This window comes from Trachemys scripta, chromosome 10, assembly GCF_013100865.1.
Source record: "Trachemys scripta elegans isolate TJP31775 chromosome 10, CAS_Tse_1.0, whole genome shotgun sequence".
Lineage (NCBI taxonomy): Eukaryota > Metazoa > Chordata > Testudines > Emydidae > Trachemys > Trachemys scripta.
In genome coordinates this window covers 33,780,330-33,847,808 of record NC_048307.1, presented here as the reverse complement: position 1 = coordinate 33,847,808, position 67,479 = coordinate 33,780,330, and the positions used below count along the sequence as shown (strand labels likewise).

Here is a 67,479-nt window from a genome sequence, read left to right as displayed (position 1 = left end):
GGTTCTGCTGGCATTGCCCATGGCGACCTGCTAGCTGGCACTGTCAGTGTGTGCGGGGCTGGGGCCCCTCTGTGAGTTTCGGCAGCGGCGTGGCTGATCCATAGGCCTGGCTCCGAGCAGTTCCGCTCACCAGGCCCCTTTGTCTTTCAGGGCAGCGATCCCACTCTTGGATCCCGACACCGGGCTCTTGGTGGTGGCTGGAAAGGTGAGTGCTGGGAGAGCAGAGGGACCATGCTGCAGCTGTTGTCACTGGGGGGGCCAGAGCTGTCCTTGGGGGCTCTGGGGCTCTCACCCCAAAGCATTTGGGCCAGGAGCATGGTTTCCCCCTAGTTCCCGTGGTGGGGTTCAGCTGAGCAGGGACCCCTTGTTTTAGACCCCTCTGCTCCCCCTTAGGTGAGGTTGGGTGCACTGCATTGGGGGGCATCACTGCCCTGTCCTCTTAGGGGGTGTTCCCAGGCGAGGGGTCTTGCTCCATCCCTGGGGTGGAGGCAGCAGAATTTCACTGTCTCTGAAGCCCCAATGGCGGCCGGTGTGTCCAGGCGAGAGTTGGCTGCAGCGGTGCCGAGCCTGGGCGGGGGCAGCCCGTTGTGCCTGCCCAGGGCCTGTGCGGCCATTCTGGCCCTGCCATCTTGTCTCTGTTTCAGGGTGAAAATCTCTTCTACTGCTTTGAAGTGTGCCCCTCGCTGCCAGCCCTGACACAGGGTGAGTATCCATCTGGCGGCCGCCCCGCACTTCCCTTCCCAAGCCCGATGGACCTGGGGTACCCGGCCCCAGGCGCTGTTCTCAGGCCGTGGGAAGGGCTGACATGGCAGATGGGAAGCTGCCCTCTTCTTTGGGGGGAGGCCTGGGTATTGGGGTCCCCCTGACTGCCCCTCCCCTCCCCCAAGGGACCCTCTGATATTAGCCAGTGGGCTCAGTCCACCTGAGCAGTGCTCCAATAATCCAATAATGGTGAGTGCCCGCGGGACATCCCGGGATGCTGTGAGCTGTGTATAGTCTAAGGGCTGAGCCTGGTGACAGGGAATGGGTAAGAGCCCAGGCCAGCTGGCAGCCCAACCCATGCCAGGACAGTCCCTGACACAGGGCACAGTGCTATGCTACACCACCACAGTATGCCTGGCCGATGCATTCAGTCGGTCACCGTGAGCGCCACAGGCAGGGGGCTGCTCAGTGGGACCACCTGTGTGGTGTGCGCTGGGAATGGCCGGGCGACACAGCCGAGCCCTTGTTTGTGGGGCTAGCTTGGGGTGGGAGGAGGCCTGCTAACGGAGCGGCTGTGCAGCCTGCAGGGCACACAGTGTCACACTGGGGGAGCAGGGGACCTCGATCCCTGGAGGGGCTGCCCTGGATACAGGGTCCTAAGAGAATTGGACCCCAGGCGAGGGGACAGCCTGCAGGTCCCTGGGTGTCAGGGGCCACATATGGCAGCGCAGTGAATCGCGCCAGCTAGCGGCAAGGGGATCACCTAGCCGCAGTATGAGGGGCCCCAGGGGGTTGGCCTGGGACGGGGAAAACTCTGGGACGACTCAAGAGTTGGCCCCGGCCGCCTGTGTGCTAAACTGGCCCTGAGGCACCCTGATTGCCCCCACACCTGCTGCCTGGTTTCGTTGGGTCAGCATGTCCGGGGCTTCCCGTGGTGCACATGGCGTGGGCTGGTCCAGTGATGCTGGCTCCTCCTTGTGCCACTGGCCGAGCCACAGGAAAAGCAGTTATGAATGCTTGAAAGGCCAGCGTGGGGTGGTGGCTGGCAGGGGTAGTGCCCACAGGGCAAGGTAGATTGGCCTACGTGCTGAGCACTGCCCTGCCTGAGGCTTTGGCAATTGAAACAAGGCCTTGCAACCTAGTGCAGAGAGGGCTCCCGCCCGTGCCCCGGGATGGCTGATCGGGGAGCTTGGTCTGTAACTGCGCTGGGCACGGATGTCAAGTGAGCGACAAGCCTACAAGGCTGTGCTGGGTTTGAGAGCATGACTAGCCGCAGTGCCCAAGGGCCAAATTCAGCAGGGCTGGAGCGGGTACGTAATGGGAAGGCCTGTGCCTGACTGGGGTCTGGCAGGGCTGGGGTCCATGTCCTCACCCCAAATGGCTCTGACGCCAGTAAATACCCGCTGATAGTCCCACAGGCTGCCCGGCCTCTCCAGGTGTTGGGCAGCGCAGCCCTGCTCACACCGTGTCTCCATTTCCCGCTAGTGACCCAGTGTCTGACAGAGGGCAAGGCCAAGGGTGCCGCCCTGGTGCCAAAGCGGGCGCTGGACGTCATGTCCTGCGAGGTGCTCAGAGTCCTGCAGCTGACGGACAGCTTCATTGTTCCCATCAGCTACACGGTGCCCCGCAAGGTGAGCCGGCGCGGGGGGAGCCAGGGCGGCCCTGGGCATGGATATCTGGCAGCCCCGTGCCACCGGGCCAGCCTGAGTCCGAAGGATAATGTTAACCGTTCTGAGCCTGGTTCTGAGCCGTGCTCTGTCCCTTCGCTCCCAGGAGCACATGGCTCAGCAGGTCCCACACGAACTCCAGGGGGCAGGTGCGGCCAGCTGCCCTGGCTACTGAAGAGCAGGATTGAGTCTTAGCCTGCACCCCCACTCCCCAGTGAGGTACATGCTCACAGCGATGGTCCTGCCAGGGGGCGGGATCATGCCAGCCCTTCCCTGGCATATGGTCGTTCAATGCTACTTACAGCCTGTGTCTCTTCCAGTCCTTGCAGGAGTTCCACGAAGATCTGTTCCCGGACTCCACTGGGCCCGTCCCTGCGGTGTCAGCGCAGGGCTGGTGGGCAGGAGACAACAAACAGGTACCGACCCAGCTGCTGACTTGGCCTTCGGAGACCTGGGGTGCTTAAGGAGAGGGCCTTCTACAGCTTCTCTCCATTGCTACCCACATTGGTGCCGGGGTGTCCTTCCCCTCTAATGGTGCCAAGGGTGCGAGCCCCCCCATTGGTGCTGGTGGTATAAGCCCCCACATTGGTGCTGGTTGCGTGAGGCCCTCCCATTGGTGCCAGTGGTATAAGTCCCCCGGTTGGTGCTGGTGGTGCGAGGCCTCCTCTGTTGGTGCCAAGGGTGTGAGCCCCCCCGTTGGTGCCACTGGTAAAAGCCCCCCCCCATTGGTGCCAAGGGTGTGAGCCCCCTCTGATGGTGCCAGTGGTGTGAGGCCCCCCCATTGGTACCAGTGTACAAGGGGCCCCCCGTTGGTGCTTGGGGTGAGGCCCCCCATTGGTGCCATTGGTGTGAGCCCCCCCACCCCCGTTGGTGGCTGTGGTGTGAGGCTACTGTGCTACCCAGTGCTACCGTGGCATTCGCTGATGAGGCTGGTCACCGCCAGGGCAGGTCTCCGTGACGTGGCGTTTTGGAGCCAGCGCCTTGTCCATTCCCATCATCGCTTAGCTGAGGGTGGCAGCTCTGGGAACCCCCCCATGTAGAGCAGGCTGGGGGTTCTGCCCCGCCGGGGTGACCATTCCAGGGAGCGCCGCCCTCTGCAGGCTTCAGAGAGTCCCCTGGGGGTGATGAGGGGTTGGGGTGGCAGCCACAGTGCTGGGCAGTGACCCTCTGCTGCTGCCCGTCAGGTGGAGAAGATGAGCCTGAACCCTGCCCGCAGGCCCCGGGAGACCTTCACCTCCTGCCTGTGTCCCCCTGCCCGGTGTGAGGAGCCTGCACCACCCGCCGCCCAGCAGCCCGCCGCCCGCTCTGGGGACGTGGACAGGAGCGTGAGTGCCAGGCCTGGCTGGAGCTGCCAGCCCACAGGGCAGGGGCTGCCTCGGGGTCCCACACACTGACACATCGCTGGGGCGCTGCCAAGCTGCCAGCGTGCATTGGGGCATGGGGCACACCTGGCCTAGGGCGTATGGGGCAGTCACCCCAGAACCTGGGTGGGGGTGTGCAGGGTGGCACAGGAGTAAGGGCGGGGCCAGGACTGTGACAAACGGCCACGGAAAGGGTTGGGGGGGGTATTAGTGTCGTGTGGGGTGAAAGGCTTGTGGAGGGTGGGGGCAGGCCTTGATCCCACACCCCTGTCAGTGTCTGAGCGCTATAACCCCACACACTGCCCCTTTGATCCCAACCAGCAGCCCCCCAGCTCTGCCAGCCTTGCCCCCCACCTCTGCCAATGCCTTCCAATCCCGACCTGCCCACCACCTCTGCCAGCCCTGCCCTTCACTTCTGCCAATGCCTTCCAATACCAACCTGCCCCTCAGCTCTGCCAGTCCTTCTGCCCCCAACTCTGCCAGTCCTGCCCCCCACATCTGCCAACACCCTCCAATCCCAACCTGCCTCCCAGCTCTGCCAACACCTTCCAATCCCAACCTGGCCCCCATCTCTGCCAGCCTTGCCCCCCCATCTCTGCCAATGCCTTCCAATCCTGACCTGCCCCTGACTCTGCCAGCCCTGCCCCCAGCTCTGCCAACACTCTCCAATCCAATCAGCAACCTCTGGCTATTCTACCCCAGCATCAGATTCTCCCAGCTACCCCCCATCCCCTGATGACTCCCAGGAACTGCAGCTCCCATCCCCCATGGGTTGGCACCTGACCACTGTCTGGTTCCCTGCCTGGCTGTGTTGGGTGGAAGGCAGGGGCTTTGGCCGGGCTGTTTAATCCCCTGACTCCCTGTGGGGTCTATTCTTCCCCCAGGAGGGCAGCGGCCTCTCGTCTCCCCCCAGCTCCCTGAGCTCTCCCTCCAGCTCAGCCCCATCTCTCTCCACCACCAGCCCCAGTCCCAGTCAGAAGTCCCTGCAGAGCATTCTGGGTAAGTGCGAGCAGCCACTCAGGGGGCGGGCGGGCGATTGGCTAGGCGGGTGGAGCTTGGAGCCGGGTGCGAGGCAGCTGCCATGCCCAGGGCACTCTGCTGTCTCCTGGAAGATGGACAGAGAGAGGAGCGGCAGCTGGCGCCCGGCTCTTCCTCGGCCCAGGCGGACAGCCAGAGCTGGGGATGGTCTGTGAGGCCTTGTCCTGGTTGGGGGCAAATCCCTCACTCCTGCCCTTGTCCCCCCCAGGGCCCAGCTCCAAGTTCCGTCACACCCTGGGTACGGTGCTGCCCCGCGGCACCCACATCACCAACCTCAAGGGGCTGAACCTTACCACACCGGGAGAGAGCGATGGCGTCTGCGCCAACCGGCTGCGCGTCGCCGTCCCGCTGCTGTCAGCAGGCGGGCAGATCGCCGTGCTGGAGGTAGGTGTGCAGCGGGGCTGGGCGCTGCTGGGACATGCCACGGCATGGGCCCTGGGAGGGCAAGCTTCCCTGCCAGCATGCCTCCACCCCGCCCCCCCAGGGCTGAAAGAGCCCTGGTCTGCTCTGCTGTGGCTGGTGCCCGCTGCCCAAGAGGAGCGGCTGGAAGTGCTGCTGAGACTCCATTCCCTGGCTGGCCCAGCCCCCGGTACTGCGGTATCACACAGGGGACCCAGTGGGGCTGGACTCCTGGGTGTGGGGCCTGGCTCCCCCCAGCCAGCCCCGCTCTGACAGCTCAGTGTGCTGCAGGCACATGTCCCTGAGGAGATCACACATGTGGGGTGAGAACTCTGGTGTCAAAACCCTCAGCCCCACCAGCCTGCACTGAAGGGCTGCTCCCCTAGGTGGTAGCAATAGCGGGTCTGTAATCCCCTCTGTGAGCCAGCTTATCACGCCTGGCCAGGGGAGGGTGGTGCTGAGACAGGGGGAGGGGAAGTGAGGCACCATCCTCTCCGCCGGGGCACGCCTGGGGATGGGGTGAAGGTAACCGAGCTGCGGCGCTGCATTGATTGCGGGACTCTGCTGCAGCTCTCCAAGCCGGGCCGGCTCCCCGACACATCCGTGCCCACCATCGAGAATGGGACGCCGGTCGCAGACTTCTGCTGGGACCCCTTCGACCTGCAGCGCCTCGCAGTCGGTGTGTGAACTCTCTGTACTCCCCTAACATCCGGCTCCCCACTGCAGGGGGTGGGGCTGTGCTGCTGGCCTGCGAGAACTCTCCTCATTCCAGACCCATGTCCAGGGCTGTCCTATGCTCTCCCCATCCCAGGACACACTGTAAAGATCAGCAGTCCCTCTTCGCTGCCCTTCTCTGGTGCTTTCCTCCACAGATCTCCAACGTGCTTTGTAGACCTTCAGTACGCCCCCAAGCCCTTCCCCCGCCTCACCCACAAAGGGAATCTGTGTAATCCCATTTTACAGATGGGGAAACCGAGGCACAGTTTCTATTCCCTCACCCAAGGTGAGCCAGGTGGCAGAGCCAGGAGTAGAATCTCTTGATTCCCAGCCCTGGGATCTGGTTCCCCTCCTCCTCCATACTGCTGGATCTCCTCTCATAGGCTAGTGAGTTCCTGATCTTTTGGTAATCACTGCATGAGCAGTGTGGTCTAGTGGTTGTATCAGGACCCATTGGGCGGGTTGGGTTCTAGCCCCAGCTTTGCTGTTGACTTGCTGGGTAGCCACAGGCCAGTCACTGCTGTAGAACAGGGCTCCGTGCCTCAGTTTCCCCACCTGTGGAACGAGGCTGATGCCACTGACTCCAGGAGAACCGACAAGTGCAGAATGTGCTTGTTTCCCAAATATTGTTGCCATTGCCTTGGGGCTCCTCGGCCGGATCCCTTCCCCTGTGGATTTCAGTGGGTGATTAAAACAGGCCAAGCAATCTCTGGGAAATGGGAGCGGGAGGTTTTTAGGAGTGGTTGAAAATGAAGTTTTAGCAGTTTTTAAAACGTGTTCGGGGCGGCCACTCGGGGTGTGGGCACATTTCAGGTTGTCCTGCTGCCTCGGCCCTTTGTCCTTTCCAGAGGACTGCTCGCATCCCTGATCTTCGCCTGCCCAAGGCCCCAGCATCCCCAGGGGCAGAGGCTGTTAGTGCCTGCCTGCTCCTGGGGCCTCCCAGGCACTGGTGCCCAGCACCCATTAGCACCCGGCTCATTCTTTGTCTCTGTTCGGCAACCTCGGGTGTTCAGCGGGCGACGATGCCAAGATCCGCCTGTGGCGAATACCCCCCGGAGGGCTGCAGGAGACGCTGCTGGAGCCTGAGGCCGTGCTCAGAGGTAAGGGCTGTGAGGGCGTCTGCGCTGCTAGCAGCCAGGGAGAGGCTCCGAGTGCCCGGCCTGTTGGCTGGGTTTACCTGGCCTGCCCCGCAGTCATGCTGTGCTGGAGCGAAGCTTTCCCTTAAGCCGATGAGTCCGTCTCTAAGCTGGGGCCTGCAGAGCAAACCATCTGGAGGGGACAGGAGTGTGGCACTGCTGGAGAAACAGGGCCCCAGGATATGCCAACTGGATGGCTCCCTTGGCGCCAGGTGGGGTGCAGACGGGGCGCTGGCGCTATCACCGCTCTGTCCCTCTAACCAAGTCTGGTTTCAATAGACCGGGCTCGCCGGCTCCTTGCTCTGGGCTTCACATGCCATGCGCTTGGGGGCTCTGAACAGAGCGTCAGGGCACATCAGCTCCTGTCGCGCCCTGGCTCCCTTGTCCGCGCCAGGCCACGGAGATCTCCCCTCTCTCTTCCCCAAGGTCACACGGAGAAGATCTACTCCCTCAAATTCCACCCCCTGGCTGCAGACATACTGGCTTCCTCCTCCTACGACATGAGCGTGCGGATCTGGGACCTGCAGGCAGGCAGGGAGGAGCTGTGCCTGAGGGGGCACCGAGACCAGGTAGGGGGCAAGCGAGGCCAGGGCAAAGCCATGCGCCCGTCCTAGGGAGCTGGGCAGAGCAGTGCCTGGCGTGGGGATCTGTGTGGGGAAGGCGGGGGGAGGCTGGTGCTGGTGGATCCCCTGATGTGCCAAGGGGCAAGGAAAAGGAGTCACCATGGGCAGGCAAGGCCTGCAGCTCCCCCACTCTGCAACAGCCCCATGCAGGAAGGGAGGATGAAGTCAGTGACATGGAGCGTGGCTGTCGCTGCCGGTGAAATACACAGGGCTTTTTAAAATGCATAAACATCTGCAGCCGGCCATAGCCGGGGAGATGAGAATCCCCCACAGCCCGCTGTAGGCTGCACCTTCAGAATGCTAAACCCCTCCCAAGAGATGGTCAGTCCCAGAATGCTCCCTTGGGACACCAAGCCAGGCAAGCTTGGCCAAGAACACAGGGACAGCTTGTGTCTGGCAGCTGGGGCGTGTCAGACCTCCGTGTGCCAGGGATCAGCCCAAAGACGCACGCAGGGGGGTAGCTCCCTCCAGCCAGATCCTTCCAGATGAGCTCGCCACCGGCCCACTCCCAGACCAGCCTGACTCTCCGGGCTGCAGCGCCTGCACGGCCCGGCTGCTGGCACATGCCCAGGGCAGCACCGGGCAGAGCTCTGGCTGCAGGGGCATAAGCTCCAGTCACTGTCCCAGGGTCAATGCGGATGAAGGCAGGGTGTGAGCGGAGAGCCCAGGAGCTGTACTACGAAGCAGTGCTGTTAGTGTCTACGCCCCATGCCCCCACACTCTGAGTCCCGGCATAGCACGTTCAGAACAGAAGCACTGCATCCTAACTGGCCTTTGCCAGCTTGCAGCCATGCCAGCCAATGTCTCAGCTGAACCACTGAGCCTCATGGCGGCGGTGCTGGGAGGGCCCTGCCCACGGCCGATCCCCGCGCTCCCCAGCAGGGCTTGAACAGATGGGACTGCGTTGGCAGGGGGTGGGAATCAGCACCTGCCGGGTGTGTCTGTTTGCCTGTGGGCATGCGGGGGACTGGGACCTGAGCTAAGGGAGCCCCTGTCTCTGGGGGGCCTGTCTGTGGGGCTGACGTCTGGATCCCACCCTGTGTGCCCTCAGGATTCCCATTCCCAGCTGGTGTGGTTCAGGAGCGCAGGCCAGCCTGGTGTGCCCAGAGCCACGTCCCCGTGCCGGTGCCAGGCTGCGTGGGACACACTGGGCGTGGGCTACAAGTGCCAATCGGAAATCTGAGCATCTCTGTGGGGGGAGACTGATAGCTGAACTGATTTAAACTGGCACGGGTTCAGCGTGGGAGCGAGGCCTGGCAGAGGCAGCCGCAGTGGACCTGTGGCTGTCCCGGTGTGGGGCTGGGCCCCCTTCTCCAGCACACATAGATTGATTCAGCCAGCAGGCCCCCTGCTGATTCTCCCCTTGCCTGCAGAGGTCCCTCCACTGCCACGGTCCATGCTGCCCCACTCTGCTTTAACCCTTCCAGTGTGAGCTGCCAGCCTCTCCCAAGCCAGCTCCTCAAGGTCACAGCTTGGATTGGGGGGCCCCACCCTGCCCGCCCCATCGCTGCCAGCCCTTCCCTGCTTACCATGCTCGATGAGCACCACGCGGCTGGTGCCCTGGGCCAGGACATGCGTGACGCAGGCAGCGGGTGTCTTTCAGATCTTCAGCCTGGCTTGGAGTCCGGATGGCCGGAAGCTGGCCACAGTCAGCAAGGATGGCAGATTGCGGGTCTATGTGCCGCGCCAGTCCCTGGAGCCCGAGCAGGTGAGGGGTCAGTTACTTCCTCCTGGGAGGGTGGAGGGGAGGACATGATAGAGGCAGGCATGGGGCTGTGGGGGGACCAGGAGGGAGCTGTGGGGCACAGGGGTCCCTGTGGGGGTGCTTGGCTGGCAGCAGGGGGAGGGGGCAGCATGGGAGCAGTGTGCTCTGCTGTGCCCAGCCAGTCACGTGCTCCCGCTCCTGCCTCCCTGTCCCGCCCCGAATCTGCCCTGCGCAGCCTTTTCCCCTTTCTCCGGGGTGGAGGCAGCTGTACGGGGAGCATGGGGGGCGTGTGCTGGGGAGTCATGGTTCTCTCCTCCCCACAGGAAGGCCCCGGCCCCGAGGGCGGGCGAGGTGCGCGGCTGGTCTGGGTCTGTGGTGGCCGCTACCTGCTGGTGTCTGGCTTCGACAGGTAAGGGCTGGTGCTGCATCCCCAGGCCATCAGTCACCTGCGCAGGTCACCGCCCTGCGATAACTTCCATTGCCAGGGTCCTGGCAGTGCAGCCACCTCTGCAGCTGACCCCACATGCAGGCTGTGGCTCCGAATTGCACTGATCGCTGGTCCCAGCAGGGCTGTACCCTCAGCCAGGCTGTGCCGCCTGCTCCGCAAGGCAAAACTCAGGAGCGAGGGATGCCAGCTTCATGCCAGTGCCCGGAGCAGCGTGGAACCCACGCCCTCCCCAGAGGGAGCATCCGGGGGGTCAGTCACCTCCTGGCTGGGTTGTGTGGCTGGCCATGCTGCAGCGTCCCAGCTTGGATAACTGCTCTGCTTGGGACTGGGGCCGGGGGTTGCTGGTGGGCAAAGCAGGGCTTCACTTCCTGTCCTAAACTGCTGCTGCATTCTGGCCCTGCTGCCCCACGGGGCTGCCTTCCCAAGGGGGCCACGCACTCCCTGGGACACTGGGGTCGCTTTGTGGAGGAAGCCCCAGGGGGTCCCTGGGGACCAGGCAGGAGCCTGCAGCTGCGCCAGGCGGGGTGGAGAGCAGCTCTGCTAGCGCAGCAGGAGGCCTCGTGAGAGGTAGCTCGAGCGAGGGGTCCAGGAGGCAAAGTCAGCTGCCATTCTGCAGATCTCCCCGCTGGGAGCCAGGCCTGGGCCCTGAAGCCAGCTCCATCTGCCCTGCTCTGCACCTGGCCTTTATCTAGACACCAGGTCAACACCCTGGCACTTCATCCATCTCCCTGCTGCCCGGCCTGCGAATTCCTGTGTCCCAGCTCCCCTGCTCAGCCCGGTGCACATCCTGACTGGGAGGCAGCCACAGCCTGAGCCGAGCCGGCCTCTGCGCCATTTGGCCTCCTGCATGGCAGTGCCCCAGGAATGGGATCGCCAAGGGAGCAGCATCTTCCCGCAGGAGGGTGAGGGCAGCTGTGTGGTGAACCGGTGTCGGGCCCCACTGATCCGCGCCATGTTCTCCACGCAGCCGCAGCGAGCGCCAGCTGTATCTGTCTGACGCAGCGTCCCTGGCAGCCGGGCCCCTGGCGGTGGTGAGCATCGACACGGCTCCCTCCACCCTCATCCCCTTCTACGACCCAGACACCAGTGTGGTCTTCCTCACGGGCAAGGTGAGTGTCTGGGGGAGGGGCGGCTCAGCCAGTTCACACAGACAGGGTGTCTGCCAGCTCCTCACCAGCCCTGCCAGGGGCTGGGCATCGGAGCCAACCTGGAAGTGAGTTGCAGAGCGAAGTCCCGGTGGAGCCAGGAGCACGATTGGGGCGTTCCCAGGGCTCAGACCGACAGGCCCCATCCTTGTCTCTCCATTGTCGCTGCGGGTGGCAGGTCCCGGCCGAGCTGCCAGGCCTCAGACTGTGCCAGGAATACAAGCGGGGCTGCCCCAGGCCAACCAGCAGTTGAAGAGCCTGTGGCATTAGAGAAAGGGCTGAGCAGCATCTGTGCTCTGCCTGTCGCACAGGCCCCTGGCACATGTGTGCGAGCCTGAGAGAGGCAGTGCCCGGCAGCCCAGCGGGGAGTGCCCCCGTGCCCGGCCTCTGGGGCATCAGTGACCATGCTCTGTTTGGGGTGGGGGTCTCCAGAGGGCTGGGCCCAGGATGATGGAGCGGAGTCTCCCTGCGCGGGGGAGCAGTTCCCTGCCTGGCCCCCCCGTTGGGAGGCTGTTGGCCCGGACAGCCCCACTGGCTCCGTCCCACGGCGGCCAGGCTTCAGGCCATGCTCTCCGTGCAGCCAGCCCTGGAGGGCTGGGGGCTGCTCCTCCTCTGGGTCCCGCCACGGAGCCTCCCCGCGGAACCATTGCCTCCCTCCCCATGATGCCATGAGGCTGCTGCATCCCAGCTCACTCGCCACACACCGCACCTCCACGACAACGCCAGGGGGACACGGCAGCTGCCCCCGACATCGGCACCTGGCCTGGCCATATCCCGTACGTCACCAGCTCTCCCCTCACGCGACTTTCCTTGCCCTTGGCGTTTAGGGTGACACGAGAGTCTTTGTCTACGAGCTGGTCTCCGAGGCACCCTTCTTCCTGGAGTGCAACAGCTTCGCCTCCAGCGACCCTCACAAGGTACCAGGGCTGGCGGGGAGAGGGCCCTGGGCAGAGAGGAAGCAGGGTCACCTCTGCGGTGCCAGGCCATCTGCCCGCTCACAAAGGCGGGGCTCCAGCCACCCCCAGTCAGGCTCTGCCTGTGCAGCGTGTGCCCTGGCCTCCCCCAGTCGAGCCAGGCCTGGGGGCGGTCTGGCAGCGCCTGCTTTTGCTGCTGCCCTCCCTGGCTGGTGGCAGGTTTCTGCGAGGCTGGGTGGATGGGGCAGCTGTCCGGCTGACTGTGTTGGGACAGCCGGATCTCCCAACAGCTGACGAGGGCAGAGACCCCAACGCCTCTGCTCCCTGACTCAGTCCTGGTCTGTGCATGGGGGGCAATTTCTGCATCCACCGCTTGAGCAAGGAGACGTGAGGTGAACCATGCCAGCTGTCCTGGCTCGAACGGCCCCAGGCCATGGGTGGTTCTGTCACACCAGGGGCACAGTCCTGGTCCAGGCCACATCGCTGCATCAGAGCACGGCAGAGTGGGCAAAGCCGGGACCTAGCGACGGCAGAGCCCGCTGCGTCCCATGGGTCCCCGTGCAGGGCTTTCCCCGATCATGCCTTCCCCAGGTCTTGACCAGCCCAGGGCTCAGTGTCCCAGGGACGGGATGTGTAAGCCCTTCCCCGGGAGACCGGGCCACATCCCCAGACAGATCCACCTCCTCCTTTTCCCTGCCAGTCCTTCTGCAGCCCGGAACTCGCCACTCCACTCCCTTGTATAGCAGGTGCAAAGCTGCCCTCTAGTGGCCGTCCAGGGGAGTCACTATCTCCAGTGTGCAGGGGCGTTATAGTGTAGCAATTCCCCGCCACGGCCGCTAGAGGGCCTCGTGGTGCCGTGGGGCATGTGCAGGGACACTGGTGTAAACCCGTGCTACGTGTGCAGGAGGAATCCACTCCAGAGATAGGTGGAGCTTCCCACCCGTGTGTGCAGGCGAAGCCCCCTTGGCAGTGCCCCCAGCCTCCCCCCCAAAGTCCAGGCTGGCAGCTGGCCGGGTGTGGGCAGGAGCACCACATCCCTCCCTGGGCATGGGTGTCCATGGGTGGGCACCAGGTTAGAGGTGCGCGCGGAGGCTTGGCTCTCCACAGTGTGGGGTGTGGTACAGGGAGGGAGAGAAGGGGGTGCTGAACCCCTGAACTGCCCTTCCTCGTGCTGGGCCCCAGGGTCTGGCATGGTGAATGTTGCCCACATAGGCAGCCGACAGACCGTTCCCATGGGAGTAGGGCCTTTCTCGTGGGCTTTGGGCACCTGGTCTTCACAGCCCAGCCCAGATTGCACCAGGAGCCCTGTGGCACATGGTGCTATAGAGAATGCCGGGGAGGGGCAGAAGCGGGAGGAGAAGGTGGGGCCAGGGGGCAGCACCATCCTTTGTATGCCACCCCATGGCAATTTTTGCAGGGGTCAGGATGCCAGACTGGGCTCCTGTTCCAATTGGGGTGAGGATGTTCTGCCTCCATTCAGCCCCACTGCAGTGCCAAACGACTGTCAGGTTTCTTCATTTGTATGCTGTTGTCCTGTGCTGTTAATCAGCTGCCAGGTTCCACACCAGAAGTGGCTGCATCTTATTGGTGGTTCAGGCCTTCCCTCTCTGGCTTTGCCTTGTAACTCTGCAGAGGGCCATGGGACCTGCACAAATCCTGTGCCCTGAGTAGGCAGTGCCAGGGAGCTGGTAGCGCTGCCTGAACATGGCCTCCTGCGGGCCCATCACTCCGCTGCCATCCCTGCCCCCCCACTGAGCAGGAGAGCAGGACTTGGCGGTGTCCCCAGGGCCCGGGAAGTGAGGTTCACGGGGGCCAGGCCCCTAGGGGGTGGAGCTGCCAGGCCAGGGGGGACTCTGACATCTCCCTCTCTGCTTTCCCAGGGCTTCGTGTTCCTGCCCAAGACGGAATGCGATGTGCGAGAGGTGGAGTTTGCCAGGGCTCTGCGCTTGAGGCAGAGCTCCATCGAGCCGGTTGCCTTCAGGGTCCCCCGAGTCAAGGTGGGTGGCATTGGACTTCCTGGGCTGCACGAGGAGCGAGCCCTGGCGTGCTGCCTCCCCCTTCCCTACGGGGCTGGGCAGGCTGAGCTCCTTTGCCCTGCACAGCCCCTAATCCCGGCCTTCCTCCCCCGTGCAGAAGGACTATTTCCAGGACGACATCTACCCAGCCACCGCAGTATGCTGGGAGCCGGCCCTCCGTGCCGCGGCCTGGCGCGCAGGAACTGATGGGCAGCACCGCACCATCAGCCTGCAGCCCCGGGACATGACGCCAGGTGGGCGAGGGCAGGGCCATGCGGGGGAGGGCCCCAGAGCGCCAGGTACAGCACAGGTGGGGGCTGGCCCCCGGGTGGTGCAGAGTGGGTCCCATGCACCTTCCTCTTCCCCACACGCACCAGCGTTGTGGGGTGGAGTGAGGGCGCTCAGGAAAGGAGGCGTCCCTGGCTATGTGGCACTGGGAGAAGGACCCACAGCCCCAGCTGAGGCTGATCAGACTGGCAAACGCTTGCTGGGCTCAGGGCGGACAGGTGAGGAGTCCGGGGGTCCTTGCCAGGCTCTGGGTGGGCAGGCTGCACCCCAGGCTGGCGTCTCTCTCGGGGACTGGAGGAGGCCATGCAGAGCAGTTCTCTGGTGGCCCTTTGTGAAGGCCGGTGAGTTCAGGGCTGGGCGGTGCCGGGTGGGGCAGGGGGTGAGGAGATGGGTGCTAATGCTGCTCTCTCCTCTGGACCCGTCTGTGCCAGTGAGCGCGGCCCCACAGGATGTGCCGACCCGGAAGTATGTCCCAGCCTCGGTCTACCTGGAGGAGAAGTCTGATGAGCAGAAGAAGGAGGAGGTGGGCTGCCCCAGGGACCCGTGTGCCTCTTCTTGCCTCGGCTTGCCCGCCCCAGCCAGCACTGCCCAGCCAGGCCACCCTGCCCCCACAGCTGCAGGCTGGACCTGGCCCAGTGCTGGGGACCACTGACCCTGCTGGGTCCCTCCATTGTCCATGCCAGGCACTGACCCCACCCACGAGCCCTACAGAACCCCCTCCCTGCCTGGTGCTAACCCTGCCCATGAGTCCCACAGAGCCCCCTCCCTGCCTGGCACTGACCCCACCCACCAGCCCCATGGAGCCTCCTGCCAGGCACTGACCCACCAGCGCTCCTGGGGGAGGGGGAGTATCTGGCACACCAGTGCCCACTGGACAGTTAGTCTCCATTCCATGCCCGGCGCAGGGGAGCAGGGCTGCCGAGCCCGTATTCCCCCACCCGGCCACCAGTAGCAGACACCGTGGGGGCAGCGAGAGCTGGGAAGGACCCCTGGGTCCCATTGTGGGACGGCACCGACGCTCTGCCCTTCTCCCTGCAGCTGCTGAGCGCAATGGTGGCCAAGTTGGGTAACCGGGACGACCCCCTGCCGCAGGAATCCTTCGAAGGGGTGGATGAAGCGGAATGGGTAGGGCCGGGGGGCCTGCTGCAGGGGTGACGGGGGGGGTGTTGTGACGTGCTCCCCCGGGGGTGGGGGGCAGGAACCAGTCACTTGGTTCGCTGGTCGTGAGGGGAGGAGAGCTGGGGCCACGGTGCTGCCTGGACCCCCACCTCCTGCTCCCCACCCTCACGGGGGAAGCTGGGCGGCGGGAGCTATGGATGGTTCCCTGAGGAGAAACCCTCATGGCCCTCTGTACCCAGAAGGACTTGTGGGGCTCTGGAGGAGGCAGAGAGCAATCACACCTCTGTGCCAGGAGCCCTGCCCAGGATGTGGGGGGATCCGGAGAGGGCAGTGTGCCCGGCAATCACATCCGTGTGCCAAGCGCCCTGCCCGGGATGTGGGGGGATCCGGAGAGGGCAGCGTGCCCGGTGATCATGCCCGTGTGCCAGGCGCCCTGCCCGGGATGTGGGGGGATACGGAGAGGGCAGCGTGCCCGGGATCACACCCCTGTGCCAGTAACCCTGCCCGGGACATGGGGGAACCCGGAGAGGGCAGCGTTCCCAGTGATCACACCCCTGTGCCAGTAGCCCTGCCCCTGTTGTGGGGGAACCTGGAGAGGGCAGCGTACCCAGCGATCACACCCGTGTGCCAGGCGCCCTGCCCAGGCTCCCGCTCACTCCATCTCTTTCTTTGTAGGACTAGCCCTGGAAGGGCGACTCCTGTCTCCTGGGACCGCAATCTCCTCCGTGCCAATGATGCTGGCTCCCTGCCTGGCCTTCGCAGCCCCCACGCTGAGGCCTTGCTTTTCGCTGGACTGTGCCCACACCTCAGGGCTTCGCCGCTCCCCAATCCAGCCCCGATCTCCCTGGAGGGGCTTAGGCCCAGCCCCGGCCCTTTCCCAAAGAGCCCGGGAAGCCAGCTCTGTGCCGGGCTCTGCCTTGTTACCTAAGGTCTAACGGACTGAGTGAGCCAGATCCTGCCAGCTTTGCCAGGCTGCACCCTCCTCTCCATGTGGGATCTGGCAGGGCTACGGACGCTCCGCTGTGCTGCCAGGCCGGGGCTGGCCATGCTGCCCGCGGCTTTGGCCAGGAGTTTATACCCTCGGCCCGTGGGACCAGCAGGCTCCTCCGGGCACCTCAAACCACCCACCCTCGGGCAGAGCTGCTCGCCGGTTGGCTGACATTCATGTTGTGCTTGGGCCCCAGCCAATGGCATGGTGGTGGTAACCACCGTGGGCAGGGACAGAGCCACCCAGGGGCTGCAAGGCTGGGGAAGGAGAGGGCCGTGGGGAGCTGGGGGTGCCACTGTGGGGTCTGGGCCTCCCAGCCTGGCCTTTCATAGCCGCCAACCCTTCCTGTTCTGTCAACACAATCTCTTCAGCCCGACTGAGCACAGCTCCCAAGCAAGGGCACAGCCTGCAGCGCCTCCTTCAGGCCAGCCCTGCTCACAACGCACGGGGTTTTAGGGGTCTGACACCCAGGGCAGCAGGTGCCTTGAACACCTCCACAAGTCTACCCCGGAGCGCTTGCACGTGCCTCATGCTGCTGAATCGGGGTCTTCTTTCAGGCTGCGGGGAGCAAGAGCCGGAGGCTGGAATGACCGCGGCACAACGTACACCAAGTGCCTTCTCTGTCGCCCCGGCTGCCCCTGGTTCGCTGGCACCTGTCGATCCAGTGCAGGGGCCTGGCCTGGGATTGTTCTTCAGTTCAGATCTGAAGGCGGAGTCTCACTTGTTCTGTTTCCCATCGGGCAGACGTTCAAAGCACAAGCCTCCCCAAGGGGGGCACCACACCCTGGCCTTGAGGGCTGCCTGTCCGGAGGGTGGGCAGGAGTCGCTGGTGGGTAGCCTTGGCAGAGAGCAGGGATGGAACAGGCCTGGAGCTCAGCACTGCGGTTCAGCTGCACCCCGAGAAATCAGGAACCCAAGGGTGCCCGGCCTGTGTGGCACTTCCAGCCCACACCCGGGCCCAGCCCCACTGGAGCTGCCACTGTAACCCCACTGCCACGCCTCCAGAGCCTCCCCTCTACCCCAGGCTGGGCTTGGGGCACAGGCTGCTGTTGCAGGTGGGCATTGTCCCCTTGGTTTCAACTCAGACTCACATCCCAGGCACTATTGCTGATTTCCCTCTGACCCTGGCATTTAGTGCAGCTCGGGCGGGCGGTACACGGAGATACTTGCCCTGCTTCTTGTAGGGTACCCAGTCTGGACACCTCCAGGCTCTAGGGCTGCCAGGCTGGTATCCTTCCCCAGCATTACATTCACTCTGCACAATATTTCACCAGCAGTGTGAGCCTTTAGCTCACCTAGGCGGTGTCTAGCAGAGAGCGTGTGATGTCGCCCGGTATGTGACCTGCCTGGGCGGTGGGAGAATGTTCTCTTGGGGGGAGAGAGCAGAGCTGGAGCCAGAGAGCTGAGCTACCCCGAGCCAAGGCCCACAGCTGTCCAGCCCTTCTTGGAGGGCCTGGCACCGCGAGGGACACTGCCTTGCCAACAAGCCCAAGTGCCAGATCAGGGCCGGGGCTGTGCTTTGTACGGCACAGGAACCTGGGAGTGGGGACTCAGTGGGTGCCCACTGGAAGAGGACAAATGCCAGCAACGCAGCGGTGGGGAGGGGGCTTCTGAAACGGCGTCGCGAGTTTTAATAAAAAACAGTACTTTAACAAAACAAATGGAGGTAGCAAATCTATAGTCCCTGAAAGGCAGCGTGGCAGACAAAGCCTCCTCCTCGGCTGGCTTTCTCCGGGGCTGTGGGGGGACGGATTCTCACACCTGCCTCTTGGCCGGCTGGTGCTGCAGCTCCCGGTCGATGCTGGCCTGTGGCCAACTCCCACTTGCCCGTCACCTGGCTGGCTTTATGGCCAAGCTCATGGGCTGCGGCTGCTGTCACTGGGAGGGCCAAGCCCATCGCAGGTAGCCAGTGTGGCTTAGATCACGTGCTGAGCACCCTGGGCAGGGAGTCCCTGAGCCGCTGCAGCCGACTGTGCTTTCTCCCCTCAGACCTGGTGCTCCCGTGGGTGAGCCTTAGCGCTCACCACCGCCGTTGTGGCCAACAGAAGGTGCCTCCCAGCCCTCCATTTTCCTTGGTGGGGTACAGGGGTGCAGCGGTGGTACACCCCAGCCCCCGAGCCCAGCGCATTGTCCTGCAGCCAGCAGTTTTCAGTGCCAGGCACCCTCGGCTCCCGCTAAGCGCGTCACTGACACTCCGGCCTGGCCCGCTTGGAGCCTGCAGGGGCAGTGTTCACAGCTCAGGGCTCCCTGCAGCTTGGGAGATGGCTGCCCCTGGTGCGGGCACTGCCTGGGAGCGGTTGGGAATCGCAGCCATGCTACGCCTGGGCCCAGCTGGGTGAGGCTGTGACCCTGTGGAGGTGACTCAAAACATGGAGAGGATTGAGTTCAGATGCAAGGCCCTGGGGGAAAGGAACTGCCAGTGCCACGGGGTAACTGGCTCCCTGTTGTTCTAGTGAATGCTATTGCATCGGACATGGGCAGGGGACTGGCAGCAGGGGCAACCTACCAAAGCCCACCCCACCTTGGCTGATCGTTTGAAGTCTGGTTTTGTTGCGATTTGGAACCAAACCTAAACATGTAGAAATTGGCCATTCAAGGGACTGGAGGTCTGGCTCAGGGATCATTCACCTGTCGAGCTGCCCAAGAGCCACGGCTGCCCTGGAGTTACAAGCGTAGGAGCCCTGGGGTCTCCAACTCTGTCGACGTGGCGGGCTGCCCCAGAGCCGGGGTGCCTGCCCAGGGCTTCCAGGCTCGTCTCCCTGCCAAGTGGGCGGGGGTGCTGGCCAGAAATCAGACAGGGCTCTGTCAGCACAGATCAAAACAGTCTGATTTTGACAAATGCAAATTCTGACCTAAAATGTTTGTCTGGAATTTTTCCACCTGGCTCCAGTTCAAGCCCAGAGTCCGAGGCGCAAATGTGAAGATGTTTTTAAACTGTGAAATATTGAGAATTATTGTGATATCGTGAGAAAACATCTTTCCAGCCCGGTTTTATGGTTCAGAATAGGTACGGCCACTGTATGGCACACAATGCTCCACCGCACAGGTGTTGTTTATCACACCGGTCAGCTGCCGGCTCCCAGCATGGCACCGTTACAGGCACAGCACACACACACCAAGCTACACGGTGAGTTTGGCAGATCAGTCCTGCCAAGCTGCCAGGCCTCGTCAGTGTTTGAACGGGAGAGCACTAGTGAGAGCGGGCCAAGCCAACCCGGTAAGGGGGCTGCATCTGTTAGCCCTGGATGCAGTGCCCCCACATGGTGCTGTGCCATGTGATGAGATCGCAGCCCGAGGGCTCTGCCCGAGCTAGTGTTGATGCCAGGGCAATCTGCTCACCAGGGCCGGCTCTAGGCACCAGCAAACCAAGCACGTGCTTGGGGTGGCACATTTTCAGGGGCGGCATTCCGGCCATCTTTTTTTGGTTTTGTTTTTTGTTGCTTCGGACGGCAAAAGCCTAGAGCCGGCCCTGGCAGCAGCAGTGCGTGATTCACGCAGGGCACCCTGGGGCTGCTATGGTTCACAACCTTGCTATTCACAAGGTCAGCTCCCAGATTGCTGCACTGGGCAGTACAGCATGGGGAGAAGGTGACCAACCCTCTGTGGAGAAAGAAGTGGTTCGGGACTATTTAGAAAAACTGGACGTGCACAAGTCCATGGGGCCGGATGCGCTGCATCCGAGGGTGCTAAAGGAGTTGGCGGGTGAGATTGCAGAGCCATTAGCCATTATTTTTGAAAACTCATGGCGATCGGGTGAGGTCCCAGATGACTGGAAAAAGGCTAATGTAGTGCCCATCTTTAAAAAAGGGAAGAAGGAGGATCCGGGGAACTACAGGCCAGTCAGCCTCACCTCAGTCCCTGGAAAAATCATGGAGCAGGTCCTCAAGGAATCAATTATGAAACATTTAGAGGAGAGGAAAGTGATCAGGAACAGTCAGCATGGATTCACGAAGGGGAAGTCGTGCCTGACTAACCTAATTGCCTTCTATGATGAGATAACTGGCTCTGTGGATGAGGGGAAAGCAGTGGATGTGTTATTCCTTGACTTTAGCAAAGCTTTTGATACGGCCTCCCACAGTATTCTTGCCGCCAAGTTAAAGAAGTATGGGCTGGATGAATGGACTGTAAGGTGGATAGAAAGCTGGCTAGATCATCGGGCTCAACGGGTAGTGATCAATGGCTCCATGTCTAGTTGGCAGCCGGTTTCAAGCGGAGTGCCCCAAGGGTCGGTCCTGGGGCCGGTTTTGTTTAATATCTTTATTAATGATCTGGAGGATGGTGTGGACTGCACTCTCAGCAAGTTTGCAGATGACACTAAACTAGGAGGCGTGGTAGATACACTAGAGGGTAGGGATCAGATACAGAGGGACCTAGACAAATTAGAGGATTGGGCCGAAAAAAACCTGATGAGGTTCAACAAGGACAAGTGCAGAGTCCTGCACTTAGGACGGAAGAATCCCATGCACTGCTACAGACTAGGGACCAAATGGCTAGGTAGCAGTTCTGCAGAAAAGGACCTAGAGGTCACAGTGGACGAGAAGCTGGATATGAGTCAACAGTGTGCTCTTGTTGCCAAGAAGGCTAACGGCATTTTGGGCTGTATAAGTAGGGGCATTGCCAGCAGATCGAGGAACGTGATCCTTCCCCTTTATTCGACATTGGTGAGGCCTCATCTGGAATACTGTGTCCAGTTTTGGGCCCCACACTACAAGAAGGATGAGGAAAAATTGGAAAGAGTCCAGCGGAGGGCAACAAAAATGATTAGGGGTCTGGAGCACATGACTTATGAGGAGAGGCTGAGGGAACTGGGATTGTTTAGTCTCCAGAAGAGAAGAATGAGGGGGATTTGATAGCAGTCTTCAACTACCTGAAGGGGGGTTCCAAAGAGGATGGAGCTCGGCTGTTCTCAGTGGTGGCAGACGACAGAACAAGGAGCAATGGTCTCAAGTTGCAGTGGGGGAGGTCCAGGTTGGATATCAGGAAAAACTATTTCACTAGGAGGGTGGTGAAACACCGGAATGTGTTACCTAGGGAGGTGGTGGAGTCTCCTTCCTTGGAGGTTTTTAAGGCCCGGCTTGACAAAGCCCTGGCTGGGATGATTTAGTTGGGAATTGGTCCTGCTTTGAGCAGGGGGTTGGACTAGATGACCTCTTGAGGTCCCTTCCAACTCTGATATTCTATGATTCTATGGTTCATGCTGTGGGGGAGCAGCGCCCGTACCTTGTGGCTGGGCCGAGCAGGAGATACTTGTGCTGGGGGCCGCCCTGCGGGGCACAGGGAGCCACCTGCAGGTACCGCAGGGCGGCCGCCCCCCAGTGAAACAGCCCGAGCTGCCCAGGGACTGCAGCAGGGCAGCCAGAAGCAGAAGCAGCAGCGGGGCCATAGAGGGCAGGGTGCTACCATGCGGGGCCCGCATCCTGCTCTCCGGGGCTCCACTCCCTCTGGGGCTACCCTGTCCCGGCTCCTCAGCCCCCTGCCGGGGCAGTCCCCCAGCTCTGCCCTCCTAGGTTCGTCCGGTCCTGGAGGTGGGATCCCTGGCTGGAGGGACCCTGGGCTGAGGCGTGGCCCGAAAGCCCCACTGCTTACCCCGACCCTGCCAGCGCCGGACTGGCTGGAGGCAAGGGGGAAGCGGGCGGAGTCAGCACTGGTGGGGGGAGCCCAGAGCTGGGGCGGCAGAGGGTGTGGGTGGGGGGAGAGGCGCGAGCCCAGGGTTGGGGCTGCAGGGGGTGTGGGTGGAGGGAGGAGAGAGCCCAGGGCTGGGGCAGCAGGGGGTGCGGGTAGCGGGGGAGAGAGAGACCAGGCCTGGGATGGCAGGGGGTCTGGGTGGGGGAGGGCACTGGTGGGGAGGGTGAGAGCCCAGGGCTGGGGTGGGGGGCAGCCAAAAATTTTTTTGCTTGGGACAGCAAAAAACCTAGAGCCAGCCCTGCTGCTCACCAGGGGTGGGTCGTGCCAGGGATGTGGCCAAATGCCAGCTCAGCCAGTTCCTGCTGCCCCCGTGTTCTCCCTGCCCCACGGCTGGGCCAAGCCCCGGGGCACACTCGAGGGGCTGCGGGTGCGGAGCGTGGCAGGAGGGGCTGGCAGATCTCGGGCCGGGCCACGACCCAAAGCCCAGACCCAAGCGCTAGAGAAGTGCCGTTGCGCTGCTGCCCCCCAGCGCGGGGGGTGGGCTGTGGGTCAAGCCGTGGGGCACGCCCACAGCACGTGGCACGGGGGTGCTGCTGCGCTGGGGCCAATATGGGGATGAGCGGCCTGGCTCCCGGGACAGGCACCCCGGCCCCGCCCCAGCCACCCGCCGTCCGCCAGGGGGCGCGCTCCCCTCTCGCGCGGCGCTCGGCACCTGCCGCTCGATGGCCGCGGGGACACTCTGCCCGGCACCGTCTCTATGGCGCCCCCGCGGTGGCCGCTGCCCTTCGCTCCCTGAGCCGGGGCCTGCTGCAGGCCGGAAGCGCCGAGGACATGGTGAGCGGGACCGGGATAGCTCCCCCGAGCCGGGGCTCCCCCAGCCGCGCTCCGTCCTGCGCAGGGCCCGCTGGGGGCGGCCCCGGGGTCCCTCTGCCCGGTGCGCGCCGGAGAGTCGGTGCTGCCCCGGGCCCCGCCGCCTGGCGCGGGCCGGCCCCCGGGCCCCGCAGGGAGCGTTTCACCGACTTGCCCACGGGGCCCCTTGCGGCGCTGGGACAGACCCCGGCGCCCGGCCCAAGCTCCTGCCCGTGCAGGCGGAAAGCGGCTGGGCCGGGGCCGGGATCGAGCCCGGCGCGTCCTGGGTCAATGCAGCTCGGCCGGGGCAGGACCTTCGTGGCTCTGCCAGGCGGCAGCAGCCCTGGGCCGTACAGAACAGCTCCATGGCCCCGGCTGCCGGCCCGGCACCCGGTGACCTCACCCCGGTGTAGACGGCGCTAGGTCAGGGAACAACTCGTCCATCGCCCTAGTACCCCCTGCCCGTGGAAAGCAGCCCTGGGCAGAGCGTGTTTGTGCAGAGGCGTCCCAGGCTGGGGGCTGTTAAAAGCTCCCCTGGCTCAGGAGAGAGGGGCCAGGCCAGCGCTTGACCCGCTCTGCCAGACAGAAGGTGTCACCTGCGCGGGCTCCTGCGGTGCCCGCCGTTCACTTGACTCTCTGGCTGCCGCGGCTCATCAGCACCACCGGTGTGAGGGATGAGCCCAGCGCCTGGCATCAGTGTACAGTGGCCTGTCTGGTCGCTTTCACTTCCTAATGCAGGGACATTAGCTGCTCCTCCGTGTCCAGTGCCCACCCTGCGGTGCCCAGGGCCGGGCTGGCCTTGCTCTGCATACAGCCAGCAGGAACATGCAGCTTCCTGGCCACTAGAAGGCACTCGCTATGTAACAGGAACACCCTTGGGCCGCTGGGTGCAAAGGCTGCGGCCTCCCTTCCCTTTTGAAACCAGTACCCAGCGAGCATTGGGGTCACATCTGGGCTCCCATAGCTAGTGATTTAACTAGTCCCAGGGCACTGGCCCCGATCTGTCCCTGGCTCTTCTGGACCATGTTGCGTCACTGGCTGGGTTAACTGATTGCTGGCTTTTGGCAGGGTGAATGCTTTGAGGGAGGAGAGGGCTTTTAAGCTGACTAGTGCCCGAGTTGTGGGGGGAGAGGGGAAGCCACTGGATCTTCGTAGTTATCTGATGCCCTTCCTGAACGATGCAAGGTCTGAGGAGTAACCTGGGCACACCCACGCAGAAGGCCTCTTCTGTAGGCCCCTGTGGGCAGCGGGTATTTGACTGCTTGTGCTTTGTCTGCAGGCCAAGTACCTGGCGCAGATCATCGTGGTGGGGGTGCAGGTGGTGGGCAGGGCCTTTGCTCGGGCACTCCGGCAGGAATTTGCAGGTAAGCACCAGTCACCGTTGCCAGCCTTGTCTCTTCCACCCAAGAGGGGTAGCTATGGAAAGCTGGTGTTGTCCTTGAGGGTGACCCCTGGCCTTGACTCTGGTTTAGTGTCTTTGTTTTGCATGTTAGAGGGCTGCTGGTGGGAGTGGGGCACCGGGCCTGTGCTGCTGGGGGAAGGCAGCCTGGATTGGCACCATTGTTTGTGGTAACTGCTCAGTAACGTGCATTAGTGTTAGCGGGTAACCTTCACGGACCTAGGTTAGTAACACGAGCTGCTGCCAGACAGGGAGCAGGGATGGGGACCTGGGCTGGGATTCCAGTCTCTGGGGACCCCAGATTTGCTGTCAGAGTTGGCCTCTGCAGCCCGGGGAGCAGTGCCCCCAAGTCTGGCCCCAAGTGTTTCCTGGGGGCCCTGCTCGGTGGCTGACTGGGCCAGGCTTACTGTGGCCCCGGTGGGGACAGTTCTGAGTGCTGTACAGAGAGCAGGGGGATCCTCTGGGAGGGAGGGCAGGATCATCCCCATTGCCCCACACAGCCTGTGACAGACTGGAATTGAACCCAGGCATCCTTGGCTCATGTTGCCACCCTCTGCCCTCACTCTCCCCCGCCCCCCATTTCCTTATGTCCATAGAGGTCCTGTGGCACTTCCCTTTGCATGTTCAATAGCCCCAGGCAAGCTCTCCTGTGAGCGTAGTGGCCAGGTGGGCCGGGGAGAACGGGCTGTGATTGGAGGAGTGACCAGCTCTGGGGTCTCTCTGAACAGCCAGCCGAGCAGCGGCCGATGCGCGGGGACGCGCCGGGCCCCAGTCTGCTGCAGCCACCAGCATCTCGGGGATCAGCCTGCAGGAGGCCCAGCAGATCCTCAACATCTCCAAGCTCAACCCGGAGGAAATTCAGAAGGTAAAGCTGCGGCTCGGAATGGGATGGTCCAGCAGGCAGGTCTGCATAGCAGCAGGTTGCTGAAAGGCCAGCCCCTTTTCCCCAGCTGCTGCAGCCTGGTGTTCTTGCTCTGGCAGGAGATGGCTGGGTGGTGGCGTGTTTTGCTCCAGGGAGTGTGAGTATGGGTAGCCAGTTGGGGCTGGGCACCTCTGTTCTCAGTGCAGCAGCTTCCTTCAGCAGGCCTGTTACCCATGGTGCATTGAGGCATTCGCACCTTCCTCTCTGCCCCGGGACCCTTCTTGGCTTGCGCTGTAATCAGGGCTTTCCAGTGCTGCAGGAGGGAGAGAGGCTCTGGGCTGAAGTGCTTGGACTCAACCCCCCATGACAGCCACCCAGTGAATTTGCATGCCCTTGCTGGCCAAGTGTCAGTGAGCGAGAGTAGCTGCTCCCTCTGCCTCAGGGCACGGGCACTGCCATGGCTGTCCCCTGGAGGGACCTGTCACTATGGCTTAGAACAGCCAGCTGGCAGCGCGCTGAAATGCAGAGCGAGGGGCAGCCGGAAGAGGCAGCTCACGGTTGGCTTGTTTCCTTTGGCAGAACTACGATCACTTATTCAAGGTGAATGACAAGTCAGTGGGGGGATCGTTTTACCTGCAGTCTAAGGTAAGCGGGGTGTTGGATGGGTCTGGGCATCCGTCCTGCTCTGTGCCAGGATATTGGGCTGGCCTCGCAGATTTGGGAGCCGGCTGGCTGTCTTGGGAGCTGGCACTTGGGGCTGGAGGCACTAAGGCTGTCATCGCTGTTTGTGGCACTCTAATTACCCCTCTGAGCAGAAGCAGATCTTTTCCGGGGTCTTTGCCAGGGTGAACGTCCTGCTGGCAGTGCCCTCTGGGTGTTTCCATCCCCACACCCGCCCACATGCCCCCACACCTCTCTGGGCCCCTGTCACACGTGCTGGACCCTGGGTGTCTCCGATGGCAGCATGTTGGACCCTGAGAAAGGATGAGTTCCCTGGGGTCTGGCACAGCGTCCGTTTGCCATCCTGTGCTCTCTGGGGCATGTGGATTGAGGGGGCAAACTGCCCTGGGCTGCAGCGTCTTTCTCAGGCCCCTCTGCTGCTGCATGGTGGGGCCTGGCCTGGAGCCACTATCAGCAGCCCCCTCATGCCAGTCACCAGTGTTCCCTCTAATGTTTTACATCCATGTGCGGAATGAATTTTGTTATGTGCATCAATATGGAGATGATGTGTGACACCTCACCTTCGTATTGGTGCACATAACAAAATTCATGTGGTGGGGGTGGGGCCGAGGGGTTCAGAGTGTGTGAGGGGACTCACGGCTGGGGAAGAGGGTTGCGGTGTATGGGGTGCAGGCTCTGGGTTGGGGATGAGGGGTTTGGGGTGTGGGAGGGGGCTCAGGGCTGGGGCAGAAGGTTGGAGTGTGTGCGGGGGCTCTGGGGTGGGGTCAGGGATGATGGGTTTGGGGTGCAGGCTTCCCTGGGGCTGCGGTGGGGAGAGATGACTCCCCCCCAGCCCTCTCTCACCACAGCAGCTTGGTGCTAGGGGAGAGGCATCTTTCTCCAGCCGCAGCAGCTCTGGCAGGGCGGGGCTGGGCTGGGCTGAGGGAGGGGCTCCTCCCCAGGCCAAGGCAGGTCCACACTGGGGCCGGGCTAAGGGAGAGGTTCCTCTCTCCCAGCCGAGGCAGATCTGTGCTGGGGCTGGGCCAAGGGAAGGGTTCCCCTCCCCCGGCCGCAACACGTCCATGCTGGGGCCAGCGGGGAGGGGCACCTCTCCTCGCCTGAGCCCCTGCGCAGGGCTTAATAGGCAGCTGCGCAGCTTAGAGGGAACTTAGCCAGTCATGCAGTTGGCTTCTGCTGCCTCCTCCTGACTGCCTGGTGAAGTGCAGCCATGTCCCTTGGCTATCCTGGGCCTGAGGCCTGGCCCGGGTATGGCGGACTGTGTGGTAGGTGAGACTCATTGGAGACACTGTCCCACAGGTGGTGAGAGCCAAGGAGCGGCTGGACGAAGAGCTCCGAATCGAGGCCCAGAGACAGAGTGAAAGAGAACAGGGGCAGAAGCCAGAGACGTAACTACCCTCCATGCCCTCTTCTCAGCCCCTCTAAATTATAGCCAGCCAATAAATCCCCTCTCTGCAGCTTCCTCTGTGTGGTTTGGATTCAGAAGATTCCGTGGGAGAGATGGGGGGGGGTCACGGCCTGGCCCATTGCTTGCGGGCAGCTGTATCAACTACCGAATGGCCAGGGGCCTCCCATAATGCACTAGGACAAGTGGGCAGTGAGGTAGATGGAGGAGGAGCATTCCTTCCTGGACCATTCGCCCTGAAACATGGCGTCCAATTGCCCCCACCCACCGCAGAGCCAGAAATGCCCGGTGCTACATGCAGCCAGTTGGCTGCCCCCTGGGAGCCCCGTGCTTTAGAACAGGGGTGAGCAAACTACAGCCCGCGGGCCGCGTCCAACCCATCAGACCTTTTAATATGGTCCTCGAGTTCCTGCCAGGGAGCAGGGTCAAGGGCTTGCTCCGCTCCGTGTTGCTCCCAAAAGCAGCAGCATGTTCTCCGTCTCCTACACGTAGGGGCAGCCAGGGTGCTCCACACGCCACCCCCATCCCAAGCACTGGCTCTGCAGCTCCCATTGGCTGGGAACCCAGAGCCGGCACTGCATCTCTGCGTAGGAGCCGGAGGGGGGACGTGCCGTTGCTTCCGGGAACTACTTGAAGTAAGCGCCGTCACGACCCTACACCCCTGATCTCCTCCCACGCCCCAGCCCTATGCCCCAGCCCTGATCCCCCTCCCACCCTCCAAACCCCTCAGTCCTAGCCCAGAGCACCCTCCTGTACTCCAAATCCCTCATCCCCAGCCCCACCATAGAGCCTGCACCCCTGCCCCAGCCTGGAGCTCCCTCCTGCACCCTGAAGCCCTCATTTCTGGCCCCACCCCAGAGCCCTCACCCCATCCTGCACCCCAACCCCCAATTTTGTGAGCATTCATGGCCCACCATACAATTTCCATAACCATATGTGGCCCTCGGGCCAAAATGTTTGCTCACCCCTGCTCTAGAAACAGGGTTTCCGTGTGCCCCTGACTCAGTGTGATGGGGGCTAGACGCTTTCCACTGCACCCACCATCACAGGAATGTATCTGCCCTTCCACTCCCTGGCCAGGTCCTTCAGTGGCCTCAGGACGGTGTCTGCTGGGGAGGAAGACTCAGACAACATGGGTGGAGAACTGGTAGGATGTGGGGAAGCTGCCGTGCGAGGAGACCCGCTGCTGGGCCCCCGGGAGTCAGTGTGAGCCCACCCTACCTGACTGGACCCCTGTACACCCAGCTCTGCCTGGGGGCGAGGGCAACCTAAAGAGCCCAGCAGTTTAGCGGGGCAAGGAGACAGTAACCAGGGTGCAGGGCCTGGTTTCACCTGGGGGCTGCAGTGACGCATTTTCTGCTCAGCCATTTGGAAAGCCCCAGCTGCTTGTCTGAGCCACTCCTGTCCAGCCATGGAGGCCAGGCGCAGATGGGCTCTTGGGACCCAAATCTCGCCAGGCACCATTTCTGAGAGCGTTTTGCCAAACTAGAGTGCAGCAAATGGCCCCTCTGTGGCTCCTTCCCAGGAGCCAGGGGAACAGCTGAGCCCAGGAGCTGTAACCACCCTGCTGCTGGCCTGTCACCACCACAGGAAAACCTGGGCCCCGTCAGACTGGGGAGAGCAGCGGCCCGCATGGCTTCTGGGGGCTCCCCCATAAACTCCAGGCTTCAGCTGCCCTGAGATGCTTGGAGCATTTCCTGGGATGCAGTGTTGTTCCACAAACTCCTCCATCAAGGTGAGCTCTGGCCACCACTGATCACAACAGCTGTCAGACCTGTGCTTCCGCCACTCCTGATCATCGTAACTACCAGGCCACCCGGGGGGCGGCAAGCGGCATGTTCCCAAAGCGGCGCAATCCTGCAGCTCTCGGGGGGGGATGGCAGCCCCCACCCCGTGGGGGGTTAGCTTTACCAAGTCCTGAGATCCCTGTGCCAGGGGAACAGACCAGAGGGAATAACCCTGCCTGAGCCCAGCTGGCATAGTAGATTGTTTCCATTTCCTAAGGGCCATGGGTACCACAATGACACACACGCACAGCCTTTGTGGCACTGCCCTCTGCTGCTTGGCACATGCCCTTCTTGGTCCCCTGGCCCTGCGGGGCGGGCTCCGAGATTCCCTCACTCGCCTGATTGCTCTGGGCTGGCTGCACAGGGAGGTGGACACTCTTGAGAACATTGAGGTTCATCCCAAACCCTTACACGAAGGTTTCTAACCATCAGAGGAGTGAAGTTCTGGAACAGTCTTTCAAGGGGAGCAGTGAGGGCAAAAGATATATCTGGCTTCAAGACTGAGCTTGATAAGTTTATGGAGGGGATGGTATGATGGGATAGCCTGATTTTGGCAATTCATTGATCTTTGACTATTAGCGGTAAATATGCCCAATGGCCTGTGATGCGACACTAGATAGGGTGGGATCTGAGTTACTACAGAGAATTCTTTCCTGGGTGTCTGACTGGTGAGTCTTGCCCACATGCTCAGGGTTTAGCTGATTGCCATATTTGGGGTCGGGAAGGAATTTTCCTCCAGGGCAGATTGGCAGAGGCCGTGGGGGTTTTTCGCCTTCCTCTGCAGAGTGGGGCATGGGTCACTTGCTGGAGGATTCTCTGTACCTTGAAGTCTTTAAACCACGATTTGAGGACTTCAATAGCTCAGACGTATGTTAGGGGTTTGTTGTGGGAGTGGATGGGTGAGATTCTGCGGCCTGCGTTGTGCAGGAGGTCAGACTAGATGATCATGTTGGTCCCTTCTGACCTTAAAATCTATGATTCTAAGCCTGACCTGGCTGCCTCCTTGGGGCCCCTTCTCCCCGTGGGGGGAGACGTCGGTACCAGAGGCCTTAGTGGCTCCCAAACTGGGGGTTGCAGCATCCTGGCTCCCCCTCTCTGTTTCGGTAGCATCTGCGGGCCTTGTTGCGCTGGGCACTGGCCAGACCTGGGAGGAGGCAGGAGCTTGTGGACCAGCTAGGCACTGAGGGAGAAGGGAAATGGGTGGCCACTTGTCCAAGATCTCCCGGCAGCTCCGGGCTCAAACCCAACTCTTCCCATCCCCACACCAGAGCCCTACCCGCTGCCTCTCATTGCCAACAACTCCTGTGCATCCCCCCACCCATTCCCAGCACAGGCAGTACCCGTCGCTGGCACCTAAGGGTGGAGGTGCCAGTGGGAGGCTGCGATGTGCTCACAGGGGTGATGTCCCTAGGCGGTGCTGAGCAGGGTGGAGCCCCCGAAAAGCAATTACAGGCTGACCCAGCCAGGGCAACTTGTCAATTCACTTTATTGTTTTCTTAATAAACTTCCTCTCCTCTGGAGGCCGAGAGGGGCAGTCGTGAGCATCTCGCTTTGTTTCTTTAGTTAAACGCTATGCTAACAGCAATGGAGCCAAGAGGAGAAAGAACGTACACTACCAGAGAAAGGCACTTAGAGACGGGTAAAATACCGAGAGCCTGGAATGTGCGACGACGACCGAAAAACAAAACGTATACCGGCCCTGGCAGGCCTAGTCTATCACAAAGCACATGCTGTGCTACTGTTAACCCTTTGAGTGGCATGCTGCTCGCCCGGCCTGGGGCGAGGGGGCAGGGATCTCTCGGCAGCCCCAGAGCTGGCAGGTGTGATGCTCGCCCGCAGCAACAGGTTCCCCCCAAGCGTTGGCTCTGGGGGGCTGGCTCCCTGCCAGCCAGGCTGCAGTGCTGTAACAGCCAGACCCTGAGGGCCCCTCCCTCCCTCCAGCAGCTGCAATGGAGCTTTTGAGGTGGAGGATGTGGCCAGTGAGGGGGTCTAGAGCCTGGCTAGGGGGATCTCCTGGTTGGAGGGTGGCAGCAGAGCAGGGGTCCTGCTGAGGGCAGGGGAGAGGTACGCAGGACCCCCTTGTGTATCAGGAGGAGCGGAAAAGACAGCGAGACCCCTCCTGCAAGGGCGCCCCTTGGGGCGAGCACTGAGCAATCCCTCTGCAGGGGAGGGAGTGTCTGAGGGGCAAGCGTGGGGAGGGGGAGAGGCCAGGAGACCTGGGTACAAGCGGTGGCTGCTTGGAGATGCCCTGTCCTCAGGAAGTGCCTGGGCCTGCTCCTGCGGGCACAGCCATGCCATGCCCAGGCCTAGCTGTGCTCAAGGAGCTTGGCTCTGGAGCAACCACTCAAAGTGCTAAATCAGTCTAAAGAGTTTATGTAGCTTATATGTCCATAGGCCAGCCTGGCTGGCCCTGGAGTGTCTAGAATAGCTTACGGTACATACTGCGCGGGGCCATCTGGCCAGCACCAGCTGAAGAGACAGGCTGAGCCCACGGGCATCACCCACAATGGCTCAGTGCAGCTCTGTGGTGCCAGCCAGCCAACATGCCTGCCCTCTTTGGCCACAGCTGAACCTCCAGACCTATGTTGTGTAGAGGCCAACCCTGCCCAGATCTGCTCCCTGCTGGGGGCAACCACACCAGGCCCTGACCAGGTTGGGAGGAGCCCGCTGGGTCGCATGGCATGAGCCCAATCTGCACATTGTTGTGACTCTATTCCTTATGGGCAGGTGTCTCCTGGAGACTACAGCTCCCAGTAGGCACTGTTCAGAAAGGGGTGGAGTGCCTGCTGGGAACTGTAGTCTCAGGCCCCAGCCTTGGCCACCCCACATTTAATGCTGTAACTTAGGCTGGCTTGCTGCCCCTCACTCAGGCAGAGCCCCAGCACCTCACCAGCCGCTCCCCCCCCGAGTGAGGGCCGTGATGCCCCGTGGCTGGGAGGTGCAGACACCTCAGCCCCCAGTGCTGTGGGGTAGCAGAACCCTCCCACCAGCCTGCACCGTGGGCAGTGAGAGTGGCCCTATGCTTTGTGTGTAATTAGCTTTCTAACCAGCAAGGTGCATGGGGGAGGGGGGACAGGAGACCAGCTAGGGGGAGCTCATGCTCCCCAACAACTGGCACCCATAACCACAGTGCTCTGATGGGCCAGGCTCTGCCTCCTGCTGCTCCTCCCCTGGACCGGGTGCCACAGGGGCATCCAGCTGTCACCCAATGCCGCTTGGTCTCAGCCTGGCACTGGGCCTGCTGCTCACCAGGCTGCCACGGGGCTGGCTGGGGTGTCTCCAACCAACCCCCTGGGGCAGGGACAGCGGGGAGGCACAGCTGGGCCCATCAACGGAGCCAGAGAAGAACATGGGGCAGCTGGCTGCACCCAGCCCATGGGCATTACTCTGTGTGTGGGGGACAGGGCTAATGGGGTCCCTCCCACCTGCATATGCTGCAGCCCCTGGCTGAGGACAGGCCCAGGGGAGCATTCAGGGCAACAGCCTGCCCAGGCCATGTGCCCACAGGCAGCCTGGCAGCCACACCTCAGGAAGGTGGCGTGTGCCAGAGCAGGGCTAGCCAGGGCTCCGGGCAGTGGGGCTGGGGCTGGGCTGGACAAGGTTGCAGCTGCTGAGCCAGTCACTGGGAGATGGGCAATGGATCCGTGGGGTGATCTGCCCAAAGGGTGGAGGGAAAACCAGTTTGGGGACCATCAGCAGCAGGCCTTGTGGGGGGAGGAACAGCAGTGGGGGCTCAGCCCCAGGCCTGATGGGGCTCACCTTGGCAGCTGGCCAGAATGGGGGCTTGGCAGGTGCAGCAACAGGTTGTGGGTGGTGGCCCAAGGGCTCCCTGCAGTGCTGGGGGAGGGGGGGCCCTGCAGCAGTCTGCCCACTCAGGGTGTTAACTGAAGTACTGCCCCTGGCACCCGCCTCCCAGCTGGGCTGGCCAGGACACTAGCGGGCCAGGGTTCACAGCTGGGCGGGACTCCCGCCCTGCAGTGCTGGCCAGCCACACACACTCGTTGTTGCATGCTAAGGTACTAACAGAGCTGAAGGCGATCTTGCCCCCGCCCTCCCCCCTCGTTGGGGAAGGGGCATGGGAGCCGGTGAGCGGCATACTCAGCCAGTATGCGTTGTCGGGGGAGGGGTCCAGGGGCAGGGCTCCCCATGGGACTGGGGGTCCGTCTGTCTGTCTCAGTCCAGTCAACCCAGGGCTGAAGGGCAATGGGGCTGCAGTCCAGAAGTTCATCGTGGTCTTGTCTTGCCGGCATCACCACCAGGCAAGCCCAGCTGCGGGTGAGTAGCTCTGCCTCCTCCGCTGGCCCAGGGACGGCTGGGTGCATTCTGGGCCCGGCTGATCTGCTCTTGGGGGTGGGGTGTCAGACTGGGCAGGGCGCCAGTTGGCTGGTGGGAGCTCCGTCAGCTGGGGGATGACAATGGGAACACCCCTGCTTCGGCGGCTCCTGGTGGTACCACATGGCTGGGCTGGCTGCTCCTGGGTCAGCGCTGGGTGGCAGGAAAACACCACTTGGCTCCAGGGGCGCTGGCTGTGCTGCAGGCCGGGCTGGTGCAGGCACTGGGAGGTGGGTGATGGAAGAGGGCCAGTGGCAGGTGTTGGGGCAAGTGAGGCGCTAGATCCCCTCGAGTGGGGGCTCCTGGAAATGAGCCAGCGTCCCACCGTGTGCGGGAACCGGAGCTGGAGTGGAGGGAGCCTGCCAGACCAATGCCATGGCAGTACCAATCCTAGGGTGGGGGGCTTACTCTGAGCCAGAGAGGAAGGTGCCAAGGGCTGCCAGTGCCAAGGGGGCAGCTCTGCTGCAGGGGCCAGGGGCCACGGCCCTCAGAAGCCGCAGGCTGGGGGGGTGTCAATGGGCCCTTCCTCTGGGATCGCTCAAACCCACCCAGCTACTGGGCTGCACACAGCCAGCAGAGGGCGCTAGTACATGAGCACCTGGCACTGACTGGGGGTGGGCATGGGCTGGGTGTTGGGACCTCAATGCAGGTGGCAGGTGGCTGCGTGGCTCAGGCCTCAGGCAGGGGGCGCCTGGTCAGCACCAGGGACAAGGGCCCGACGCGGGACCTGTCAGAGTGGGGGGTTGGGTGAGATAAATAAATAGCGGCGCCTCCCACTGCCTTAGGCCTGGGGCAGGCAGCCCCCAGGGAGAGACGGGGCGATGGCACACCAGGCTGGCCCTAGGGCCCTGATCCAGCTCCACGCCCCATTGCTCCCAGAGCCATGGCCTGGCTCGGGTCCCTCCGCAATGGTCCCTCTCTGGCACCTGCTCTGCTGCCACAACCGACCCTGGTGCCCCAGCCCAGCGCCTGCCAGAGCCATGAGCCTGCTCCTGCTGTGTCCTGTGCCAGCGTTGGCAACCCCTGGAGAGCCAGCAGGAGGCGCCAGGGTGCGGCTGACTCAGGGAGGGGGCAGTTAGCTGTCTCAGGGGGTCCCACGAAGAGGCATCTGGAGCGGCCTGCGCTGGGCCGGTGGTGCGGGCCGGCCGCGGGGCTGGGATGGGGATTATTGCTATTCTCAGAAGAGTCAAACTCTTCTTTCGTGAAGGGTCCAAGCGAGACCCAAGCGGCAGTCGCAGGGGAAGGGGGCAGGAGGTCCGGCTCCCCGCCACCCCGCTGGCGGATTCACCCATCAAGACTCGGGCCAAGGTGGTGCCTTGTCTTGCATCTGGGCTTCGTTCACTCAGTTCACCACAGCCGGCTTCAGCAAGACGGAGCCAGGGGGGATCACCACCCAGCCGGGCGGCAGGGCCTCAGGGCTGCCCATAGAGCTCACGCTGGTGGACAGGTCCAGTACTGCGCCGGGCAGCAGCGGCAGGCTCTCTGGAGCACGCCTGAGCCGGGCCCGCTCAGTCCTGTCACACGAGTCTTTGCGGCTCTCGAGCCCCTGAGCTTTGCCCGCTTTGGCCACCCTGGTGTCACCCATCTGGCACTTCTCCACGTCCGTCTTGCCAGCAAGCAGGGACACCACTGGCAGCCCCAGCCCGCTAGCCCCAAAGGGAGATGCCAGCAAGGGGCTCTTGGCCAAGTTGAGTGGCGCCCCATTGAGGGACAGCACGGGGCTGGGCAGCCCCGACAGCGCAGCAGAGCCCACGGCACCACAGGCCAGGGTGCTGAGGTCCAGGGGACCCGGGGCCAGGGGGATGGGCAGAGAGGCTCCCAGGCCGGGCAGCGCATGCCCGCCAAAGAGGGCGGCCGGGTTGGGGATGATGAGTTGCGCCCCGTTGACGTAAGGCACTTCCGCCGAGGCGACGGGGGTCTTGGGAGGCTGCTGGAGTTTGAGCAGCTCCTGCTGCTCGTGGGACACAAAGTGGCCATGGGCCTTGATGTGCTTCCGCAGTGAGCTGGGGTCCGTGTAGCGCTTGTGGCAGCCGGGCATCTTGCAGTAGTAGGGCTTGTCCACGTAGTGGGTGCGCGTGTGCTTGAAGCGGTCGCTGGAGTTGGAGTAGCGCTTGCTGCAGCCCTCGTAGGGGCACATGTAGGGTTTCTCGCCTGCATGGGGACACAACAGCCATGAGCTGCCACAGGCTTCTCGACCCGGCATGCCATGGGGCCTCTGCCGCCAGGCCATGGGCTGCCACGGGCTGCCTAACCCAGCATGCCACAGCACTTCCGCGGCCAGGCCATGGGCTGCCTGACCCAGCGTGCCATGGGACCTCCGCCACCAGGCCATGGGCTGCCTGACCCGGCGTGCCATGGGACCTCCGCCACCAGGCCATGGGCTGCCTGACCCGGCGTGCCATGGGACTTCCGCCACCAGGCCATGGGCTGCCTGACCCGGTGTGCCATGGGACCTCTGCCGCCAGGCCATGGGCTGCCCTACCCAGCATGCCACAGGGCTGCCGCCGCTGGGCCATGGGCTGCCCTGACACTGACTTGTGTGCAAGGGGGTGACACCCAGGCCCTCCATCCCTGACACTGACCTGTGTGCGAGCGGTTGTGGATTTTAAGATTTTCCAGCCTGGAGAAGCTCTTGTTGCAGGTTGGGCAGCGATGAGGCTTCTCATTGGTGTGGGTGCGAATGTGGATCAGCATCTTGTACCTGCCCCAGGGAGAAGGGAACCCAGCTGGGGTGAGCCCGCCCAGCAGGGCGCCACGGGGAGAGGGGGGGGCCCGGCTGGGGTGAGCCGTCCCGGCAGGGTGCTGTGGGGCTGCAGCTGCCATGGGAACCCAGGGAGCTGATGGAACCGCTGTTCCCCTCTCCCCGTCACAGGACACACAAATCGCCACAGCTGCCCCCAGGGGGGCCAGGAACAGTCCCCAGCTCAGAGAGGACACGGACTTGTCCAATATCATACCCAGCCAGCAATTAGGGCAGAGCCCAGATCTGCTCCTGCCCCCCCACTGAATCCCTGTCCTGCCCCATAACCACCCCACCCAGATCCCCTCATCCCTGCCCCATAACCCCATAAGTGCCCCGCAACAACCGCCCCAATCTCTGCCCTTTAACCACCCAGCCCTGATCGACTCACCCCATAACAACACAGCATGGATCCCTGTTCCATACCGTAACCACCCAGCCCCAATCTCCCCATCCCTGCCCTGTAACTGCCCAGCCCTGATCCCCCCCCATCCTTACCCCATAACCAGCCAGCGTGTCACTAACAGTTGTTGGTGTAACTGACACACGTGGTTCCCGGGAAACCACAATCTGCCTGAATCTCTCTTTCCTCTTCCCTCCCATCAGTCTCGGGGTCCCGAGCCGCGTCTCCCTCCCTCCCTGCAGCTCGCTGTCCCAGCCTCAGTGCCCCCAGCCCCCACCTGGCATTGAAGCCCCGGCCATGGCGCGCGCAGCCCTCCCAGTGGCAGCAGTAACCCGCGTCCTTCTCCGGCTTGACGTGGAAGTCGTTGACGTGATCCACCAGGTCTTGGAGCAGGTCGAAGAGCTGGTTACACTGCGGGGGGCAGGGTTGGGTCAGATGGTGGCTGAAGGGGGAGCCCCACTGTGTCTGGCTGCGGGAGATCACAGGGGGGCCCGGCTGGGGGAGGGGCGGCTGCAGGGGGCCCGGCTGAGGGCGGAGTGGGTGTTTTGAGGCACGGCAGGTGGGATCGAGTGGGAAGTGGCTCAGGCCCCCCGAGGACTGGCCAAGATGTACCCACCCCGCCCCGTCACTCCCTAGTCCAGACCTGCCACGGCTGTGCCTGGCCCCAGAGGCTGTGGGTGCCGGGCTGGGAAGGGTGACTGGGACAGGTGGCCCATTGAGATCCACCAATGGCCAGGAGGGGCAATGTCCCAAAGACCTGTTCCATGGCATCCGCCACGCAGCCCCGTGGCACACCCCTTGAGCACGCCCCTCGCAGCCCCCTCTGCCCCACCCCCCTCTGACCCTCATAGCCCCGTGGCACACCCCTCACAGCACCCTCTGCCCCACCTCCCTCCACCCAATGGCACACAGCTCGCAACCACCCATCCCCATCCCCCCTGCCCCGCAGCACGCCCCTCGCTGCCCCCCACAACACACCCCTTGCTGCCACCCTCTGCCCCGCAGCATGCCCCTCGCTGCCCCCCCACCGCATGACATACCCCTTGCTGCCACCCTCTGCCCCGCAGCATGCCCCTCGCTTCCCCCATCCGCCCCTCAGCCCCACGGCATGCCCCTCGCTGCCCCCATCCGCCCATCCCTGCGGCATGCCCCTCACTGCCCCCATCCGCCCCCCAGCATGCTCCTCGCTGCCCCCCAGCCCCACTGCATGCCCCTCGCAGCCCCCCTCTAGGACGCAGATGTCAGGGGATTTACCCTACACAGGACTGGGGCCATGGGCTCAGCCCCCCGGGGCCCGGCTGCCCTCCTCACCTTGGCCCAGCGACACACCAGCTGCTGCGGCAGGGGCAGCTCCGGGGAGAGGCGCTTCTCCTTGGCGGGGGTGAGGAAGGCCGAGGCTGGCAGGTGCAGGGCGCCGCCTGAGCCCAGGGGCAGGAAGAACTGGAAGGAGCTCGGGAGGCCGTCGATGTAGCGCAGGGATGGGAAATCCTGTGGGGGAAGAACAAAGGTGCTGGGTCAAAGACACTGGCTGGAGCAGGGAGCTCGGGAGGGGGCGGGGGGGCTGGGGTGGGTCAGAGACACCGGCTGGGGCAGGGGCCTGGGGGGGGCGGACGTGCCCCACCCTGGGGATCAGGAAGGATGAAGAATATTGCACAGCTGGATCCCAAAGCTTTGCAGTGCAATGAGCCCCCCCCTTGCACCCAACCCCCGCCCCGTCCCAGCTGGGGCCAGCTCCCCCAAGCTCTGCCGCACTACTACCCGCATACCAAGCGTGGGCCTGGTGCCCATCCCCAGGCAGGCACAGGCCGGGCAAGCCACCCTTCCCTCCCACAGTCCTGCCGCAGCCCATCCCCCTCCCTTCCCCCCCATCCCATCCCTCTCCCCCTGCCCCTCCGCCCCCCCCCACCGCAGCCCGTCCCTCTTCCCCCATACTCCAGCCCTCCCTCTCCCCCTCCCTCCCCGCCCCAACCCATCTCTCTTTCCCCCCACCCCAGTCCATCCCTCTCCCCCTCCCTCCCTGCCCCAGCCCATCCTTTTCCCCCTCCCCTCCCTGGCGGCCCAGCCCAGCCCAGCCCAGCGGGGCCCAGGGCCTAGGTCTGGGGCTGCCCTGGGCAGAGGGGCAGCCATCTGGAAAAGTCTCTTTCTGTTGAGTCGAGGGAGGGAGCTGCTGCCACGGTGTCCCCAGCCCCCTTCCCAACAGCTCCCCTGTCTGCCCCAGCCTCTGCCCTGCCATAGCGCATCACTTACATGGGGGTTGGGGACCATGGGCAGGTCCCCGCTGCCCTGCCGCTCAGGGGACAGCGAGGTGCTGCCACCGGGGGAGTCCAGGCCGGATGGGGGTGACAGGCTGAGGTCCAGCAGGGGCGTCGAGGAGAAGCGAGCGTCCCGTTTGTCGTGGTACTTGGAGGGCAGCAGGGGACCTGGGGAGCACAAAGCCAGCGGGTGAGCAGCAAATTCCACCCCAAGCGCCTTTCCCCACCACTGCAATGCAGCCACTTCTGGGGCAGGACGCGGTAGTGACCCCCCCTCTTCCTCAGTCCCTGCGCCCAACCCCACAGCTCATGGCCTGCCCCAAGGGATCCCAGCATGGCCTGGGGGACCCCAGTAGTGTTGGCCCAGCCCCAGGGGCAGGTGGCCAGCAGGGGGCAGAGCGTGACCCAAGGCTCTCTCACCACCGGTTCCACCCTGAGAAGACTGCACACAGGTGGTACCCCCTGGTGTCGTACCAGAGGGTGCAGGAAGGCGGTCCCCCCGGGTGGGGCCCTGGACGCCCCTCCCCCTCTCACCGGCCAGCGGGGAGCCAGGCGAGCCGGGGCCCATTGCTGCGGCATCATCATCCTGGCTCTTGAGCTCGCGGTGCAAGCCCCGGTGCTTGGTGCTGCCCAGTGTCCGCTTCTCCCGTGCTGCCCGCAGCTTGGAGATGCTGATCTTGAGGTCGAGGGGCTCATCCAGGGAGTGCATGGTGCCCGGCTTGGCCACCAGCAGCGTCCTCCGGCAGGGAGCAGACGGTGTCCTCTGGGGCCTGCTCCCCCTGCAGCCCGGGGACAGGGGCAGGGTGCCCAGGCAACCTGCAGTGGAGCAGAGGGGCAGGGGGGTGAATTAGGTCGTGCCGCCCTCTAGGATCCACACACGGACACCCATGCACCCCCCTGCATAGAGCCTGTCCCAGCGGCCACAGGATCGGGGCCAGGAGCTCCAAAACCTGCCACCAGGAGCCCCCCCCACTCTGTTGCCAGGAGCCCCTCCCCCCCACCCATAGGTGCTGGAACTGAGGGGTGCTGCAGCACCCCACAGCTTAAAGTGGTTTCCATCATACACAGGATTTAGTTTGGTTCAATGGCTCTCAGCACCCCCACTATACAAATTGTTCCAGCACCCCTGCCCCAATCTGCTGCCAAGAGCCACAAATCCTGCCACCAGGATCCCCCCCAACTTGCCATCAGGAGCCCCCCAAAACTTGCCACCAGGAGCCCCCCAAAAACTTGTTGCCAGGCCTGCTCTTAACAGGGGGCTGGGAAATGCAAGGACAGATTCTGGAGAAGGAACAGTTCTATGTACAAAAGTAGGACGCTGGGACAGGCCACTCCCCCTCAGCTCTGCTGATGCCCCTCACTCTTGACCTGCAGCCCCCTGCTAGCCCAATCCTGGGGCCCCCTGAACCCCATTTCCGCCAGACCTCCAGAGCTGAAAGGCAGGTGCAGTAGATGCCACGACACTGCCCCTGCCACCCATCCCGTCCAGCTCCCTCCCCTGCACAGTGCCCAGTGCCCAGTGCTCCCCCCGAGGGCAGAGTCCTGGCAGCCTCTCACCACCCTGGCTGCACTGGAGAGTCCCAGCTCCTGCTCCTCCCCTGGCCTGGCTCAGAACTCAGCCCTACATTTTCCATGGAGTCCCATACCCATACCCACTCCCACTGAGCCAGATGGGGGCGGGTCCTATGATCAGTGAGGAGCCATCAGGCAGGGGCTGGGTTCAGTGACCGCCTGCCTCGCCTAGCCTGCCAGGCGGGGAGGGGAGGATGGGGCCAGAGGCAGCCGGCAGAACTGGCTGAGCTGGTCCAGAGCCATGCTGCAGCCCCCCCAGCACAGTGACCCATCTGGAATTACAAGCAGCTGTTTCCCCTCTGCCTGCAGCAGCCACAGCTCAGGGGGCAGCGCCAGGAGCCGCAGGGCTCTGCAGGGCGGGGCCCAGGCCAGGGTGGGGCCCAGCAGACACCAGCCCAGTCACATGCCAGCCCTTCCACTTTACACGGTTACTCAGGCCTATGCGGTGCTCACAGACACCAGGGCAAAGCCAGGCCCAATGTGGAGGGGCTCTGGGCAAGCATCCAACCGATGCCCCTCACTCCCAACCCGCAGCCCCCTGGGGTTTTCAGGTGCTTTGAGATCCTCGGCGGGGCTGGGAGAGGCAAAGCTCTGACAGCTGGGGAAGGAGCCTGCCCTGGGCCTTGCTGCTCCTGCCGTCCAGGGGGAGATTACAACACATCATGGAGTTTGCAAACCTGGAGCTCAGCCTGCTCAGGGAGGACAAACTCCCACATCCTAGGGCTCTGGGCAGGGAAGGCCAGGGAGTCTGAACCAGGCCTGTGCCGGCCATGTGGGGAGCCCAGAGCTGGGCTAGCAGGGGGCTGCAGGCGCCTCCCCATCACCAGCAGCCCAAATCTGCTGGAGCCAGGAGGGGATTCAGCTTGGCAGATTTGAGGGGCAGCAGGGGGCCAGAGAGTGGGGGCGGGAGCAGGGGGCCAGAGAGCGGGGGGTGGTGCAGCCTGGGGCCAGGCAATGTGGGAGGCAGCCTGGGGCTGGGGAGAATGGGGGGAAGAAGGGGCTGCACAGGACCAGGTAGTGGGGGGGGCAGCGTGGGACTGGGGAGTATGTGGGCGGCACAGGGCCGGGGAGTGTGGGGGGAGGAGGGAGCAGGGGGCCAGAAAGCAGGGGGGGCAGCAGGGGGCCAGGAAGCGTGGGAGGCAGCCTGGGGCCAGGGAGCAGGGGGGCACCGTCCCCAACACAAGGCTCCCATACATGAGAGGTGCCCACTTCACAGCCAGCCTCACTCTGCCCCCTGCCTGCCAGCCCCAGCCCGCGCCAGAGCCAGCCCAGAGCCACTCAGCTCAGGCCAGGCTGGCCCTGCTGGGCACCATGAGGTTTGCGCTGAGCCTAGGCGCCCCAAGGCCTGGCTGGGGTCCGGCAGCCAGTCCCCGAGGGCCCTGGGCCCCTTCCTACTTGGCAGCTTTGGATCAGCCCAGAGCCCAGCCAGCAGACCGTGCCCCTCCCCCGATCCTCGACAGCCCCCAAAGGGCTGCTGGGCTCTCCCTGCTCCTGGCTGGGGGCAGCCCCGCTGGGGTGGGCAGGGAGGGGCACCCCACCCACCCCCCTCCAGCCGGCCTGTGGCCCCCTGTCTGGCTGCGCCGGGCACAGGGAAGGGGGAGGAAGGAAGTAAATATTTATCTTCGGCAGTTCAGAGCCTGGGAAGGCTCCAGCTGCATTCACGGCCTCCCTCCTTGGACTGCCCTGCCCTGCCCGGGGCCTCTCCCTGGGGCAGGGGAGGGGACCTGGCGGGCTGCCAGCTGTCTGCTAGCTGGTTCCTTGTGAGCCCGGCCAGGCGGGCCCTGCACTGCCATCCTGGGCTCCTCCGTGGACACCAGGCCTGGCTCATTTCCTGCCTGCTTCCTGCTGTGGCATCATGCCCTGGCCTGCCCACGCACATCCCACCCCCGCCCTGTGACTCAGTTTCCCCACCTGGCCATGGAGACAGTGATAAGAGGTGGCAGTGCTCGGAGAGCCCCCAGCACCCCACACAGCCTGATCCCAGAGGTGCCTGGGCTGCAGTGAGACCCCAGGCAGCTCCGCAGCTGGCCCTGCCCAGGCAGGGGCTGTGCAGGAAGGGGCTCTGCTGAGCGCCTCAGGCCAGCTCAGGCAGGGCCCAGGCACTTTTCCTTGGCAGGGGAAGGGCATCATCCATCTGCCACCCACCACCTGTGAGAACAGGGGCATCACGGACAAGTGCCCGCTGCCCAGCCCAGGGGATTCTTGTCCTGCCATTGTCCCGGCTTCTGCCAACGCCAGCAGATCCAAGAGCGAGATGCCCAGCCCCCACCCCCTTCGCCTCCCTCCGCGTGGGATGCACTCGGCCCTGCAGACCCCTTTCTGGGAGTGAGCAGCCCCACACCCTGCGCTGCCTGCAGCAGGGCATGTGCCACAGGCCCCCCCAGCCCCACAGTGCCCACACCCGTCCCCCCCCCGCCCCATGGTGCCCACACCCAGTCCTGCCCCAACCCCACGGTGCCCATAGCCAGCTCCCCTGGCTCTGCAGCACACGCTGCCTCTTCAGCCACCTCAGTTCATCCCTGCTGCACCCACTGGGCCAGCCCTGCAGCGTCCCTCCACAGCCATCCAGCCCCGCATCACACACACACGCCAGCAGGCGCGCTCACCCCCTTCCAGCAGGGACTGGACAATGCAGGGGGCTGTGTACATACCAGGCCAGCTACGCCCCCTTTCCCCCCCAGCTCTGCCGGTGCTCCTCAATCCCAACCCACAGCCCCTGTTGTCTCAGCCCTGGCACCTCTCTCCCGGGCCCTGCCCCCTCCCCCCTCCCCCTGTGCAGAGCAAGGTGCCCACACTGGCTTTGGAGAAGAGTCTGTTTTGCAGCTGGCTGAGAACAAGGTGCTCGTCTCAGCTGTGATCTCAGCCAGCTCCTCCTAGAGCCCAGGGCTCACTAGCACCCTCTCTTGGGAGCCCCCTACCACCGCCTCCTCACCGCGACCCACGTCAGGCCTGGACTGCCAGGACTGCCAGGCCCTGAGCCAAGCATGGGGAGGGGACCACAGAGCCAGCCTGGGGTCAGGCTGGGATATCAGTGCTTGGGCTGGGCAGAGGGTGGCGCAGCGCAGGGCAGGGACAGTGGCTGGGCGCGGCAGAGAGGCAGCGGGGAGGAGGGGCAGGCGCAATGTCCCCAGCTTCCAGCCCATCCATCCCTGCACTCAGCACAGCCTGGCTCAGGCCCACATGGCCTGGTCGCTCCCCCCTACGGGGCCCCCAGGACCACAGGGGCTTCAGTCTCGGGTCCAAGACATTCCCACACCAGGCTTAACCTCTGCAGCCTCCTCCCCACCGCAGGGCTGGAGGGACGGGCCAGTGACGGCATCAGAGCACTCCCATTCCAGGGGACAGACCTCCTGGGACTGCCCCCACGACCACCACCAGGCCCCTCCAGCCCAGAGCACAGCCAGCTTCGGGCCTCCGGCACTGACATCTGGGAGGGCTCCATCCCCCACCCCGGCACTGACCCCCTAGGGGGTTCCATCCTGCACCCCCAGGGACCCCAAGGGCAGAAATATCCTAGGGCATCCCCCGCTTTCTACAGGTTCAAGCAATTCCCCCCCGACACACACACACAGGCCCCATGCTGTTCCCTCAAGCCAGGCTCTGTCTCAGTAGGCACTGCTCCCCAGGGGCGGTTGCTGGCCTGGGCTCTGTGCCAAGCCCTGCCAGCATGGCACTGGGGGGCACTCCCGGCAGTGGGACGGGTTCGTTTTTGTTCTGCTCCTGACCCTCTGACGGGCCCCGCGCCAGCCCCTACCCCGCCTGCGTCTGCAGCTGCAGCCCAGCGCCTGGCGCATGAATGGGGGGCTCTTTCCTCTCCAGCGAGCCCGGGGCTGGCAAGCAGGAAGCAGAGACTTCCGCGGAGCCGAGGCCAGCCCTTGCTCCCCCCTGCACATCCTCTCCCCCTGCCAGCCTCCTTCTCCCCCGCCCAGGCTAGAGCCCCTGCCAGCCGTGCCCGTGTGGCACCTGTTCCCTGGCTCTGCCTGGTTCGAGCAGGCCTGTCCCTGCCCCCGCGCCCAGGTGCCCCCCCCCCATGCTGGCACCGGGCCAGGCCAGGCTCAGACGCTCTGGAATGCAAAGCGCCTCCCAGCCCTGCGTGGGGGGCGAGGATCGGCCAGGGGCAGGGGCTGAGCGCCAGGCTGAGCAGGGGCGGCAAGGGGGCGACACAGCCCCACCCCGGACTCCTGTCTTCCAGCTGGGGCGATGGAGCCTGTGCCCATGGGGCCAGGGCTGTTGCATGGAGTGTGGGGCAGGGCTGGGGGCAGCTGGCTGGGCTGGCAACAGGCAGGGTGAACTCACAGAGAAGGCAGGACCCCTGAGCGATGCGTCAGTGGGACAGGCCAAGCCCAGTGGCACCAACTGGCCCCGCACTGGCAGGCTCAGCAGGGCCATGGAGCCTGGCCCAGCCTCTCCTCCCAGGTCCTTACAGCTCCGGCAGAGATGCTGGGCAGGGCGGGGGAGCCAGGCACGCTGCACTGACTTGGGCACTCGGGCCAGCAGGAGGCGCCAGAATAAGGGTTGCTACACACACCAGCCAGCCCCAGTGCCCCCCCACCAGCCAGCGCCCCCCACACCCAGTGCTCCAAACACGCATGCAAAGCGCTTCTGTCCCCTCACACCATCTCCCCTCCCCATCCCCTGCAAACACACCCCTCCTCTCCCCCATCCACTGAACACACCCTCACCCCACCCCTCTCCCCTGCCCACACCCCTCCCCCACTCCCATTACCCTGTGCACACCCCTCCCCATCCCCTGCACACACACACCCCTCCCCCATCTATTGAACAAACCCTCCCGACCCCTCTCCCTTGCACACCCACCCCTCCCCTTCCCCTGTGCACACCCCTCCCCAACTGCCTGCAGACAGCCCCCCCACCCTTTCCCCTGTGCACATCCCTCCCTTCCCCTGCACACACCCCTCCCTTTCCCCAATCCCCTGCACACCCCTCCCCTCCCCTCCCCAACCCCCTGCACACACCCCTCCCCCACCCTCTTCCCCTGCACACACCCCTCCCTTCCCATCCCGTGCACACAAACACACACACACACCTCCCTTCCCCCAATTCCCAGCACACACACATGAGCACTGCCCCTCCATGGCAGGTATCCCGAGAGCAGAGTGGGCTCCTGGTGAAGTCGTGGGGGGGGGGGAGGGGATCAGCTGATCATGCCCCAACTCCACCACCTGCTCTGGGACCCCCAGCAAGTCTCTTTGGGCCAGACTTCTAAAAGCGCTCAGGACCCAGGGGCTCCACTGAGAGCACTGGGGGACCCCCCACTGAGAGCATTACAGAACCCCTCCCCCACAGGGAGCCAAAGGAGATGCTGGGGGTGAAGAAGCCCGACTCCCTCCCGCAGCCAGTGCTTAGCTCCCCCCCACCCAGTGCTTTGTTCCCCATGATGCTCCTTGGCCCCCTGCAGAGAGACGGGGTCCCTGCTTGCCAGGTATCAGTGTGCAGGCAACTGGATCTGCCATTGTCTTATCAGAGGCGCCACTGATATGGGGACCAAGACCCAGACAGCCAGGTGACGCCCATGCTATGTCTCTTCACCTGCCCTGAGAGCAATCAGCCTTCTGCCACCCCTGAGGCAACGATGCCACATATAGGGGAAACTGAGGCACAATCTGGCCTCATCAAAATATTCCCACTTCGTCACAGCCTATCAGGGCCAGCTCCAGGCACCAGCTTGGCAAGCTGGTGCTTGGGGCGGCCACTCCGGACAGAGGCAGCAGGTCCAGCTATTCGGCAGCAATTCGGCGGACAGCCTCTCACTCCCACTAGGAGCGAAGGACCTTCTGCTGAATTGCTGCCGCAGATTGCGATCGCGCTTTTTTTTTGGTGGCTGCTTGGGGCGGCCAAAACCCTGGAGACGGCTCTGCAGCCTATCCATCTGCCCACCTGCTAGTCTGTCTATTCACCCATGCACCTGCCTGTCCATCTGTCCCCCCACCCATCTGCGAGATCCGTCTACTCCCCACCTGTCATTCTGCCTCACCGCAGGGATGAGGCGGGGGAGAGCCGAAGGAGGCAGGAGAAGAGAAGAGAAGAGGGCCGGGGAGAGCAGGGAAATGGGAGCAGAGGAGAGAAGTGGGGCCCAGGGAACAGGGCAGGAGCCTCACCATCATCAGCCCTTGGGGGAGGGATGCTTGGGGGAGGGGGCCAGGAGGAGGTCGCCCACTCAGGCAGCAAGTTGCCCTCCCTGGCAGGAACCTGGCAGCCCCCACAGCCGTTCCCAGGTAGACTGCGGGCGGGGAGAGGAAACAGGGCTGGTCAGTGGGGGCCGGGAGAGCAGCGGGAAACCCCACACTGCCCCCCCCCCAGCAGGGGGAGCTCCTCTCCCATGTGCCCAGGGCCAGGCGCCCGCACACCACAGAGCTCGTGGCAATGGGGGTGGAGAGATGGGGCCAACGCGGGCCCTTGTTTAAGCTGGGCCGCAACGCTCTAACCCCAGCCTTGCCGCATGAGGGAACCTCACACTCGTCCTGTCCCTGACAGGCCCTGCCCCCAAGACCACACCTGCGCTGTCCCTGACAGGTCTGGGCCCCTAGACCACACCAGTACTGTCCCTGATAAGCCCCACCCCCTGAGACCACATCTGTACTGCCCAAAGCTCCGCCCCTAAGGCCCCGCCTGTGCTGTTCCCGACAAGGCTCGCCCCCCAAGACCACACCAGTACTGTCCCCAACAGGCCCTACCCCCCAGACCATGCCTGTACTGTCCCAGACATGACCTGCCCTTGAGACCATGCCTGAACTGTCCACAACAGGCCCCGCCCTGAAGATCACGCTGGCTCTACCCCCGAGACCACACCAGTACTGTCCACAACTCGCCCCGCCTTCCGACACCACATCTGTAATGTCCCTGACAGGCCCCACTCCCTGAGGCCACACCCACTATAGTGCCCCACCCCACAAAGAGACACCCCTCCACCACACAAGAACTGCCCGGCCTTGGAAAGTGCAGCAGGCGACTAACTCCTGGTTCTATTCCCCAGCGGAGTCCTCAGCCTACAGGCTGCACCCTGCCCACAGGCCGCACCCTGCCCACCTGGAGTGATGCCCTGGGTTGGGCAGGAGAACCCAGGCCCAGGCCCAGGGGTGGCAGGGCGTAGCCAGACAGCCCACTCTGTCTGCAGCTTGTCCCCTACCCAGGACTGAGACAAAACCTAATGTGGTCTGCCCACTGTCATGAGCGGAGGGCATCACTTTGGAGAACGCCCTGCCCCCACAGATATGACCTTGCACACAGTGGTGGGGTCACACTGCCAGAGGTCACGCTGGCGGGGCTGGGGTCACACCACGGGAATGTCCAGTATTCTGGGGCCGTGGTGGTGGTCACCCAGCAGGCGCCCGGGGCCGGCGGAATCCCCGCTCTCACCCCAACTCCACCCCCCAACTTCTCAGCCCAGATTCCAGATGCTGCCAGGGCATTTCCCAGCCTGCTGAGCCCGGCCCGGCAGACCCGACACCATGCCAAGGGCCTGAGGTTTGTACATGGTTCAGGGCACAGACAGCCCCCAGGACCACAGCCCCTTGCTCACCCCTTGCAACCCCAGAACCCCCCTGGCCTCACATACCTCCCCTTACTGCCCCATCCTGCACACGGCCTCACCCCTCCACACACATATGCACACGCGCACACACACACACTTCTGCCAAGGGGCCCAGCACCCACTTTCCCACAGTGTCCCAGCGCAGTCCCCAGGGCACTGGCATTTCCCTCATGCTCAGAGGCTCCTGGGTCGGGCCCCAGCGCAGCAAGTAGGGCAGGGTGAGGGCAGGGCAGGGCAAGGGCAGCACAGAGTGAGGGCAGGGCAAAGGCAGAGCACAGCGAGGACAGAGTGAGGGCGGCACAGGGCAGGGTGAGGGTGAGGTCAGCCTGCCTTTAGAGCCTGGCTTGAGCCCCATGGACAGGCAGGACCCTGCTGCCAGCCCTGGGGAGGCAGCAGGGGCAGGACTGGCAATGCCCAGCCTGCCCCCAGCATCCATGCCTGAAGGACCCCCAAGGGCCACATGCTGGCCAGATAGGACGATGGCACAGGGAATTCCAGTGCTGGGCACCTCCATGCCCAGCGGGTATCAAATGGGGGAGGGGCCACACCCCTAGTGCTGCCCCATCAGCCTCTGGTGGCACAGCCCTGGGTGCCAGCCCGGAACCAGTGGGGGCAGGGGGCACTGGGGTGGGGACGGCCAAGGCCTGTCAGAGCCTGGAGCCCATCCCCTGTGAGGGTAAGCGGCTTGAATCTGCTGTGAACAGGAAGCAGCCGGCCCAGGGACCGGGGTTGCCCCGGGGCGGGAGTCACACAAAAGGATGCTAGGAACTCAGTGCATGCAGGGCTAGCGATGGGACAGGCCAGCCATGAGCTAAACATCCACTGCACTGCACCCCACCCCCCACATCTACCCCTCCCACCCACCCCCATCTGCTCCCAGCTTCCTGGAGCCAGCAAGGGGTGCTGCTGACAGCACAGGCCAGCTGGGGCTGGGGAAGAGCAGGGCATGCCCTGGGGGAAGCTCCTGCAGAGAGGGGGCAACTGGCTATGGGGAACAGAACCCGGGTAGCTGCCAGGGCTGGTCCCGGTCCCAGCTCCACCCTGCCTGACCCAGCTGCTCCACTCAGTCCCCCCAGCCCAGGCGTTGGTGGCTTTCCCGCCCCATCCGATTGGGGCCCCAGCTCCACCCGGCAGGGGCAGGCTGACAGGAGGCCTGAGCAAAGGCCAGGGGTTTGGCCAGAGGCCCAGAGCCTGTGCGCCAGGGCAAGGCACAGGGCAAGGGGGAGGGGGAGCGAAGGGCCTTCCCCCACCCATTCTCCCCAGCCGGCTGGCCTCATCCTAGATTCCTGAGCTGCTACTGGGAGCCAGCATGGGTGGGGCCCGCTGGCTGGGAAAGGGCTTCGAACCGCGGAAGAAACTACTCCCGAGTGAGCAAGCAGCTGCCAAACCAAACTGGCCCTGAAGCACAAAATTCCTGGGAACAAACCTTCCTCGAATCCAGAGGAACCGGAACAGCAAGAGACGCCCTGCCTTGCCCCCCAGACATCGCGGCCTGCCATGCCCGCCACAGCAGGGGCAGGCTGGGGGGCCGAGAACACGGCCTGTGGCAGAGCACAGCTAGGTCCTGCCGACGCCCCTCACTCTTGACCCACAACCCCCATTAGCCCAGCCCTGGGTTCCCTGCCCAGCTGTGCCAATGCCCCCCCACTCCTGACCCACAGCCACCCACTAGCCCAGCCCTGGGCTCCCAGCTCTGCCGCTGCCCTCCAGTCCAGACCCGCACCATGCCCAGCTGTTCATGTCCTGTCCCCCAGCTCTGGGGGTGACCCTCGGCCCGGCACTCTCCTGAACAAAGGGGGAAATTGTGCAGGGTTTTGTGACGTGACCAGTTTTACTTGTGGTTCAGAGGTGGCTTTGGATTCAGGCGTCCTGAGATCCATACCCCTCCTTCAGACAGATGTAGCAAAGGGGGAGCCAAGCATGTAAAAATGGGGCAATAGCACAAGCTGGTCCATGGGCACAGGGTAGGTGGCAGGGGCAGGGTAGTCCAGGTGCTAAAGTGTCTCACTCACCTGGGGGAGAGACGTCCCTTCCCCCACCGTCCTGGTCCCTCCCCTGAGCCATTTGCACCCTGCATCTGGCTGCTTTGAAATGCCAGTGCCGGGCACTGGATGGCCCAGCCCTGGGGGACTGAGGCTGCCAGTTCCAATCCGGGTCAGGACAGTTGTGCCACCCAACAGCCTCCATGCAGTTGGCAATGGAGCCTAGCACTGCCCCGGGTTGGCAGGCTCTCCAGAGGCCCCACAGACTGATTCTCTCCAGGGGTCCCCCCAAGACAAGGGAGTGTATGGAAGTTGCTGAGATCCCCAGGAAATCACAGCACTGCTCCAGGGGAAAGCGCCAGCGGCTGTGGAGGAGGAGGGCCGGCCATTTCCATGTGCCAAACATGGGCATCCTGCTCCCCCAGCAAGTTGGTGTCACCTGCAGGGGTTGCCCTGGAAATCACCACTCTTCCATCGGAGAGCCTCGGCCGCTGAATCCTCCCTGACCCAAACCCACTCACAGGAGCCTGTCCCCTGGCAAGCTCAGTCCGCCACCCAGCTGAATGCCTGCTTTGCCCTGTGAGCCTGTAATGTGCTCTACAAGGGCTGGGGATCGCAGACTTTGAGGGCAGCACAGGGTATGGGGAGGGCAGACACCAGCGTCTGCAGCCTGGCAGCACCTCCAATGACCCGAATCCTGCTCAGCTTCCCCGAAGCATTGGTGGAAAATCATGATTGTACATAAATCAATTCAGTCCCCATTGAAATGCAGCCACCTCTGGGCTGGGACAGGGCAGCTGTTTTAACAGCAGACAACAACTCGCTATCCCAGCGTAGGGCAGGCGGTGACAGGGAAGCTAAGGAGCCAGCACGCTCCAGCTAACACCCCAGCTCTTGCTAAAAAGTGGCTTTCTGGGCACTCCAGGCCGGCAGAGCCTCGGTTTGCAGGTTTGTCCCAAGACGGGTGTGTCCATTACATGGGCCTAGGTGCAGGCCAGCTGTAGCCACACAGAGGTGTCAAATGGGGCACCGAGAGCAGTATCGGACCCTGCCCACACACATGCAGCACAGGACTCTGTGGGTCCCAATCTCCTCCCATGGCACAAGAGCTCCCCACTGGGCACAGGCCATGTCCCAGGAAACAAAGGAGATTGAGCTGGGGCTGTGGCAGGAGGGAATCGCGCACACACAGGCCAGGAATCCCTCCGGGCCACAACTCAGAGCATTGGGGCCAGGGATCGCTAGCTTGGTGGGCACCATTTTCAGAAGCAGCCTGTGGTTTGGAGGGGCTCCATGTGCTCAGGACTCGGAGGGGCTCCATGTGCTCCAGGGACTGGGAGCTCGTCAGATCACCCTGTCAGGCTGGACTGCCCAGTAGCGGGGTACAATTCATCAGAGCCAGGGCCGGCTCCAGGCACCAGCTTGCCAAGCAGGTGCTTGGGGTGGCCACTCTGGAGAGGGGCGGCACGTCCAGCTATTCGGCGGCAATTTGGCAGACAGTCCCTCACTCCCACTTGGAGCGAAGGACCTTCTGCCGAATTGCCGCTGCAGATCGCGATCGCGGCTTTTTTTTTTTCCCCTTGGGGCGGCAAAAACCCTGGAGCCGGCCCTGATCAGAGCAAACCCAAGGGCCGCAGGGCTGGCAGGCAGGCTCTCTGCAGGAGCCAGTGCTGTGCAGAAGCCCCTGTGTGGCACTAGGAGGCGCTGGTGTACAGCTGGGGTGTAAAAGCAGGGTCCGACCTGCTCCTGGGTCCTACAAAGCCCTGCCACTTTGCCCAGTGAGCAAGGACAACCCCAGCATGCCAGTTGCCTTCCACTGCTGCCCAAGCTGTGGGGCCAGGCGTAGTCAAAGGGCTCTTGGGCGCTGCTTGCTCTTGGGTGCATAGGAGATGAGCTGGGCCATGGAGACAGACGTTATCATCAGGTTCCTAGTGCACTGAGGGCTGCTTTGCTGGCCGGTTTCCTCCATGCCCCCTGGCAGGAGCACACTGGGCAGTGGGCATCCCTCTCTACAGGGGTGGGGGTCTGGCTGGGAACAGAGGGGGGCTTCAAGAGATGCCACGGAATGAGAGTCTCTCTTTGCAGCCCAGCCTGGCCTCACCACAGTGCCCAGCTATGACCCCACGAACACCAGGGAATGGCCGATGAAATGTCACATGGGGGATCTTGGGTTGCAAAACGGTGGAAGTGGGTCCATCGCCTGAGCCTCCCCAAAGACAAACCAACCCCCAGAGGGTTCTCTAAGGGGGGCTAAGAACCAATGGCCTGGAATTGCGTAAAGGCAGCAGAACTCGACCAAGCTGCTATCTGGCACGGGAGGAGCCACTCTGCCAGTGGGGGGGCTCACAAAGTGGGGATCCGGGCTCTCTGGACTGGACAGGCGCTGCAAGGCCTGACTTTGCCAGGAAAGTCAGCCGGTAACAAGCACAGGCTGCATTATGGCCGGTGCTTTTCTTTGACCCGGAACCTGGTCCGCAATCTGTGCACTTGCTTTCATTTGACCCTTTATCTCGGGCTCTGTTAAATCAACTTCCCATCTCTGCCCAGCTCAGGAGCATGTTGAGCTGAGGGGGAAGTGGGGTGCAGCAGCGGGTGTGCACGTCCAGGAGACAAGGGAGGGGCACTCAGGTGGGCTGTGTACATTGCTGGCCCGCCCTGGGAAAGAGCCCCATATGAGCCCCCTGCCCACTCATATGGGGGGCATGAGCGGGGCTCGTAGAACCCGGAGCAGAGCGCCCGTGGTGCCAACAGCTGGGGAGTTTCCCCTGGTAGGCCCAGCCGGCACTCACTCTCTCAGTGAGCAGGTGCTAGGGAGACACCCCAGACCCTTGGGGAACCCCTAAAAGTGCATTGGGGGAGCTACCAGAACACTGCAGTCAGTGCAGGCTGAGCCCACTGAGCCAGGCAGTTGCTGGCCCTGCACCCTACTCTGGAATGTGGGTGCAGAAGAGGGGATCAGGGAGTAGTCCCACCCCATTGGCCTGCTCCTCCTGGCCTGGCCGTGCCCTGCCACCTTCACTTCTGTCCAGTGGCCCAGGGGCATGGTGGCCCACAGGGCCATAGGGTAGGGGCCTTTGCTAGGCAGATCCCAATCACCAGCCTAGGACTCTACAGCCATCTCCTGCCATCCTGCCCCTTGTGGGATGGCCTAGTGCCTCCTCTGCAGGGGTCGTACGCAGGTTAAAACCAGTGCTTCCCCTATGAGCGTCCCTCCCCCCCAGCTTTGTGTCAGGCTCCCACTGACCTACAGAGCCAGTTCTTGGGGGGGAGGGCGCCAGCCCTGAAGTGCTGCCATTAGCTGCTGCAGAACCAGGGCACAGCTGGGTCTCGTCAGGTAATGGCCTGGAGTGGGGTGTAGGTTAGTCAGTGTCTGGCCGTGGGCTCAGAGGCCGGGTGCATGGCGGGTGGGAGGGAGCCATTGGCACCCACGGTGAGGGCAGCATCCATGCCCTCAGTTCAAAGTCAAACATGGCTGCCCCGCAGCAGAGCATTTGCCAGTTCCACAGGCGTGATACTCTCAGATATCCCGGGAGAGCTGGAGCACGTCCAGCCCTGCCCCCGATTCCTCCAGGGCATGGGCAGCCCCGGCGCCATCGCAGCAGAAATCTGCTAGGCCCGGGAGGGGCCGAGAACAAGCCAGCAGCATCCTGAATGCTTCACCTGGGCTCCTGCCAACGGGGAGCTGGCCGGCCCCAAGCTGTCTGTGGAGCCGCAGCTGCGTCGTGAAGCTGGCCAGAAATAGCAAGGGAGAGAAACAGGGAAGGTCCAAAAGACACAGGGATTGTCCTCATCTGCGCTGCCGTGCCAGGGCTCAGAGAGGGAGGGGCAAGCCCTTCCCAGGGAGCCTCTGCAGGCACTTCTGAGCCCTAGCAGGGTCCAATCCACCCTCATGCTCCAGGGCATAGGCAGGAAGGAATCGCCCCGCAGCCCCATCAGGTGAGTGGGAATCAAGGCTCCCTCCTAAGCAGCTGGCTGGAGAAAGAACCGACTTTGCCGTGTATCCAGGGGAGAGAGAGTGGGGCAAAGACCAGGGCCAACCCTGCACCCCACCAGAGCAGCCTCCACCCCCACAAACACACGCAAGCGGGGCAATGGGCCCTGAAATGCCCCAGCCGCCTGGCAGCACTCGCGATGGCCCGCGGGCAGGCTAACGGCAAGGCCAGCGTGGATGGGGATGGATGGGCGATGCTCCGGTCAAGCCAGAAGCCCGGGCAGCAGCAAAGGGGAGCCCAGCCACCACTGGAGACGAGGCTGAAAACCACGCCCGTTCCATGGACCCCCATGAGAGAGGAGACCTGGGCCCCTAGTGCTTGGGTACTGAGAGATGCTCCCGGAGCCACAAGCCCATCTGCTCCAGGCTGGATTGCACATACCAGCTGTGGCCGGGCACCTGGGCTGGCCAGGCAGGGCATTGGGGTGGGGAACAAACCCGGGGCGGGGGGAGATGGATGCAGAAATGGGAGGCGGGGTCTGGCACCAGGCATGGGATACACCAGCTGTGTGTGCCAGCCCCCCGTGCAGTGCTGTGGACAGAGCCACTGCGCCCCTAGTCTCATGGTGACACATCAGCCTGGCCCAGGGAGCCCACACAGGTGGGAGCTGAGGGGATTCAGGGGAGGATGGGGGTGGCCGGGGAATGCAGCCTTCTCACATGCAGGCTGCTCCGGGAAAGAAAAGGGATGTGGGAAAAGGGATAGGAGTGGAACCCTCTACCCCAGCGCTTTCCCCTGCTTCTCTGATGGTGTGGGGGAGCTGCGGGACCCCTGCGGGGCCAGCACCCATGATGGACACATGGAGCATTAGAGGCTGGTTGTGTTAACGCTATCCATGGACTGCCAGGTTGGCAGAGATCGTATTCCCGGCTAAATGGGTCACATAAGGGAGGCCAACCGTGGGAGGAGTGGGGGGTGTAATTAATGCAAAGCCCCAGGAGTGGAACAAAGCAGGTAACAGCTGAAGCCGCTCCTCCACTCCTGGAAACAGCCCCCGGCCTGGTTTGACCTGGTTCAGCAGACAAAGGGCCCTGAGCAGTAAAACAGCCTGGCCTGGGGAGAGGGTGACTCACTGAGAGGCAGGAGGCTGGGACCAGAAACAGCCCTGCAGGAGGAGACCAGCCAGACCTGCCCAGACGTTGCTCAGTGGGATCATGTGTTTTAGACACTTCCATTCTGAGGAAACAGTACTTTGCCTTAGGAGCTCTAGCTGGGCACTGGCTGCCCCTGCCCCGGCAGAATGGGACAGCAGGTGCTGCACTGAACTCAGACCAACAGAGGGGATCACAGAGAGACCCGAGAGTCTGCAGCCTCGGGCCCGGTCTGGAGGTCACAGGATCCTGCCCTGAGACAGGTGAGGGCCGGAGGCCTGAATGGGTGAGAGGGGTAGCGTGCGTCCCACCAGCAATGCCAATACCAGCATCAAGAGAGGTGCTGGGGCTGCCCACCTGCCCCAGCCTGGGTCTGGAGGAGCCAGAACCCCTTTCCCACAGTGCAGGAGGGCAGCAGCAGGAACCGAACCCAGAGCTCTAAGAGGCCACATGGATGCTGTGGAATATGCTGCTCAGATGAGGAGGCAGCGTGGATCAGCCAGATGGTACTTCTAGCAGCTGGGTTGGAGTCACGTGGCGCCCTGCCCTGAGACAGGGTGGGTCTGGGCCAGGCTTTCTGTTGAGGAGCAGCAGCCTGGAAGGGTCAGTCGGCTTGCTGTTTGTTTTTTCCATTAGAAAGTCAGGCCTCATCCCCTCAGCTTTCCTGGGAAGACTCTGGGTAAGAGGGGAGCAGGAGAATTACAACCAGAGGGAGAGGGTTGACCATAAGAAGGTAAGAACGGCCATACAGGGTCAGACCAATGGTCCATCTAGCCCAGTATCCGGTCTTCTGACAGTGGCTGGTGCCAGGTGCTTCAGAGGGAATGAACAGAACAGGGCAATCGAGTGCTCCATCCCCTGTCGTCCACTCCCAGATTCTGGCAATGGAAGGTTTAGGGACACCAAGAGCATGGGATTGCCTCCCTGACCGTCTTGGAAAAAGCAAACGCCGGCCTGTCAGTGTGGCATGACCAGCTATTGAACCTGACAGTGGCCTGCTCCTCCTTTTCCCCATGTGTCCACAGGAGTTTCATCAGGGGTTGCTGGATACAGTCGAGTCCCACCACGCTGCGTCCCTCCTGCAATGCTGTTAGAATAGCCCTGGCTGGTCCATGGATGGGCCAGACCCTCTCCAGAGTGGCTGGCGGAGGGGAGAGGCTGTAAAAGGAGGTGCAGAGTGTTTCCAATACACTGGGGAGAATCTCACCGGTGCTAGGAAAGAAAGCGTCTGAATGCTGCGGGGGTGGGGGGGGGGGGGGAAGTCCCCCCACATCCCCGGGCTGTTCAGAGTGATGCCAGCCGCCAGGGTGGCCCTGCTCACAACATGTGCACCCAGCACCTGCAGACTGGCTGGAGCTGGGACTCCCGCAGCTGCCAATTGCAAGGGCAGAGTGTCCCTGGAACTTACAGAGGGAGGATGGCTGGACAACGACCCAGGAGAGCTGCGTCCAGTTCCCAGCTGTGCTACAGGCTCCCTGGGGGACTCTGAGCAAGCCCCTTTGTCTTTGCAGGCCTCAACTCCTCACCTGGCCAGTGGGGTGAGAACCCTTCCTCTGTCTGACTGGCTCAGTGGGCAGGGTCGGCCTCTCACTGGGCAGCACCTGGCACAATGGGCACTACTGCCATCCAGTGAGTTACTGTGAATACTCCTGCACTATATGGATCCCATGCTGGGACTGCCACCTCCTCTGATGCCCCTTAGAGCCTCCCCCTCCAGGACACGCCCTGCAGATCCCTCTTCCCTTCCTAACCCAAGATGGGTCCTGCACAGAGGAAAGAGTGGGAACCCTTCTCTCCTCAGCCAGCAGGGTGTCGTACCCAGGGGGCCGTGCAGGCACTAGGCTGGCAGCTGGTGGTCTGATTGGGAGGCCAGGTGGCTGCTCCCTACGGCCCCAGCCCCGGCACGCAGTAGCCAGATTGGCTCGTCTTGGCTGCTGGGCAGGACGCGGCCCTGAGCTACAAAATAAGCCTTTCAAACAAGAGAGCCTTTTAGCAGCTCGCAGCCTCCTTGGCACCGGGGCCGTCTGCCGAGGCCTCGCGAGGGCAGCAGTCTGTCTGCTAGCTCCCTGCCCCTTTGCGTCTTGCCAGGCTGGCCCTGGGAAATGCCAGGGGCGAGGGCTTTTGCAGGCGGCCCCCCCCCCCCCCCCCAGCACCATGGCAGAGCTGGAGGACAGGTCCAGCACCGAGGCAGACGCTCCTGTGCTTCAGTGTGGGAAAGGCTCCGCCAGCCAGTTACTGCCCCCTGCCAGGAACGAATGCACAGTTCCGGGCAGTTTTGGGAGTGGCAAAGCGCACGCTCAGCTGAGCCACATCACACGGCTCCCTAATGGGCCCGCAGGCATGAGACAGGCTGGGGTCTCCCCGGGCTTTGCAAGGTGGGCACCTAGGGATTCAAGAAAGCCAGGATGTGCAGGGAGGCTCTGCCTTGGGGCCTGAGGATAGAGAGCCTGTGCCTGGGGTAGATGAGCAAGGGGGCTCCCTTGGGCTGGGGGTAGAAGGGAGCCCAGGGCAGGGACGGGGCCAGGGAGCTCACAGAGCCCACTTCGCTCCATCTGTTTGTTTCCCAGTGGCTTTTCCCCTGGGAAGGGAGCCAAATGCAGAGAGCTCTTGCTCCCCTGAGCACCTGCTTGAGAGGTGAGGAATGTAGGTGGAAAGACGCAAGGAGGGAGAACCTGCTGCAGACAGGGCCCAGTTCACGAGTGGGGCAGCCTGAGGGCAGGATCAGGGCTGTTCTCACCCCAGCACAGGGGTTAGGGAGTCTAGAAGGTGGGCAGGTCCGGCTCAGGCTTTGGGAGGGCAGGTGACCCACCAGAGAAGGGGCTCAGCATGCTGCAGTACACAGACAGCAAAGCAAACCAGCCGTGGGCTGAACCATGGCAGCGGGTAAAGTGCCACTTGGCACCCTCGGGCCATGGGACTAGGAGTGGTAACAACTCATGGTGCAGCTCTTTCTCCCCAGCCAGGCCGTGTAGGGCCCTGCTCTTGACAGGGGCTCTGCAGGGGAGGGGAGCTTTCGAAGGCAACGCACGCTAGCGATTTCAGCACGGGCAGGGATTGAACTCCGGGGCCCAACGCAGTCACCTCCCAAGCTCTGGGTGCTGAAGTTGGAGGACCCCAGCGGGAGGGAGAAGTTGAATATCAGATCCCTGCGGGAGGGGGATTTATTAGCAGACATTTCTCAACATGCAACACCTGGAGATCAGCCCCAGATACCCCACCCCAAGCCTGTCGTGGCACTAGATCCTGCCCCTCTGCCTTCCACCCCAGCCCCTGCCACCCACCCCAGCTCCACCAGCACTTGTTCTAATGCCCCAAGCTCCTGAGCTGAGTCAGAGAGCCACCGTCTTCCTCAAATCCATCTGCCAGAGAAAGGTCTCCTCTTTTTCCCCCTGAGACATGGATCCCCCATGCCCCCAACCTCCAAATTACACTGGCCTGAGGCCCTGCATGGCCAATACACCCAGGTGATCATTCTAGGGACAAACAAGGGATTGCAGGTCCTTGTTACAAACACTTCCTACTGCTGATTTCTCTCTCTGCCTGGGCTCTGCACAGCTGGACTCCTGCTAACTCAGGGCCCTGGAGATGGAGGGAGACAAGAATCCCAGTGCAGATGTGGGGCACACGCCGAGCCTGTGAGCACTCAGCGCGGCTGGCCTAGCACAGCTACTGGCCTGCCCTCATGCCCGTCAAACCCCATCAGGGGGTCCCTCGCTTACGTCACACGGCTCCCCCACCATGGAGCATCATGAACCTGCAGTTCAGGTTGCTGCAGCACATTTCCTAGCAACGCAATCATGGAATAGACAGGACATCGCCAGGGAAAGCCAACGTTCATGGACCATGTCAACCTCCCCTCCCCCGTCCGGCCACCCAAATGCCCACGTCACCCTCACCTCCCCCGCCCAATCACCCAAACGCCACCACCCAACCTCCTCTCCCCCACCCAGCCGCTCAAATGCCCATGTCACCCTCTCCTCCACCACCCGGCCACCCAAATGCTCACGTCACCCTCACCTCCCCCGCCCAACCACCCAAACGCCACCACCCAGCCTCCTCTCCCCCACCTGGCCACCCAAACGCCCATGTCACCCTCAGCTCCCCCAGCCGGCCACCCAAATGTCCCCACCAGCCTCCCTTCCCCCGCCTGGCCACCCAAATGCCCATGTGCGCCACATCGCATAGGCTAGGGGAGGCTGTGCCTCCCCAAACAGCCTGGAGTGATCCCACCCACATTCCTCTTCAAAGCCCTGCTTGCCCTTCCCTGCTTGGCCCCAATGGCCCAGCCCAGGCAGGCCGCTCCTCTTCAGGAAGCAGCGCGCTGGGGCTAGGGTGGCCAGGACTTGGGGTGGCTGGGGACGCCCTGCACTGGGGGGCCCCAGCTTGGGGGGGGTGGGCTGGAGGCACTGGGGCTGCCCACCCTGTATTTGGGGGGCCCGCGTGCCACCCACCCGCCCTCCCTGTGGTCAGGGGCTGCGGAGGGGGGGAGGGAGGACTACACGTTGCCCATCCCCCTTGTGCTTGGCAGCTGGGGGGGGGGGTCGTGCGCCGCCTGCCTGTCCTGTGGCTAGAGGACAGGGAGGGAGGGCCCACGCACTGCCTACCTGGTGCTCCAGGGCAGTTGGTGGCCACGGGGAGGGGGAGCTTTGGCAGAGAAGGGGGGCGGATCCTCAGGCGGGGGGGGCAGGGCCCTCTGGTGCTTCACCTGCCACCCATGCAAATACCTGTGCCAGCCTCCCCTCCACTGCCTGGCCACCCAAATGCCCTCATCAGCCTCCTGCCCCCCCACCTGGCCACCCAAACACCCATGTCACCCTCCTCTTCCTGCCTGGCCACCTAAACACCAGTCCCAGCCTCCCCTCCCCCACCTGGCCACCCAAATGCCATTCTAGGCAAACACATTCACACCCTACCAGCTGCACCACAGACCCTCTTTCAGCTCCAGCACCCAGTACACCGTCCCGCTCCCCGCATCACACCACCAGCCTGAGGAACGCATGTTCTCCACAGACGGAGGCGCAATGCTGAGCGTGCCCACGATTTGGGCTGTACGTGTGAATATGCTGGTGAGGCCCTGGGCATGCCGTGGCTGGGTGTGTGTTGGTTGGAAGGCAGCGTGCTATGTTTGGGTGGCCAGGCATGGAGCTACCATGGGAAATGAGGCACAAAGGTGACAGGCCCAAGGGCTGAGAGCTGAGCTGGGACAAGTACCCAGGTCTCTAAATCACCCTCCCGCTTCAGCAACCGCCACTGTCAGCAACCAAAAGCTGGGGGGAGGGGATCTCCTAGGTTTTTGTAAAAATCCATATTTCTCATCATAGGAAGTCATCCCGTTGGTATCGCTTGGTGGCAACATCCATCCACGTTAGAAGCAGAATGAGGTAGGGCGCTGGAGTGGAGAAATCCGGGCTGTGCAGAGGGGCACGAGGCTAGGTAGGCAGGGAGCAGAGCTGTATGGGGCTGTGTGGGGAGGGGCACTTGCTGAGCCATGGGGCTCTCTGCTGTCTCCTTGACTCCCACTGCACAGCCATCCCCAGCCCTGCTGCCTGATCTACGCCCCAATACCCGGGCCAGCTCCCTTCCCTTCCCCCTCAGTTAGAAACTGTTGCTATTGATTCTCAACATCTTTTCCCTGGGAGGTGCTGGGCACAGGGGCGGGGAGTTGGGGGGGGGTGACCTTCAAGGTCTGGGGAGTGTGGGTTTATTAGCCAAAGACCGGAGCGTGCCAGGGTCAGATTTCCAAAAGGCTCACGGTTGAAGCGTGACCTGACCACAACAACGGTACAGAAATGTCAGCTGTCCTCTGCTGCATCCTTGTGCTCGGTCCAGCACTGTGGTGTTGGAGAGGAATTTCAGCCTGGCGTGAAGGGCAAGTCTCAAGTGAGTCGCTCATTTCTGCCACCTCCACAAGACTCCAAACACACGTCACCCACCACTGAATTGCTACCACCTCTGGAGGGAAACCCAGCAGCCATTTAACAGGGCACAGCAACACTCCAGTTTAATTCAGGGAATGGGGGAGAAGATCTTATCCAGATGAAACTACCAGGGGAAGTTTAGCTATCCCAGGTAGGATTTGGCCAGAATGACCCTTCTGTGGTACAAAGCATGCCATGACAACAAGCAGGCACAGAAAGACCAGCAGATGGCAACACAGTGCTCCCTAGTACCAAGGTGGGGCATTGGGCCCATATTGAAGAGTGTCCCCTAATGAACCAGCAACACCATAGCCCACTTCTTCTGGTCCCTCCCTTACATGTCTCCCATCCCAATCCTAGCCAAGGCAGACCCTGCTTAGCTTGAGAAGTGCATAGCCTGATATCACTATAAACCACATGGTCAGTCAGGGATGGGCTCCATCATCCCAACACACCCATGGCCATGGGGTCTAGGCACCTGCAAGTCCTGAGGTGCCAGCACATGAATTCCCAAACCAAACCACTTAGCTGGACATGCCACTAGAGATCACACATGGCTGCGCAAACCCACCAGCCCACATTGGCACAGGTGCTACAGCAAGGGGCACACAGCCCAGCAGCCTTAGGTTCCATCTCTCCTTGGAAGAGGCAAAACAGACAAGCACGAGCCAGCAGAGTTAGCCACGCCACCACGCTCTCACACACGCATGCATCACCAAAGGGACCTGCTGGAGGGACAGAGCCAGTTCACTGCAGCCTCCACTCCTCAGCCCAAAGTGCGCTGGGAATTCCGGCTGTGCCAGCAGGGGCCAGGCAGACGGTGCCAGCCCAGCTTCCTGTTCATTTTCCTCTCCAGAACCGGATCCCTCTTGGGCACCAGAAACTCACTGCCAGAGCCAACAAAATGAAATTCAGGCCTACTTTGATTGTAAGTGCTGTGGAGCAGGAGTCCCGTCCACTCTCACTGGGGAGCACCCTGCATGTTGGCAGCACTCTAGCAAGACATAAGAAAACTGCAGGGCTCAAAACCAGTCCAGCTGAGGACTCGAGTTATTGACACCCAAACCTGGCCTGCCCCTGCAGGGACCTGGGAGCCCCTCTTCTCTTTGCAATAGCTATTTTCTCTTCCAGTGGTGTCTGGAGAGTCATTTAAGTCATGCAGCTAAGAGCCCTGGCCGGCTGGAGCCTCTGGTTAGCACCATTTTATACACACTGCCCTGCATTTTCTCCCAGGGCGCCTGAAGTGCTTGGCAGAGACAGAGAAAGAAATGTCCTTTCTGCTTCCAAGAGGAAGAGAGGGGGCAGGTTCACTGGAGGGTGACTCCCTAGCCAATCTCAGCAGCCCTGGGCATCTAGACCCAAATTGAAAAGAGGGTGTATGTGTGGGGGGGAGGTTACTTGTTTACTGGTAGTTGTGTGTGTGTGGGGGGGTGTTCCTTTGAAACCTGCCCTTACTACAAAGCGTTTGCTTCCACTTAATGAATGTTCATGACACACAACTTCCTCCTGCAATCCAGAATACCCCCCCACCCCGATAAAGGCAGCCTGCTGCAACTGATGGCTATTTCCAAAAATGTCTGGGGGGGGGGGACTTTCACGCTGAAGTTTTCTGCTTTATATCTGAAATAAAGGTGTGTGGGGGGAAATAGGAGGTCTCACAACAGCACAAGGTGAGTGGCACTTACTGAATCAACATACAAACTAGTTATTAACAACCTGCTCCCCCCTGCACTAGCTCTACCATATCAAACCCAAGACACCCCCCCCCAACAAAAAATCCGGGGGAGATCTGCAACCAATCTCTTGCAATCTTTATGGAAAGTGACTCCGCCAGCCAACCCCCGCCCCCCCCAACAAGCAAACAGCACGACAAAGAGTTGGCAATATCACAGCCCGGTGCACTGAGGGCAACGCGGATTCCCTTACCTTTTCTACGGGGGAGGGGGGAGACAAGCCTCTGCTCCTCGCCGCTTTGTGTGTCTCTTGCCTGCTGCGGGGGTTGAGATGGAGGGGGGTGTCGGAGGATCGTACCGGAATTTTCACAGCAGACTGCAAATTGGTGAAGCAGGGAGGACAGGTTTCCACGGGGCCCCGGGAGCCGAAGCAAATGGGGAGCTCGCCTGGAAGAAGAAAGAGCTGCTTTCCCTGGAACACCCCCAGCGCCTGGGCCGTCGGCTGCTCCGCCACATCTGCAGCTCCGGAGATCAGGGATGTTTGCCGTTGCCTCTAGCGCTGGATTTGTGTCTCTCCGTTCTGGGGAAGGAGGGTGGAGGGGCTGGTCTCTGCTTCCAGGCGGCAGGCTCCTAGGTGGGGAGGGGGCTTGCGGCGCAAAGCGAGCAGGGGCTGTGGGGAGATGGAAGCGTCTCTTCTCCTCCTCCGGCTTTTTTTGGGGGGGGGGAGTGAGTGGTTTGAAAGGAAAAGGCTGCGGATCAGAGGTGATCGCCTGTTTCAGGGGAAAAGAGGAGAGGGAGGGAGGGAGAAAGGGATGGTGGGTGGATGGATGGATGGATGGGGGTGTGAAGGGGGGTGTTATTTCCCAGCGTGATTTATTGCAGCCCTGCGGAGCTGTCTGAAATTGACCAGCGCTGATCAGTTTCAGACAAATTCTCCATTTCAAGGCTGAACCAAACCCTGGGAGCTGAGCGCATGCCCCCCAGCAGCTCCTCCCCTGGCTAGAGGGCAGCACTAGGACAGGCTGGAGAAGCAGGCACACAGCGCAGCTGGGGGGGGGGGGGGGGGACGCGCACAATGCAGTCCCAGCCCCGGCCCACCACCCACCTCCCCACATTCCCCAGGAAATCCCTGCAGGAATCCAGCTCCCCCGCTGCGCCAGGATCAGGGAAGGTCACAGGCTGCAGCCCGGCCGCTGCAGGAAGGCGAGGAGAGCTCCTCCGAGCGCAGGGGTGTGAGCAATGCACCCCGGGGGGCAGCTGGGAAACGATGGCTGCCCTGCATTCCTCTCTCACACATCCTTTGCCCGTTCCCTCCCTCATCCCTGCGGCAAGGCCTGAAAGGATCGGAGAGGGGTAGGAAGCCCCAGGGGAGGGGGGGGGGGCAGGCAGGTTCCACAGCAGCACTTTTATTTTTGGTGCCTTTTTACATTCCCCGCTGTTTCTCTTTGCTAAGTGGCTTAAGGGAGTTGCGAAGAAGGGACGGGGGCTGCGAAGAAGGGGCTAGGTCTGGTGGTTCTATCAGGACTGGTGGAGTCTCTTCTGAGCTCTGCCACCGATTTGCTGTGTGGCCACAGGCAGGTCACTTTGCCTCAGTTTCCCATTGGTAAACTGCTACTATTAATGAAGTGCCTTAGGGGGAACTGCCAGGCTCAGCCTGGGAACTAACACCTGCAAAGTGGTTTGAGGTCCTCACGTGAGAGGGGGCACAAAATCCTTGCAGTAAATGAAACTGCTGTGAATTACGTGGGCATAGAGGGGAAGGAGAGACCAAAGCATCTGCGTGAATGGTGTATGTGTTCAGACTAGAGTTGGGGCTAGCTTGGTGCCCTGCAATAGTGCAAGGCCAGGCAGCATCCCTGGGCTCTGTGCCCACCCCTCCTTGCCAGCATGGGGCTTTGAGTGCATGCAGGCCAGGGGAGGGTGCAGGGCGCTGGCTGGGAGCCCTTCACCTTGCTCCAGTGACCCTGCAGCCAATCCCGATTCTGAAAGTTCTGCCAACTACCTGGTCAGAAGGGGGCAGCCAAAGGCTCCCATAGGGGGGCTGTAGCAGTAGATGGAACAAGAGCCTAAGCCAGTGCAGAGGGGGCGGGCAGAGAGGAAGGGAATTTGCACAACCAGGATTCATCCCCTTTCTTCTTTACAATCTGAAACCTCAGCAACGTTTTGAGATTGGAGCATTTCCAGATTCCCGAGAACTCAGGGACAGCGCGAGCAGCCAGGACAACCAGGGACTATGGGGCTATCGAGAGGACTCGCGACGCCTCTTTAGAGGAGGAAGGGCTAAGGTTACAGCTGTGCCCACATGAACAGGCATAAGAATTAACTTCCAAAACAACAGCCAGCCACTGCTTTGCTCCCTAGCCACAGCCTCGCTCCTGGGAGCCGCCCCTTTATCGGCCTTCCCCACAGGAAGTGATGTAGTTTAAGACAGCAAATGTAGCCAATAAAGCCGCTTTTCCCTGGCCCCTCCTGTAGCCACTGAGCCCTGGCAAAGTCGGTTTAAAGCAGGGGCAGGTGCTAGGGAATCTGGCCATGGTGGAAGACAAGGGACCGCAGGTCCCCGTGTCTCTCCAGGGAGCCCATCACACAGCGCCGCCCCGGCCGCCTTCAGCGTGTGATGTCATCAGCTCACCCTGATGTCATGGCAGCTGGGCGTGACGCGCAGGAGGGCGGTGGTGGCTGTATGGCCTGGGCGGCCTATGGCTATTTCCGTCGGGCGGAGGCCGCTGCCCCGGCCGGGCCCCACGATGGGGCCGCCCCGCTTCCGGAGGCAGGAGGTGGGGGAGCGCTGAAGCTCGCGCCGCGCCCCGCCCCGCCAAGGGGCGGAGCGGGGAGGGGAGAGGAGAGGAGAGATTCCCCGGCCGTGACTAAGTGGAAACTCCCCGCTGCGGGCTCGGGGCTGCTGGGCAGTGGCCCAGCTGGGGCTGGGCCGGGCGGGGAACATGAAGGGCGGCAGCAGCAACAGCAGCCAGGGCTGCTCCCCGGAGGGGCCGGTGGCTGGCTCCCCTTCCGGGCCTGGGGAGCTCAGTTCTGCTTCCCTGGGGCCCGCTGGAATAGTGCCCTGCTGCGCGGGTCGGGGTTAAGGAGGACGGGGGTTGGGTGAGACTACAGCGGGAGAGGGGAGAGTAGGGCCAGCTGAGCCCAGCTGGGGGGTTACCGTAAGCACAGGAGTTGGAGCTTCCTCTGCTGGAGCCAGTGCAGGCTGCTCTCCCCCTTTCCCCCCCCTCCCCCCCAGCTGCTGTGGAGGGTCCCAAGCCATGAGGATTGCACCCCTGGCTCCATCTCACTGTCTGTTACTGTGTCGCTGCCTGGTTTGCAGGGCTCTTTGGGAGTGGTCCTGTGATCCACAAGAGCCAAGCAAGCCCTGAGCTCTGGTCCTAGATGAGCCCCTGACTCACCCTGTGACTGTGGCCAAAGGAGGCCAGCTGTGAAAAGGGGTGGGCAGAGCAGCAGGAGCTTCCTGACAGAGCAGATCAGAATGTTGGCAAAGTCCTATCCCAGTGACTGGGAGAAGTGGGGCTGGTGCTGGAGAAGGTGGGCAGAAGCAGAAACCTGGCTGACCCCTGGATGCAGGGGTGGCTCTATGTATTTTGCTGCCCCAAGTACGGCAGTCAGGTGGCTTTCGGTGGCATGCCTGCGGGAGGTCTGCTGGTAACGTGGATTTGGCAGCATGCCTGCGGGTGATCTGCAGGTCCCACGCCTTCGGCGTACCCACCGCCAAATTGCCGCTGAAACTGCGGGACTGGCGGACATCCCGCAGGCATGCCACCGAAGGTAGCCTGAGTGCCGCCCTCACGGAGACCCACAGGCTCCCCCCCCGCGACTTGCCGCCTCAGGCATGTGCTTGGTGCGCTGGTGCCTGGAGCCACCCCTGCCTGGATGCCAAAGCCAAGCTTCCTTGGAGAGTGGATGGGTGAGTGGGCACAGCAAGGTCTGTGGAAAACCTATTCCAAAGTTCTCCCTTTAAAAAAACACAGAGTTCTTTACAAAATGCTGAAGCTGCTAAAGGCCCCAGGTCCTGCTGACCAGCCGGATGGGAAAGGGGAGTTCAGTTTCTGTGGCTCTATCAATCCTCACCTTCTCTGCTGCTGCCTGTGAAAGGGGCAAGTTAATTATTTTGGGGCAGGTCTCTGGCCTGAGTTACAGGAGGACAGAGTAGGTGATCGCTGTGCTTCTGCCCTTAAAATCTGTGAATTGGAAATACACTGAGATCAGCCCTCATTTCAATATGGGCCACAGGTAACCTAGGAGTTAATGTCAATGGAGCCAAGCCATTGAGCTAGAGGGAAAGATTCCGGATCTCGTGGCCAGGGCCTCAAGCCATCCTGGACTCCTGGGGCTGACTCTGAGGTGTTGCATGAAGGGTTAGTTGAATCTAATTTTCAAATCCATAACCCCTCCCCTGGGTGAACTCTCATGGCTTGAAGCCCCATCTCTCACGGTGACAGGTAAGCTGTGCTGCTGAACGAGAGTTGAAACATGGCTTCTGCCCATGAGGCCATGCAATAACAGCATGTGCACAAATGTCCCTTGTTTTCCCAGCAGCGCTGGACAAGTGGTGAGGATAGAGCATGCTGCCACGTTAGCAGCCCGTTAACAGCCCTGGTGTGTTTGCAGAGAGCAGAGAAACCATGGGCATGTTCCAGAGGAAAAATTGATCCAGAGGCAGAGCTTGGCCTTTGTCAGCTTGGGGCATTTGGAGCAGTGCTCAGAGAGGCAGAGATGAAGGGAAGAACAGAACAGGGCACTGGGGGAAAAGGGAAGAACTGCTGGGACTAGGGGGAACAGCTAATGGCTGTTGCCCCCCCGCCCCCATCCAGCTAGCCCAGGAGGGCTGCCCACACTGCACAAGAATACACAGCTAGCAGGCCGTGGGTGGCAGGTATAATAGGCCAGGGGAGGCCTCCCCTGGTGAAGCTGCTGCTGGACACCTGAACTATGTTGGCTCTGCCCCTTCCCTGAGGCCCGCACTGCCTGGTGAGTCCTATCCTATCCTCTCCTCCACTCCACCCCTCCTCCCAGCAGTTCCCATGACTCACTGGGGGTGGGGTGGGGGTGTCTTGCAGTGAGCAGGAATGTGCCCAGCGGTGGTGGGGTGGCTG

General features: G+C 62.7%; 3 protein-coding genes across 4 annotated transcripts in view; 2 read left to right on the top strand and 1 right to left on the bottom strand.

Annotated features, from left to right (window-relative positions):
* The window catches only part of LOC117884376 (coronin-7-like), a 17,164-nt gene extending 277 nt beyond the window's left edge, over positions 1–16,887 (top strand). The window contains exons 1-19 of the mRNA XM_034784733.1: positions 1–205; positions 645–702; positions 2,188–2,333; positions 2,690–2,785; positions 3,554–3,694; positions 4,615–4,729; positions 4,977–5,152; positions 5,738–5,846; positions 6,898–6,984; positions 7,447–7,589; positions 9,247–9,351; positions 9,672–9,757; positions 10,764–10,905; positions 11,769–11,858; positions 13,736–13,852; positions 13,989–14,124; positions 14,590–14,681; positions 15,197–15,283; positions 15,953–16,887. The exon at positions 1–205 is cut by the window's left edge and continues 277 nt beyond it. Coding sequence (XP_034640624.1) covers positions 2,256–2,333; positions 2,690–2,785; positions 3,554–3,694; positions 4,615–4,729; positions 4,977–5,152; positions 5,738–5,846; positions 6,898–6,984; positions 7,447–7,589; positions 9,247–9,351; positions 9,672–9,757; positions 10,764–10,905; positions 11,769–11,858; positions 13,736–13,852; positions 13,989–14,124; positions 14,590–14,681; positions 15,197–15,283; positions 15,953–15,958 — 1,806 coding nt within the window. The 5' untranslated portion in view covers positions 1–205; positions 645–702; positions 2,188–2,255 and the 3' untranslated portion in view covers positions 15,959–16,887. The remainder of the gene's footprint in view (positions 206–644; positions 703–2,187; positions 2,334–2,689; positions 2,786–3,553; positions 3,695–4,614; positions 4,730–4,976; positions 5,153–5,737; positions 5,847–6,897; positions 6,985–7,446; positions 7,590–9,246; positions 9,352–9,671; positions 9,758–10,763; positions 10,906–11,768; positions 11,859–13,735; positions 13,853–13,988; positions 14,125–14,589; positions 14,682–15,196; positions 15,284–15,952) is intronic.
* A 5,705-nt stretch (positions 16,888–22,592) lies between these two features.
* PAM16 (presequence translocase associated motor 16) lies at positions 22,593–27,140 on the top strand. The gene is made up of 5 exons (XM_034784739.1): positions 22,593–22,724; positions 24,019–24,103; positions 24,867–25,003; positions 25,580–25,645; positions 26,978–27,140. Exons 1-5 carry the CDS (start codon positions 22,722–22,724, stop codon positions 27,068–27,070), a joined length of 384 nt encoding a protein of 127 aa, XP_034640630.1. The 5' UTR covers positions 22,593–22,721; the 3' UTR covers positions 27,071–27,140.
* Positions 27,141–30,338: 3,198 nt separating this feature from the next.
* GLIS2 (GLIS family zinc finger 2) lies at positions 30,339–63,345 on the bottom strand. Of its 2 annotated transcripts, none has more exons than XM_034784170.1 (7): positions 62,631–63,345; positions 39,072–39,413; positions 38,593–38,765; positions 37,657–37,833; positions 36,623–36,756; positions 35,785–35,903; positions 30,339–35,353 (listed from the first exon to the last, which is right to left on the bottom strand). In XM_034784170.1, the coding sequence occupies exons 2-7, from the start codon at positions 39,304–39,306 to the stop codon at positions 34,545–34,547; spliced, it is 1,647 nt and encodes a 548-aa protein (XP_034640061.1). In that variant the 5' UTR covers positions 39,307–39,413; positions 62,631–63,345; the 3' UTR covers positions 30,339–34,544. The 2 variants fall into 2 exon arrangements, with proteins under 2 accessions (XP_034640061.1, XP_034640062.1); XM_034784171.1 differs by having other exon boundaries at positions 39,132–39,413; positions 62,631–63,343.
* Between the last annotated feature and the right edge of the window lie 4,134 nt (positions 63,346–67,479).

Excerpts from the sequence above, each read along its gene's own strand:
- GLIS2 (XM_034784170.1), bottom strand. The coding sequence starts at position 39,306 with ATGCACTCCCTGGATGAGCCCCTCGACCTCAAGATCAGCATCTCCAAG. Across the intron at positions 38,766-39,071 it reads CCGCCTTCCTGCACCCTCTG|GTCCCCTGCTGCCCTCCAAG; the intron begins GTACGACACCAG and ends TGTGCTCCCCAG. Across the intron at positions 36,757-37,656 it reads TGGTGTGTCGCTGGGCCAAG|TGTAACCAGCTCTTCGACCT; the intron begins GTGAGGAGGGCA and ends TGCCCCCCGCAG.
- PAM16 (XM_034784739.1), top strand. Across the intron at positions 24,104-24,866 it reads ACTCCGGCAGGAATTTGCAG|CCAGCCGAGCAGCGGCCGAT; the intron begins GTAAGCACCAGT and ends CTCTCTGAACAG. Across the intron at positions 25,646-26,977 it reads CGTTTTACCTGCAGTCTAAG|GTGGTGAGAGCCAAGGAGCG; the intron begins GTAAGCGGGGTG and ends ACTGTCCCACAG.